General features: G+C 33.8%; 2 protein-coding genes, 1 long non-coding RNA gene and 1 other non-coding gene across 5 annotated transcripts; 2 read left to right on the top strand and 2 right to left on the bottom strand.

Annotated features, from left to right (window-relative positions):
- The first annotated feature begins 24,242 nt into the window (after window positions 1–24,242).
- LOC25502359 (peroxisomal 2,4-dienoyl-CoA reductase) lies at window positions 24,243–29,149 on the top strand. Of its 2 annotated transcripts, XM_024772814.2 has the most exons (5): window positions 24,243–24,721; window positions 26,309–26,478; window positions 26,694–26,916; window positions 28,670–28,830; window positions 28,862–29,149. In XM_024772814.2, exons 1-4 carry the CDS (start codon window positions 24,364–24,366, stop codon window positions 28,822–28,824), a joined length of 906 nt encoding a protein of 301 aa, XP_024628582.1. In that variant the 5' UTR covers window positions 24,243–24,363; the 3' UTR covers window positions 28,825–28,830; window positions 28,862–29,149. The 2 variants fall into 2 exon arrangements, with proteins under 2 accessions (XP_024628582.1, XP_013445151.1); XM_013589697.3 differs by having other exon boundaries at window positions 28,670–29,149.
- A 9,383-nt stretch (window positions 29,150–38,532) lies between these two features.
- LOC25502360 (uncharacterized) lies at window positions 38,533–40,133 on the top strand. The gene is made up of 2 exons (XR_003007768.2): window positions 38,533–39,666; window positions 39,758–40,133. It is a non-coding gene; the product is annotated as an uncharacterized lncRNA (long non-coding RNA).
- A 20,869-nt stretch (window positions 40,134–61,002) lies between these two features.
- Window positions 61,003–63,074, bottom strand: LOC120577481 (uncharacterized). The gene is made up of 6 exons (XM_039829034.1): window positions 62,873–63,074; window positions 62,565–62,657; window positions 62,373–62,477; window positions 61,917–62,219; window positions 61,763–61,847; window positions 61,003–61,267 (listed from the first exon to the last, which is right to left on the bottom strand). Exons 1-5 carry the CDS (start codon window positions 63,029–63,031, stop codon window positions 61,764–61,766), a joined length of 744 nt encoding a protein of 247 aa, XP_039684968.1. The 5' UTR covers window positions 63,032–63,074; the 3' UTR covers window positions 61,003–61,267; window position 61,763.
- A 3,537-nt stretch (window positions 63,075–66,611) lies between these two features.
- On the bottom strand, window positions 66,612–66,718 carry LOC120577786 (small nucleolar RNA R71). The gene has a single exon (XR_005643768.1). It is a non-coding gene; the product is annotated as a small nucleolar RNA R71 (small nucleolar RNA).
- Between the last annotated feature and the right edge of the window lie 5,371 nt (window positions 66,719–72,089).

Raw genomic sequence — 72,089 nt, 5'->3', positions numbered from 1 at the left:
TAATCAAAGAAGTGCTTTGGTCTCCTCCAATTCTCAACTGGGTGAAATGTAATACTGATGGAGCTGCTAGTGGAGCAAGTGGGAATGCTGCTTGTGGAGGGATTTTTAGAGATGTAAATTCAGAGTTTCTTGGTGCTTTTACGATCAACATTGGTATAGCTTCAGCCTTGAATGCAGAACTTATTGGAGCTATGGTGGCAATTGAGATAGCTCATATCAACAATTGGCATAGACTTTGGTTAGAAACAGATTCAATGTTAGTTTTTCTAGCTTTTAAGTCTTCTAAGATTGTTCCTTGGAGTTTAAGGAATAGATGGGATAACTGCTTGCACCTGCTGTCCAACTTCAGTTTTATTGTTACTCATATATATAGGGAAGGAAATCAATGTGCAGACAGTCTTGCTAACATAGGTTTGGCTTTGTCTTCTCATTTTTGGTACTCTAGTGTTCCTTCTCAAGTTTATGCAGAATTTGTTTGGAATAAGCTTGGCTATCCTAACTTTAGATTTTGTTAGTACTCTAGAGGGTTTGGTTTTATGTCCCCCCTCTCTATCTTTATCCTTGTAATTTTTCTTTTTTATTGAATATATTATGGGGATGTAGCTTCTCTGGCTGCATCTTCCTTTGGTTAAAGAAAAAAAAAAAAAGACATAACAATATTTTAAGACTAAAAGGAAGTGTTATAATAACAATATTTTAATATTCAATGACTTTGCACAACTATCATCCATTTATTTACCATAATTATTTTGTTATAAATAAAAACAACTTACAAACATCACATATCAAATCTAAATATCATCACATGTTGTGTCGGATAATTAAGCAAAAACTTAATCGAAAACAAGATGAATATAAAGACTGTTGCAAAAATATATTTCAAAACTTTTGTGTAATCAGGTTTCATCATTTAGGTTAAAAATTGAGCCGATAAGCCGTCTAACTGGACCATCAACCATGTTGTATAAGCTAAATGCCAAAAGATAAAAGCCTGAACTTTATAATAACTTCACATTGAATTTTTTTGGGTAGTTAGCTTCTTTTCAAAAGACATTGCTACATTCATGTGAATCTCATTCAATCTAATTAAATATTTATGAAGTGTATCACAAACATATAAAGTATAATGTACAAAATCTAAATTACGTTAGTTCAATACCATACTTTGATTATTCATCTTCCCTTCAATATGAAGCAACTAAAAAATACGCAACAAACAATATTCCACCTAGTGTGTATCTATTTGGTGTATGATTCGACTTTTACCGTAACACATACACTAAATCACTTATAAAACAAAATCTTATTTTTATTTCAATTTATATTTTTGCATGTTAAACATTGAGTATTTTGGTTATGTGTTGATAACAATTGGATTCCAAGGTAAAAAAAAATGATAATAAGAATTTCTAAGTTTGGCTCCAAGGGCTTTCAAGGATGTGGGTCGGATTATGGTTCAGCGAACATTATAAAATATAATCACTGATCACACACCAAATTGAAGGTGAGAAAAACACCAGGGGGGGTTGAATTGTGTTAGTTTTTTATTCTTTTTTTCCTAAGCTGAAAGCACTGATCAGAAACAGATAGAGTTGATATACAAACAGAATTACAAAGAAAAATGTTTGAAGTTGAACACTTGATATACAATCACTAGTGTTCACAATACAAATCAGATACATACTCTTAAGACTCTGGAATTTCTAAGATATGAGCTTTGATAAGAAATTCTAAGTGAGCTTTGAAAGTAGAACAATTTAAGCAAAGTTTTGGCACTTGTAAATTGTTGTTGAGTCCTTGCCAGTCTCTAAGTCTTCACTCCTTTATATAGAGGTGTGAAAGAGACGTTGTGAATTGTCGGCACATCAAAATAGAGTCGTTTGAAGCTTTTGATCAATCACCAACGATCTTTTGCCTGATATGGTTATTGTCCTATGAAGGATCAATTTCAAATCCATTCCAATTAAGAGGGAACATAGTTGCAGGCAGAGTTGTTATCCTTGTCTTGTAGCAGAGACACATACTGAGTAGTGGAGATAGTGGTTGTACACTTCGTACAATTGTACTTTGTCAACGCTCTTGGAAGAATAAGCATCCAATGCCTTCAAATCATTTCAAAATAGTCGTTGCTTCACTCTTCCAGTCTTCTGCAATGGTTGGACGAGATTAAATCCATTAAACAACCTTTGAAGCTTTAAGTCTTGCATCTCCTAATGAACTTCGGCTTCTGGTGATCTTGCTTCTAATGAGATACTTCTGATGAACTTGCTTCTGATGATGTCATCACTCTAGGAGCACTTTTACTTCAAGAGCACTGTGACTTCAAGAGCACTTCTCTTCAGACGCTTCAAGCTTCCTTTTTGTTGATTCATTTGCTCTCTTTTGTTCTTCCAGAACCTATTTAAGATGTCAAATTTTTGTGTATGGTCCTATACACTTGAACAAATATTAGCATATCCAATTGACAATTTTTAATACCTTGCTATCATCTAAACTCACAAAGGGTAATGTTAAACACATTTTGTTCCAACAATCTCCCCCTTTTTGATTGTGATTAGATTCTCTTCTCTCACTCTTGCTTCTTCCAGCTTTAATTCAGTGGATGACTTGTTTTCAAGCAAGAGTAGCTTTTATTCCATGAGTTCCTTCTTAAACTTCTTCTTCTCTCTTTCCAAATCAGCATTTCTTTGTTTCAGATCCAAGTTGGTAGAGGCTGATTTGAAGTTAACCTTGCTCAACCAAGTTAAATCCAATTCCTTGGGATGCACACCAGTAGGAATGAAATCAGTAGCATTCCTTTCTCTTAAGCACAGAGGATTTTGCACCCAATTTCTTAGAACTTTAACTTGTTGCAGATAGCTATCAACACGTTTTAGCCAATCTTGAAGCTTTTGTTGAGCTGAGTCTTAAGCATCCATACATGTTCTTTGTAGCTCATTCAAAACAAAGTCAACTCTCTCCTTTAGCCTTTTCCAAAGCTTCTCATAACTATCCTTGTGAAGAAGGTTATTCCTTGCTTGAACCAAGTTGTTCAACACCTTAAATATATTCTCACACACATCTGTTAAAATAGTAGAATCTAGAAATAATGTGGGTGGAGAAGGGATATTTGGGTTGGCAGGAGCACAAGGCTATATGGCTAAGTTTGATGATGAAGGTTGGTCATTTGTGGAGGTTTGAGTTTGATTGCTGATTATGTGATCATAAAGTCAGGTTCACTGACGATTTCAGGAATAGAAAGAGATACAATTTGTTCAGAAGCAAGTTGTTCAGGAACGGAAAGTTTAGAAACAACATGTTCAGAGGCAGAGGTATTTGGGGCCATCTGTGAGTTTGGTGCTTGTTGTTGGGGGCTTTCTAAAGCAACTTCATCAGAAGCTACTTCAGAGGCTCTTTGTAAGTTAGGCTCAATGTAACAGCCCGATTGTGCTCCCCGATTTTCGGATATCAAACCATTGATTGATTTGAATCGTCAATCTTCGAACTCTCAATTTTTATTCGTGGGAAGGGAAAAAATGAGTAAAAACCCTTATCGAGACTTTGGATTCGGGGGTTGGTTTCGAATAGGGAAGGTGTTAAGCACCCTAAACGACTTCGGTACTCCGAAGGAACCGCTTACCTAAATTATCTTGTGCTAAATTCATTTGGCTTACTTGAAAAATTATTACCTAAAATCTAAGTGAAAGAATGGAGGGAGAAGAAGTATGTTTTTGGTTATTTTTATTTGATTTGGAAGGACAAGTCCTCTGCCTACGTACCCTTTTTGGGAAAGGGATCAAAACCGACGTAGTTCCACTCAAGAATTTCTTTGGTGGGTTAGGTTGATTTTAAGATTTTTTTGAAAATGGTTTTAAGAATAGAAAGAGGCCTCAAGGCATGAGATAAAAGAAATGAGTGAGGTTGATTAATTTTAAATTTTGAAAATGATTGAAGTTGAATTAAAATTGATTGAGAGTTTGATTAAGAAAATAAAGGAAAAAATGTTATTAAGAAAATGATTTTGAAGTTTTGCATATTTGATTTTTTTTTGAGAAAATAATTTTTCTAAACTAAAGGTGAAAACTAACGTAGCGTCGTAAAAAAAAACGAGCGGAAACGGTAAATAAATTGTGGTAGTGTCGGTGCAAGTGTCGGTGCTTGTGTTACCTACATTATTACATCAATTCCTAAATACAACCCTAAGGCCTTTATGCCAAAAAATAAAAATGCAAGAAATAAAATTACATCAATTTCCTATTTATACACACTAAGTCAATGACAAAATAAAATGATAGGAAAATTAAAGGTGCATGCTATGATTCAAGACAAAATTAAATAGTTAGTAATCACAAGAAATATTATGATGAATGAGACATAAGAAATAATGAGCGAGAATTAAGACAAATAATAATTAAGATCATCATATAAGAAATAAACAAAACAAAAAAAAAAAAAAAAAAAAAAAAACAAATAGGATGGATTTTTAAAATTAGAGAAAATTAAAATAGTGTGAAAAATATTTTTTGGAATTTTTCTAAACACAAAAATGTCAAAAAAAGGGTAAAAAACAGTATTTAAAAATAAAGACAATTAAAAATAAGAAATAATAAAACATTGGCTCAGCAAGATCAAATCTCATCACAGGCATTGGATCAAAGATCCAAGGGTTTAAAAAAAAAGCACAAAATAGAGAAGGAAACATAGAGAGCACAGCGACCGTCAGATCAACGATCTGACGGTTCAAACAGAAAACATACCACAGTCCACACAGCAGAACACATACAGAATTTAAAGACAGATCAAACAGTGGCCGTCAGATCAAGGAACGATCCAGATCTGATGGCTACTAACGCGATGGAGCATTGTATGGTTATGAGTACGCGCGCGTGTGATCCGGCAAAAAAGAAATCACTATAAAAGCAAATTTAATAAAAAAACAACACAACTCTAAAACACTTCTCTCTCTAAGTTAAACTTAGAGAGAGAAGCTCTCTCCTCCCTCAAGAACAACACGGCCGGAGAAGATGAAGAGGGGCGGCCGGAGTTGCTCCGGCGTGGTGGTCGGCCGGAGCGCCGCCGCGCCGGAGTTTTTTTTTTGCTTTTTTTCGAATTTTTTTTACATCAAACCACTCCTCTTCCCTTCCTCTACTCGAATCCGGTGTTAGTTTTAAAAAGGGTAGAGAAATTTGAGCTAGATCTACAAATTTAGTTTCAAAAAAAAAAACTTCATACAAAACACAACATAAAGTTGAAAGAAAACCATTACCTCTTTTTCCGATCTCTCTCTCTTTGTTTGAATCCGGTCCGGTTCTCCTCCTCTTTTTCCGGTTCGGTTTGCTCCTCTCCTTTTTCCGGTTCGGTTTGCTCCTCTCCTTCCGGTCTTTGTTTCAGATCTGTTTGTACAGTTTGGATGATGATGATTTGTGTGGTTGTATGGATTGATTTGAGGTTTTGCTTAAGTTTTGTGTTGCTGGATTTTGATGAATCTATGAATATTCTTCATGAGTTCATGTTATTTTCTTTGTAATTTTAGTGTTTGATCTGAAAACTGGTTGGGAAAGTAGAAATTAGGGTTTTGTGAATTAATGGCTACTGCTGAAAATTCTCTGACTCATGAACAGTAATTTCGGACCCATTTCCCGATGATTGGACAGTGTATTTATAGTGACAAAATAGGGTTGGCTCTGGTACAGATCAAAGACCAAAATACCCCTGTTGGTGACTTGGGGACAAAGACTTAACAAATAAAATAATAAAAAAAATAAAGAAAAAGGAAAAGAAAAGATGGAAGAAAGAAAGAAAGTCACGTGGAATAATAAAAATAAAATATTAATTAAATAAAAAGGTCTCTTCGAAATTTGACATGAGGTACTTCAAAGTATCCTCCCTGCCGAAATTTTGATTGAAATGATTAAAAAGACACGCCTTTTAAAAATACAATTAGACATTTTTAAAATGACTTGCCTGTTATGACATAAAAAGATTATAAAATGCGTTATAAAAATGCAAATGGAGTGATTTTAAATGTTGTAAAAAATGCAAGCGAGGACTTAAATGCAAAACGAAAGTTTTTAAATGATTAATGACGAAAAACACGAGTTTTAAAAGGTAAAAAAAAACGAATAAAAGAGAATCTGGACTATTATAAAATGTGGACAAAAAAGATTTCAAATGGTCCAAATTTGGGGTATGACACCGATTTTTAACTAGATTTATTTTAATTGCTTTTATTATCTGTTTTATGTGTTTGTGTGTTATTATTCATCATTGGGTGCATTTTCATGGGTTTCCGTGTTATAAGGGTATTTTAGTCATTTTAGAATTAAGGGTATTTTGGTCATTTTGTGAGAACGGGTAAAATTATAATTTTGGGTGAGAATCACTTTTAGTGATTAGTGAGAATAGTTATTTCATTAAGTTACTAGAGTAAATTGAGATTTTACCGTTTAGTGACCGTTAGTGATATTTTACCGTTATTAGTTAAATATCGTTTGGAGTGTAGAAATACTTTTCTAGAGAGAGAAAGTGGGAGAAGAGAAGAACTAGGGTTAGAGAGAAGAGGGAGAGCTTAAAGAATCAAGATTGGAGTGAGCTTAGGAGCTAAATTGAAGCCTAAGTTGGGATTCATCTTTATCTAAGGTAAGGGGTTAGTCTTTATCATAATCATCATCATTTGGTAAATTTTCAAATATTGTATGAATTTTGCTTATGGATGATTGTTGCTAAATTCGTGCTCCAACTATGATGATATGTTTGTATGCATGAATTGATGATAATTGTATGATTGTTGGGGAAATTACATGTTCAAATATGTAAAAATGATAAGTTGTGAAAATTGTGCTCAATTGGTGAATTTTGCCAAATTGTTGTTAATTTGAGATTTGATTCTTGTTCAATTGATGTTATGGTTGTTAATTGATGTTGTGGTTGATGAATCATTGCTTGGGTATGCATATTCATGAATTGAGGATGTTAATTTGAGATGTTGTTGGTGTTTTATTGAAAATGATGAGTTAGTCCAAATGTCAAGTGTTTTCAAGTTTGATTGTGTCTTTATGAGTGTTTTTAGTCATATTGACCTATAAACACGTTCTGGAAACACATTTGGGTAATGAGGGATCAAATTTGGGGGTTTAGAGTGAAAAGGGGTCCAAACCCGTAACTTTTTCTACAAACCTGTGAAGGTTCGCTTAGAGGTTCGCTTAAGCGACCTGGTAAGCGAACACTCATAGCTTTTCTGGGTTCAATTCGCCTAAGCGAACTGTGAGCGAGCAAGTAAGCGAAGATTTCTGGTTGCTACTGGAACTCGTTCGCTTAAGCGAACATGTAGTCGCTTAAGCGAACTGGTGAGCGACTAGAAAGCGAACAAAGTGAGTTGCTACTGTAACTTGTTCGCTTAAGCGCACGAGGTGGTCGCTTAAGCGAACATGTCCAGTTTCAGTCACTTTGATCTTTTGTTCCGGGTCTTTGGGGGTCAATCCGAGTTTTCTTAAATGATTCTTTAATCATGTTTAACTACTGTTAATCCTCCAAAACCTACTGGAACAATGATTGCTTGTCTATTCTTGAAAATTTGAATTCAGTCTTAACTTGTGAATTTTGAGAATTCCAAACTTTGTCGAAAACAAATTTTGTAAATTAATAAAGCTTGCAAGTTGATCCTACAGCTCATATAGACTTAGGTAATACTTGCAAGAGTGGTCAAACATCTTAATCAAGTAGAAAGTGATATTTCGGGTGGGAAAGTGAAGGTTGTGAAAACGGGATTTTCATATGAACTTAAGTTGTGCTTGGGTTAATGTTGATGATCCGGAGGCGACTTAATTTCATGAGTACATTGTCAATTAAGATTGTTTAAAGGTTTTCAACTTTTCTATGTCGTTTTGTTTTAAGAAATGTGGTGGCCATGCTTATATAACTAAGTGAAGTTGTATGAATGAATGATTATGTGGGATATGATGTCTATCATGAGATGTGTAAGAAATGTTGAATAGGTGAAACTATATGTGATAGTTGATGTTGAATGACATTATTGATTATTGATAATCATATTGATGTGTGATGATGAATACTATGATTTAAATTGTGAATGGGCATGTTTTCTTGATAATGCAAATGATGTAGAGATGAACAATATAATTGGGTGTTGTCCTATATATTGTGGAGAAAATTGTGATTGTTGTCGCATTATCGAGTCTTATTACATGTCCATGCATCATAGTCGTGTAGTTGTAAAAGGGTTGAGCTCTTTTACTTCAGAGATTATGTAAGGCGGGTGTGAACCCTTACATACGATGTGAATTGATCCATCGAAGGTGACGACCTTTTGGAGATTTGGTACCACATGCATATATGTGTCAATAGGTGCATATCATGGCATGAGTCTTATTGATATATGTGATTGGTGATTGTGAATGAATATTTGTGAATTGATAATTGTTCATGTGATTAATGATTATTGATGTGAGATATTGGAGTGTGATGCAAGTATTAATGTGTGGTTATTATTGGCCAAATGCATGATGTTAATTTGAAATATTCATGATAACTGCTATTTGGATTATGATAATGTAATACTTACCCCCAGTGGTTTTAACCGCCTACATGTCTGTATGGATGGGTAGAAGCTGTGCAGGAGTAGTGCTTGGTGAGTTTGTGTTTGGTGATATCGGGAGCTTTCTCCGATATCGGTGTTGAGTCAGCTCTGATCTAGGCTTGTTGTATCGGTCTAGATTATGTTATTTTTGGATTTTGTTATGTTGGAGATTACCCGTTTGTTTGGGATTTTTGAGAGGCATCTATTTGATATAATTTATTGATTCATGACATGTACATATTTGGATCACTCTGGTTTCTATTCCGCTGCAACTGTTGAGTTTTATATACATGTTCATGGTTTCGAATTTTTGAATGTGGCGTAGCCTCTATTTCTTGAATAAATGTATTATTCGCATGTTTAATTGTTTTAATAGAAATAGGAGTGTTACACTCAACACCTGGCAGTTCACTAGAATAATGACTAACCAAGTTCTCTTAGATAGATGCTTCAGTTGTTTGGTTGGTTGAAGAGGGTTGAGATGATGATGATTCATTATTCACATCAGCAGGAATAACGTTGAGGGGTTGAACCATTGGTGGTTGGAAAGGATGGTTAGGGGGTAGTCTTTCACAGACTTTGATTCTCATCTCAGACATACTACATATCCTTTCATCAACACTAGGTTGTATAGGCTCAAATGGAATGTTTTGAGTAGGCTTTTTGTGGAGTTTGGTTGATGGTGAAAGGTCTTTATTAATGGTTGACTATATTTGGCCTAAAGGTACATCATCTAAGTCTGAAGAAGATGTTGAGGAGGTGGATTCAGAGGATATGGAGGTTGAATTAGATTCCACTACAATGAAATTAGAGTGATGTGGAGAGTCAAGATTACTACCTTTATCAGCTTCTAGAGCACCAGCTCCTGAATTAGATGCTTCATCCTCCTGAACTTCTTCAGTAGCTTTCAACATTTCACCAGATGCTACCAGTTGTTGAAGATCCACAGTAAGCTCAATCCCCAGCTGAGCAGCTTCAACAATTGATTCTTTCAGAAGATGCTTAGCAGGAACTTCAATATCCTTTGCTAACTCCAGGACCTTCTGAAGAGTAGCAGCATCTTCAGCCTTCTGTAAAGTAGTTACTTCTGCAGTTCTCTTACTTATTCTCGCCCTTGTGACTAGATAAGAAGCACCTACACTCTGATCCTCTTCATCTCCAGCCACATATGCTACTAATTTCAGCTTCCTGATAGCTTGCTTTCTCTTCTTCTTTGGGATTGAAGATTGATCAGGAGCAGTTTTTGAAGTAGCAGCATCTTTACCACTTCTGGTTCTCTTGTTCAGAACCTTATCAACATCCCGGTCCTGAACTTCCTCTCGAATGGTTGGTATATCAGGACCAACTCCATTCACTTCAGAAGAAGCCTTCTCCTTTGTAGCTTTCTTGGAAGGTTGTTTAGAAGCACCATCATCTAGATTTTTATCTTTGGTGATTGCCTTCCTCTTAGTCTTCCTGCTCTTGGCCACTAGTAAGGCTCCACCATACATATTCTCAAGAACATCTTCCAGCCTTAATTTCGTGCCAGTTGATGCAAAGTGATCTTTGATGTAGTTTATCTAGACATCAAGAGGATCCTTTTTGCCGATAGGAGGAAGATCTTCCATCAAATTTGAAATAGCATTAGACTCCTTCAGGTATGTGCTGAGCTCTTTGTAGGCATCTTTTGGAATTAGAGACATATTCCTAAGAGTTTTGCCATTGATGATTTTGCCAATATATGTGCCTAGCTGCTCATCAGTGAAGAAATTGACTTGGCTAAGAGCTTTCAGAATCCCTCCCTGGTGAAGAATTTCTGATATAAGCCTTCCATTGGGAACCCAACATCTTTTCTTTTCTTGGCTATCCCTAAGCTCTTTTATCATATGCTTGTTCTCCTCTGATGAAGAAGTGAAGCAGAATTTTGTGCTCCAGTGATGGTTGATCACTACCACCACCTTTTGGTAGTAAATTCTCATTCTGAATCTTCAGAAGCATCTTCTTCTCCATGCTCAAATCAGCATAGACTCATTTCTTCTTGCTGTTGAACATGGAATGGTTTACCACTTCATTCCATGGGCTGGTCTTGCTGTTTCCTATACCTCCTTTATAACTTCCTTCAGAAGATCTTTTGATAACAAAATCTATAGAGTCTTCTGAGAAGAAAACGGAATCCCCATTATGCTTAATCTTATTTCAGTGCAAACGAACGATTCTAAGCCCATTTCATCTCTTGATTTACCTTCCAATGAAGGATTAATCAGAATTTTCTCTATGTTGGCTTTTTCTTCTTTTTCTCCTAAGCTGAAAACACTGATCAGAAGCAGATAGAGTTCTACTTCTGAAGTGATGTTCAGGACTAGATGCAGCGGATAAAAACAGAGAAAGAGAGAGAGAGAGAGAGATAGAGAGAGAGAGAGAGAGAGAGAGAGAGAAGAAAGACACAAAGCAATTATACAGGTTCCTTCCACAAACCGGAAGTCAGTCCTGCCCCCTTGCACTTCCAAGGAGAGTTCACTATGTAATATCTGATTACAATTGCTCAATGCTAAAACTAGCAATAGACTTCAAATGCTCAAGCACAACAGCAAGAGACTTCAAATGCTCAAGCACAACTACAAGAGACTTCATATGCTCCTGAACACAATCAAGAGACTTCTAATGCTCAAGCAGAATTGCAAGAGACTTCTTAATTCAAACAGAATTACTAGAAAAATGTTTGAGGTTGAACACTTGATATACAATCAGTGGTTTTCACAATACAAATTAGATACAGACTCTTAAGACTATAATTTCTAAGATATGAACTTTGATAAGAAATTCTAAGTGAACTTTTGAATGCAGAACAATTTCAGAGCTTTGGCACTTTGTAAATTGTTGTTGAGTCCTCTTTCATGCATTACCATTCTCTGAGTCTTCAGTCCTTTATATAGAGGTGTGAAAGTGACGTTGTGAATTGCCAGCAAATCAAAATAGAGTCGTTTGAAGCTTTTGATCAATCACCAATGATCTTTTGCATGATATGGTTATTGTCCTACGAAGGATCAATTTCAAATCCATTCGCATTGTGAAGGAACATCGTTGCAGGAAGAGCTGTTTTTCTTGTCTTGTAGCAGAGACAAAAACAGAGTAGTGGAGATAGTGGTTGTACACTTCGTACAATTGTACTTTGTCAACGCTCTTTGAAGAACAAGCATCCAATGCCTTCAAATCCTTTCAAAATAGTCGTTGCTTTACTCTTCCAGTCTTCTGCAATGCTTAGACGAGATTAAATCCATTGAACAGCGTTTGAAGCTTTAAGTCTTGCATCTCCTGATGAACTAGAGCTTCTGGTGATCTTTAGCTTCTAATGAGATGCTTCTGATAAACTTGCTTCAGATGCTTCAAGATTCCTTTTTGTTGATTCATTTGCTCTCTTTTGTTCTTCCAGAACCTTTTTAAGATGTCAAGTCTATGGTCCTATACACTTGAACAAATATTAGCATATCTAATTGACAATTTTTTAATACCTTGTTAGTTACTTGATATTTTGAAGATTGATGCAAAGATTGTTTTAGGCAAAAGTTGCCAAAGGAGGCGATTGTTAGGTTTTTAGACATGTATTTACTACATTTTGTTAAAACAATAGTTCTAGAAAGATTTCAGACAAGATGTCTTAACATGTTGGTGCAATATCATAGCGTGCCATGATTCTGCTAACTAGGAGATTTATTTTAAACGTGAAGATTACTGAATATTCTCTAATGATTTGATTCACGTGGATTGCTACTCAAGAAGCGTATTTTCAGAAGCAAGGAAATGCGGTTTATACTTAGCTTAGTCCTTAAGATTGTTGTTTTGACATTTAAGGAAATTATATATTTGCTCCTAAAAAATTATGAGGACTAAATATATGATTTAGTTTGTCGATTCATTAGCCTATGACAAAAATGCCCATGCTGCTGAATGGTTATATAAAGGAAGACTCAAACCCTTGTGAAGCCCCGAAGTCGTCATATCAAAGAAATAGTCTTTTAGGGCTTCGTGTCTTTGTAGGCCTTGTGCTTTATTGTATACCTCTCTATTTACTGCTATTGAATATCAAAAGCACAGAGTTGGTTTGATGTAGTCGAGTTGTATTGTATCAAAATCATCGCTTGACAAAAGAATATTATTAGGGTTTTTGAGTCCTTGATGTGAGCCGCTCTTGTATCACGTTGATGCATAGAGTTGGACTGTAATTGAGTTGTAAATTCTGAATCACTTAAAGCTTGTAAGCATGAGTTGATTCTTTTTCTACGAGAGTCCATTTACGTTACTTTAAGGACAGTCACTGTATAACGCCCATTTCGAATTATTTAATTATTTAATTGAGTCTAGAGTTATTTTATATGAGTTTATATTATATTTATATAATATATGTGTGATTTATATGATTTATTATGATTGAGGTGGTTTATATGATTTTATGAGGAGTTGTGACTTATTTTATTGTTTAATAAAATAAGATTTGAAAATAAAATAAATATTGAGTTTAGGGGCTGTTTTGATATTTTAGAGAGTTTTGGGGGGGAGAGAGAAATAAGATAAGATAATTGGAGGAGGTATAAATAGGGAAACCTAGTTTTAGAAAAACATAACGTACGTACAATCAGTTTTGGAAAAAGGGAGAAAAAGCCAAGAGAAGGGAGAACCACCAAGGAGAGCTGCGATTTTCTGATTATAAGGTAAGGGTGAGACTAACTTTGCAATCTTATTAAGTCTATGAATCAATGGTTACATTTAACATGAATTAGGATGAATTTAAGAAGAATCGGAAATTAGGTCAAATTGATAGAATTGATGATTAAACGGTGAAAAGTTGTTAGATTGATGTAGAAACTGTTCCTAGACCTTAGATAATGTGTAGGATGAATTTTGGAATCAATGTTAGGCTTAAAACCATGAGAAAAGATGAATTTTCGTGAAAATTGCACTTCTGTCCGAGCCTACATTCATCGCTCGCCCTCGCGAACGATGATCCTCGCCTCGCGAGGGATGAAGTTCATCGCTCGCCACGCGAACCATTTTCCCTCGCCTCGCGAGTTGTGTAACACCCCGTTTTCCCAACATAAAAATTTCATTTAATTAATCAGAGTAATTCACATAAACGGAATGTCACACTTCTTTTCTTAAAATCATAAACGAAATAATTAACTAATTATCCTTCAAAATTCAATAACATAATATTTAATACTTCGCGGCGGAATTTATTCAAACATCTAAAATAGTCTTGGCACGAAGGCCCCATCAAAGCATCTCATAAAAAATCCAATTAACAACTTAATCATGTAAATTCATAAGCAATACGTAAGGAATAGAAAAGCATGCAACAAAGTTCCCATCCCGTTACGTATCAGAGCACCTAAAGACACACGTGACAGATAATCAACTCATGACAGCAATCTAACAGCAATCACCTGCAAGTTACTCATACGAAGAACAATATTTCCAAGCAGAAGGGGTGAGATTTCACATTCAATAATAATAAGCGTATAATTCATCAAAAGCATTTAACAGCTTAAACTTCATCAATTAATAACATTAAATCCTATTATAATATTTCATTAATAACTCAATCAACTTCTAATCATTATTAACTTCATATTCATCGCATTATATACATCATCACTTAGCAAATAATAATCAAATCATAACCATCATCATATAACATCATAAATCATCACATCATAAACATCATCTTACAACATAAACGACACAACATAATCATCATCTCATAATAACATAAACAACAACATAATCATTAATATTTCATGGTTTGTCTTTATCAACAACTTCAACAATTCATCAACGACAACGTCAATCTGACAACACAACTACGTGAGAGTACACCACCTCTTATAATATGAAAACGTAAAAATACATCACCTCTTAAAGAATAACAATGTAAGAGTACACCACCTCTTATAACACAACAACGTAAGAGTACACCACCTCTTATAAAAACGACAAAGTAAGAGTACACCACCTCTTATAAAAACGACAAGTAAGAGTACACCACCTCTTATACAAACGACAAGTAAGAGTACACCACCTCTTATATATACAAACGACAAGTAAGAGTACACCACCTCTTATAAAACGACAAAGTAAGAGTACACCACCTCTTATAAAAACGACAAAGTAAGAGTACACCACCTCTTATAAAACACCTGACATAAACAATCACCAACAACGGCTACAGCTACGACTTCAACAACGACACCAACGATGATGACAACATCGACAATTTGCATAACATACTTATGACTTATTCGGCAACGTACAACCCAACGACGCTTACAACTTAAACCAACATTTACATCTTAATTAAGATTCAACAGAAACACTAGTAGCACATAGACATCTCAAAATATGACAATACCAAATGCTAGTCAACACTACTTAAACATCATACATAATCCACATAATCAAATAATTATTTCAAACACATTTAAAAATAGTATAAATAATTCCATTATGACTATCATATTTATAAAATCATTATAATACATAATGTACTATATCATCAATCATGAACAATATCGTATTCACAAACATATACATACATATACTAATTCATCAATCATATTCAATTATTCATTGTGACCTACGTGCAGTAATTGGACCATAACTCAAGTTCTATAAATATTTTTAAAGTCAAACCAACGGCATTAGAAAGCTAATATCCATACCTACAACTTTCGTGTTTACACCTAAGACCAATTCTGTACCAATCAATACCAGTTTTTATTTCAAATTCGGACAAAGTTGTGGTGAAATTCATAAAATTTCACTAAGACCTCCGTGGAGTATTTTAATCATATCTCAAACACCAAAAATCATTTTCAAGTCAAACCAAAGCCACTGGAAAGCTAACACAATTATATACAACTTTCATGTTTACACCAAAGGCCAATTCAAAACAGAAATGTGTGAAAAAGACGCAAGAACGCGAAACAGGGGATGCTGTCAAAGTGCAAATCGCGAGGCGAGTAAGTGTACTCGCTGTGGCGAGTTGCGGCGGACAAATCTACGGGAATAGACCAGTTTTCACTCCAAAAGCCCCAATTTCATCAACCCAAATCCCAAATTTGATAGGAAACTCAACCTATGTTTATTCTACAGCCTGAACTTCAATTCTTATGTTAATTCATTGAATTTCCTACTCTTTAACAATCAATTCCAAACCAAAACCTAATTTCCCTTATCATCAAAATTACCACCTACATCATGTTAAATCCAGTTTTCAGAATGAAAATACTTAGAATTAGAGAAAGTTAGTCCCACTTTTACCTTAGTATTGATGATCGGTGGTCTCTCTCCCTCTTGGTTCTCCTCTTCTCTTGTTTTCTCCCTTTTCTCCAAAACTAGTTGTACGTGAAAAATAATTCTAAACCTAGTTTCTCCTATTTATCTCTTCCCTTCTATTTTATCTTATTTCAATTTTCAAGACTTATTATAATAAATAATAAAATAACACTACTTAATAAAATAACGACACACCACATAATCATTTAAATCACATAAATACTATAATAAGCTACTTAATAAATCACATAATCATATAAATATATTCTAAACCTATTAAAACAATCAAATAAATCTAATAATTCAAAGAGGGCGTTACAAGTTGCACGTCGCAGCTCGCCATAGCGAACAGATGAACTCGCCTAGCGAGCTAGACCAGAGAGCATGCAAGATTTCGTATTTTTGACTTTTGAGTTGAACCTTGGATGCTTTTGAGTGCCTTAACATGTCTTATAATGATTAGGAAAGAATGTAGGATGAGATTGAACCTAGAATTAAACTGTGGGATTCTGACCTGAACTCGCCACAGCGAGCAGACGCTCTCGCCTCGCGAGTGACCCAAAAACAGAGTGACTTATTGGATTTTGCGACCTTTGTTGCACGAGTTGTCGAGAGTTGAACCCTTGGGTAGGATTAAGACTTAACAATGAGGTTAATTATAATCTGTGAAGCTGTATAAGATATGTTGTTGTTGATTATGATGTAATATAATGTTTATGCATTACTTGAAGAATATTTGTATACCTAAGATGTAGATGAATTGAAATTGATATTATTATGTCATGTTGTTTGAATACTGTCTATGTTGCTGTTTGTTATTTAACTAAGCTGCATGAGTCGGTCTAAGATGTTGAAGATGATGATGTTCCAAATTATTGGACTAATATAAGAGGTTGTCGAATTAAGTTGTTTAAGAGGTCGAGTCCATGCATTAGCATTCATTGTTGGGGGCTTGATGCCCTGGAGCTTTGTACTCACCACGTTGGAGCATTAGCTCAAAATTAGCGATGGGGGCTTGATGCCCTGTATTGGTACCACATGCATATAAGAGGTCTAAGTTGCATAGTCGCATTTGTCGAGTCGATGATGATAAAATGATTAAGTTGTGAATATTAAAGAATGAAGTGATTTGTGATATATTATTATCAATGTTGATTAATAAGATGTTTTATGTTGTTAAATATAATTGTTGAATTATATGCTTAATATTATTGTTTTGTGAAATCTCACCCCTTCTGCTTGGAAATGTTGCTCTTCGTATGAGTAACTTGCAGGTAATCCAGAGTAGGTTGCTGTTTGTGCTATCGTGAGTGGCCTTGCCTCACTGAGTCTTAGGTTGCTCTGATATGTAACGGGAAGGGATCTTTAGTGGCTATTTCTCTTTCCTTTACGTATATGCTATGTTTTCATGTTACTTAACTGAATTTATGAGATGACTATTATGAGGCCTGCGTGCCAAGACTATTTATGAATTTGAATTTCATACCACTGCTTTATGTTGAAGTTTATGTTGAAGGATAAATTATGATTTATCTATTTGAGATGTTAAGAAGTGTGATATCCCGTTATATGTTGTTTACTCTGATTATATGTTTGAAATTTTTAAGTTGGGAAAACGGGGTGTTACACACTGGATCTGTGACTAAGAGGAAGTGGGAGGAGGATGTCTCATATCTAGGACTAGTGAGAGTCTTAGATAGAAATTACATGGGTAGCGATTAAGTGAGAAGGTAGTGAACTGTAACACTTCTATTTCTATTAAAGCAATTAAACATGCGAATAATACATTTATTCAAGAAATAGAGGCTACGCCACATTCAAAATTCAAAAACCAATAAACATGTATATAAACCTCAATAGTCGCAGCGGAATATAAATCAGAGTAAATTCAAATATACATGTTATGAATAAATAAATTACATCAACATAGATGCATCTCAAAAATCCCAACAAACGGGTAATCTCCAAACATAACAAAATCCAAAATAAACTAATCTAGACCGACACAACGAAGCCTAGATCAGAGCCAACTAATTCTAAACACCGATATCGGAGAAAGCTCCAAATATCCACCAAGCACAAGAACTCACCAAGCAACTAAACCTGCACAACGTCTACCCATCCATACAGATAGGCAGGCGGTCCATAACAGATCCATTGGGGGTAAGTATTACATTATCATAATCCAAATAACAGTTAACATGGATATTTCAATTTAAACATCATGCACTTGATCAATAATAATTACATATTAATACTTACATCACACCCCAATATCTCACATCAATATTCATCAATCATATGAACAATTATCAATTTACAATTATTCATTCACAATCACCAATCACATTTATCATGAATAATCATTAATCATATTTCAGGAACAATCACCAATTACTTGTATCATGAATAATCGCTAATCACATTTCATGAAAAATCACCAATTACATGTATCATGAACAATTATCAATTCACAGTTATTCATACACAATCACCAATCATATACATCATGAACAATCACCGATCATATACATCATGAACAATCACCAATCATAAGCCATGCACAATCATTAATCATATTTCATGAACAATTATCAATTCACAAATATTCATTCACAATCTCCAATCACATTTCCAAATAAGACTCATATCATGATATGCACTTATTGACACATAAATGCATGTGGTACCAAATCTCCAAAAGGTCGTCACCTCCGATGGACAAGTCAACATCGCATGTAAGGGGTCACTCCTTACATAATCTCCGAAGTAAAAGAGCCGAACTCTTTTACAACAACTCGACTATGATGCATGGACATGTATAAGGACTCGATAATGCGACAACAATTGACAATCTCAACCTCAATATATAGGACAACACCCAATTATATTGATGATCTCCACAACATTGCATTATCAAGAAAACATGCCCGTACACAATTAAATCATAGCATTCATCATCATCACATCAACATGATCATCAATAATCACAATGTTATTCAACATCAACTATCACATATAGTTTCACCATTCAAGCATTCTCATATTCCAAGTAAGAGGGAAAACAACATCTCATGATAAATATTATATTCAACATCTACAATTCATCATACATAAACATGATTATCAATAATCAACAATGTCATTCAACATCAACTATCACATATAGTTTCACCATTCAAGCATTTCTTACATTCTAAGTAAGATAGCATACACATCTCATGGTAAACATCATATTCAATACAATCATTCATTCAATCAACTTCACGTAGTCATACAAGAATAATCTCAATAACTCACAAGATAATTTGCTAAAGAAACATTTCCGACAAAAATCCAAATCATGTGGCAAACGGCCAACATTGATAATTTTCAAAGTTAGGCAACTTATTTAAGTTTGAAATCCTACAATTCAATCTTAATCAATCATGTAGTCAAGGACTTAAGCCACTTACAAACTATTAGAAATTAGTTCAAAGGATAGCTTAAGTTCGTATGAGAAATTCCAAGACAAAGCAACATTTAGCTCAAAACCCGTTTTCACCGATTCAACTCCGCCCAAAATATTTCTTAAACCATCAACACATTCACATTCCCAAATACATAAATGCATACTCAATTATTCACTCTAAGTACTTCATTAGACCCGATATCAAGTTTCGAAAAGTTCCACGGCTCAAAGAAAAAGTTATGATAAGTTTTCACAAAAATCCACATGACCCATGTTTAGTAATTTGATCATAACTCAAGTTCCAAAAATCATTTGGACGTCAAACCAAAGTCAAAAGATAGCTAACATAATTGCCTACAACTTTCATGTTTACCAAAAAGTCCAAATCAAAACAGAAATATGCGAAAATGATGCAAGAACGCAAAACAGAGGGTGCGGTCACTGTGCAACTCGCCCCGCGAGTGAATCACTCGCCATGGCGAGTTGACACAGCAGCCACTCTCCCCCAACTCGCCTCCAGCTCGCCATGGCGAGTTATAACAGTATGCAAAAGTTCTGTTACGGGAAAAAAATCCATTTTTCACCCCAAAATCCTAATTTTGACTTCCCAATGCCCAAATTGATCCCAAAGTTCGCCTAAATGCTTCTAAACTTGAAAAGACACTCAAATCCATATAAAAACTTGAATTAAACTTCATTTTAAACAAAATCACTATTTGACCCATTTTCACAAAACAACAACAACATCTCATTTCTCATCATCAATCCATAATTATATATACCTAAGTCATAATTCACCCTCAACAACATCAGTTAATAGCAACAACATCAATGGAACATGAATCACATCTCATTTCAACAACAACATATCAAAATTTCATCAATTAAGTATAATCTCATAACTTAACATTTATACATACTTTGAAACATGTAATTTCACCCACAAACATACCATAATCATCAATTCATGCACAAGAACATAGCATCACAGCACGAGAACGAATTTAGCAACAATTGTTCATCAACCCATTTTCATACAACATGAGAAAATGCAAAAATTGTACATGATTATGATAATAATTAACCCCCTTACCTTAGAAGATGATTAACCCAAACTCTTGCTTCAATTCAACTCCTAATCTTACCCCATTTGATTTCTCAAGCTATTCTCTTCAAAACCCTTGTTCTTCTCTTCACCTCTTTCTCTCTCTACCTCTCTCTCTAGGAAAATTTTAGTGAAGTGAATGAAAGATATTTTCTATGACAACCCTAATGTTATCTCGCTTAATGGGCTCAATTCTAAATTTTAATGGGCCTAACCCATTCTAACATAACTCTAAAAAGTTTCTATACACTCAACGGTAATTACTAACAATGGTAAAATATAATCAACGGTAAAAACTAATCACTACACTGATAACTTAGTAAAATAAGGGTTCTCACTAAATATTAAAATAATTCTCACCAAAATTACCATTTTACCCTTACCCGCCAAATGACCAAAATACCCTCCTAATACGGTAATCCATGTAAATGCACCCAATGACAATTAATTACACACAAGCACCAATAATCACACACAAACACATAATAAAAGTAATTAAAATAAATCTAGCTAAAAATCGGGCTGTTACATGAACCGGGGGTGGTTTATATAGTACTTTGAATTGATACTATCATAGTGAATTTCATTCATGCCTTGGTGGCCCCCAGATGTAGGTTAGGTTGCATCGAACTGTGTCAACAAATACTTTGTGTTATTTCCTTCCTGCACTTTACATTAAGTTATTTATTATTATTATCTATGTTGTTTTAATGTCTTGACATCGTATACGATATTTGTCCTCTACAATTCCGCAATTTCAAGTTGTTTTTAGATAATTAAGAGGTTTATGAGCTGTTTTTGTGCTCAATTATATCATAGTTTTCTTTGTTCTCTCTTGATTCATCGAGTTGAACCGAGTTTTTCGCAAGCTCTAATCGACTCGAGTTCGAGATTGGAAATTTTGTTTTGACCATCTTGAGTTAAGTTTTAAATCGAGTTAGTTTTCATCGAGTCGAGTTGCACTGAGTTAAGTTCGACTCGGCTCGACTCATTTTGAGCCCTAAGAACATCTAAAAGGAGAAGAAGATGGTGAAAGGAATCTGATTTTTTGTTAATTGCAATAATTACATGGCAATGAATTATACACGTGGAATGGGAAAAAAAATGAAAAAGTTAATAATATACATAATCACGTGCCACATCAACGAATCTGGTGAGTCTGATGTGTTATAGGAAAAAAATTGAAGATGACCTATATTACATGAGGTAAAAGATTGTGGGTCATGTTAACCGGTACCTTCGGTACCCCCAAACTGGTTAAGGATAACTAAAAAGGAAGTTATTACTAAAAAAGAAAACTTTTATTTTTTATTTTTATAAATTAATTACACAATTTTCAATATAATAACTATTATATAATTTTCTTTTTTAGTATCTTTAACCGATGCCTAGGGCATCGGTTAAAATTTCCTAAACACTATTAACCCTAATTATTGGCCAAATACTACTTTTGGTCCTTTTCGTTTGACAGAATTATCAAGTTAGTCCATTAAGTTTCGAAAGTTTCAATTATGTCCTTTTAGTTTGACAGAATTCCCAAGTTAATCATTTAAGTTTCAAAAGTATCAAATAGGTCCTTTTAGTTAATAAATTATTTCACCATTACGCCTGTTGTCAGTCTCCGTTTAACTGATGTTGATCTAGCTGTTAAATTGTTGACTTGGATCAAAATATTGCCTTTTAAAAGCTTCAAGGTGTCAAAACGCTTATTTAATGGTCACAAATGATCATTTATAGTGATTGCAAGGCAACTTTTTACAACAATAAATGCATTTCTAGCACTATTAAACGACATTTATAGTGCTAGAATGATCATTTGTGACCATTAAACGTAACGTTTTGACACCTTGAAACTTTTAAAAGGCAACGTTTTGATCTAAGTCAACAACTTAACAACTACACCAACATCAGTTAATTATTAACTGACAGCAGGGGTGATGAGTCATTTATATGCTATTTTAATATGCTATTTAGTTTAGTTTTATTTAGATTTTATATTATTTTATATTAGTATTATTTCCTTTTTAGGATAGTTTACTTTAAATTGCAATTTATTATATTTCAGGGAAGAATATTGGATGGATTGAGTCTTGGAGCAAAAGAAAGGGATTTGGAGCAAATTGGACACGAAAATACGAAGATTGGGAAACAAAATATATCTCCCACAAGTCAGAAGCCTGGCACGGCCCGTGCTAGCCTTGGCACGGCCGTGCCACCCTCCAGAGACCTTTTGCTGCTTTTGCTTGGACTCCAAGCTATTCTATTTTGGCGCACAATCTACTGAGGAATATTCTTGGAATATACTTGCTTAGATTTTAAGTCAATTGTGTACTATAAATAGAGTAGCTAGCCATCACAAATATTCATCTTTACTTGGAATACAATAAGTGACAATTGCTTTTCTAAATAAAGTTCTTTTCCTTTCCTTTATTTTCCTGTCTTTTACTTTCATGCTTTCTCTCTTCTCCCCATGTCTACGATGAACATGAGTGAGTAGACTTCTTCTTGTCTTGGGATTGTTGGATAAGTCTAAATGACATAATCCTAATCAAACCAAGCTCTAAGCCTTAATCTTATGTAACCCTAGTTTCTTATCTGAATTCACCGTCTTAACATGGATTAACCATTATCAAACTGTGGAAACGAAAGTGGAGGGTTTGATAATTGTTCGTCCATTATTCCAAATATCAATTCATAAAATGAAAGTGGAGCTTTGATATTCGAACAAGTGAATTCAGACAAGGATTGCAAAGTCGGCGAAATAGGCTTTGCAATCTTTGAGACATATAGTTTCGAGCTTCAAGGGAACTAATAACAATCAAGTCAGCGAAATAGGCTTGGTTGTTAGAGGAACCAAAATCCAATAGTAATCAAGTCAGCGAAATAGGCTTGGTTGCTAGAGGAACTTAAGAGAAACTGTCTTGAGAAATTAGGTCTAACATAACATTATAAGCTTATGGTTTTGGTTTGAGAAGGACTTGTTATTTAGATGAAATCAACGATCCCAAGGCTCTTTTATTATATTGCTTTTAACCGTTTAAAAACCCCCAATCTACAATCTCTTCTCTCTTCTAATCATCTCTAAAGGTTAATTAAATTGAACTACTCCCTGTTGGAACGATACTCTTTTATACTACTTCGGTAAGACCGTGCACTTGCGGTTTTATCTCATCAAGGGGATGATGAAATAGTTTATCAACTAAAAGGACATATTTGAAACTTTTGAAACTCAAAGGACTAACTTGAAAATTCTATAAAACTAAAATGATCTATTTGAAATCTATAAAACTTAAAGAACTAACTTGAGAATTCTGTCAAACTAAAAAGATCAATCGTGGTATTTGACCCTAATTATTTTATTACAACTTTTTTTCTTCATATTTACATTGTATGTTTTTTTACTTTATCTTTCTACTTCATTCGTTTCAAAATGAGTGACACTTTAGCCAAATATTTTTTTTTTCAAAATGAATGTCACTTTACATTTTCAATACAACTTTAATTTTTTTCTTTAAATTTTACCCTCTACAACTTTTCTCTCACATAATTTTCAATGCAACTTTAAGTTTGTCTTTTTCCTATAAAATAAGGACAGATTAATAAAAGTGTTATGTTTAATTGACTAAAGCGACAATTATTTTAAAACGGAAGCAATATTATTTTAAATTTTATATCAATACTTTTTTTTCTTCCCAATAAATTCATGAATAAACAGTTGTTCAACATGGACCCACTAACCAGGTAACAACCAATGAGGGCAATATACAACACAACATGTAATAATAAATTAATAGATGTAAAAGACTCCACATAAATTGGTGTTTGAAACAAAACAAAACACAAAAAAGTCATCGATCGACTGCAATTTACAACGGCGAAGAGAGAATTGAATCAACGCGGTAGCGGCGAATTTAGCGTCGAAACATGGTAGCTTCAACCGAATCGCCCTTCAAACCAGACATCTTAAAAGGCAAAGTAGCTTTAATAACTGGCGGAGCGTCGGGAATTGGGTTTGAAATATCAACACAATTGGGGAAACATGGAGCGTCGGTTGCTGTGATGGGTCGTCGGAAGCAAGTTCTTCAATCTGCTGTTTCGGTTCTTCAATCGCTTTCGATTCCTGCTGTTGGGTTTGAAGGGGATGTGAGGAAGCAGGAAGATGCGGCGAGAGTTGTTGATTTGACTTTTAAGCATTTTGGGAGGATTGATATTCTTGTTAATGCTGCTGCTGGGAATTTTCTTGCTGCTGCTGAAGATCTTTCGCCGAATGGGTTTCGAACAGGTGAGATTTTTGTTTTTTTTTTTTTTTTTATGGATGGAACAGTTGTATTAAACAATATGAATATCTAGCATAGACATTTTTTATAGGTGTGTCTGGTGTCTGATACATGTTAGTGTCCGACACCAACATATGTATTATTAGTGTAGAGGTCCCGGATTATCTGGGTTGTATTCAGTGTTGTGTTTGTGTTCGTGCTTCATAGATAAAGAGGAACTTTCAACATCAATTCAACAACTTTTTAAATTGGTAAACAATCATTTTGGTCTCTGAACGAGTGATGTGTTGTTGTTGTAGTGTTTGAATGTATGGAAATCTCAAATACATCGTCTCTTTAGTTAGTTAGTTTGGTCTTCAAAGGTGTTTTTCATTAGTCAATTTAGTCCTTGAAATTACAAACGAAAGAAACACTTGTGAATGTATTTGCGGGGCGGTTTGGAGCATTTGGAGGGCTAGAAATGACCGTATTTTTAACAATTTAATTTGCGGGGCGGCGGAGTCAGTGGAGGCGATTAAGTGGATGTTGAGTCCTATGCAGGGGCCGGCGAGTTTGTTTTACAAATGGTGTTGGTGCCCAAGAGAGTGCCTTATTCGTTAATGGAGCTGATTCGGTATCGCGGAGGTTGTAGCTGGGGTATGTGGTGTCTGCTGTGCGCGGTTCTGGTGTTCTGCTGTGCTGTATATGCTAGCCTCATGTTTTCTGTTTTTGCTGCTGGATGGTTTCCTGTTTTCGGCTGTCTGTCTCTTTTTTCTGTTTTGCTGGGCATTTTTCCTGTTTGCTGTTGTGTTTGTGAGGTTTCTGCTATATCAGAGCCTTTTGTAATTGTTAGCTGCTGGCCGCGAGTTTTAGTTGTGTTTCTTGCACGCTCTCGTTGTGAATAAATTTTGCCGATTCTAAAAAACTTGTGAATGTATTTGCAATTTTGATACATTTAGGGGCTATAGTGACAAGCTTCACACATCGTCTCTTTGGTATCCCTTTTTAAATGGTTAAGTTCAATCACGTGTAAATGAAGTGGTAGCTTTGGTTAATAGATTACGGGCCGGTTTGCGCTTACTACTGGCATAAGTTTTGTGAGGTTGTCTGGGAGAAATTAAGAAAACAACTCATGACATGTTTGTTTTATAAGCTGTTTTCAGCTTATTTTCGTAAGTTCCACTAGATAGGTTTTGAAAACAACTTATAGCTTATATGAAAACAATGTAACTTTATTTTATCATTTACTATAGAAATAGCTTATACATGAGTGCGTATCATGATAAGTGCTTGTGCTATAAGTTGATGAGTATTTCTGTAATGTAAATTATTGCGAAAACATTTAATGTATCCTCACTAACTCGTTCTACACAAGTACATTTTAAATTGAATTTAGATTGGTCACTGACAAAACTTTCATATCATTGCTCAAAGAAATCAGAATCCCTCTATAATTTGGCAATGATCATTGAGTTTAAGATGAGTAGTTATTCCAAGATTCTATCTAATTTACAGTTTTTCTTAACTAGGGAAAGTATTGTTTCAGATGAGTAGTTATCCTAAAATTAAATAAGAGAAATGAATTGGTGATCAATTTTCATTATTGTTTGCAGTTTTGGATATCGATTCTGTTGGCACATTCACTATGTGTCATGAAGCACTTAAGTATCTCAAGAAAGGGGCACCAGGTAGGAACTCTTCTAGTGGGGGATTAATAATAAACATTAGTGCTACCTTGCATTATGGAGCTTCTTGGTATCAAATTCACGTATCTGCTGCAAAGGTTTGTAATACAGTACCTAGATGTTAAATTTCATCTTTTTAATTTAAGGATTTAAAGGTTATGTACCATCAATATAAAGAGCTTTACACTGACATCCAATGAAGATATATTATTTTAACACATCACTCTACTCTCGTTAGATGTGAGTTTAAATTTGATTTATAGTGCATGCCCATTAAACTTAATTTAAGCTTAAAATTTTAATTATTCAACAGGCAGCTGTTGATTCCACTACAAGAAACTTGGCACTGGAATGGGGAACAGATTATGATATCAGAGTCAATGGGATTGCACCAGGTCCAATAGGTGAAACTCCTGGCATGAGTAAACTGGCTCCTGAAGAAATAGGTAGCAGAGGCAGAGATGAAATGCCTCTGTATAAACTTGGGGAGAAATGGGATATTGCAATGGCTGCTCTCTACTTAGCATCAGATGCAGGTTAGTATATGAGATACTGTAAATTTTGTATTTTTGTCGTGACTATCTGAAAGCCTTAGAAACATTTTCTTAACTTCCTTCAAATTCAATGAGAAGTAGTTAGATTTCTTGCATGATTAATTAGTGTTGTTTGGTTTGGACTTGCTGGTGTTTAAGATTCCATGCTTGGGATTTGCTTTGGTGGCGGTCTAGCTTTCTGGTAGCGAAACTAGAAAGTGTAGGTTCACAATCTATAATTATGTAATTATAGGGAAGTAGGCTCCTTTTATGCATTATATTTTTTATGGTCCTTCCCACCCTTATACCACAAATATAAAATGTGGTGTGTGTCTTTAGACAAAATGTATCCATTTTGCGTATTTTTGTAATACATATTTAAACCTTGGCCTCCTTTCAGTTCTACCTTTCAATACTTTTCTCCGTTAGTTTTTCATGATTTTTTTGACATGTTTGTTTTAAATTGTTAAAAAAAATCAATATTTGATTTTAGAAACATTCTTTTCGTATAATAAACACTTGTGACTCTCTAGTGTTAAGTTTGTTTCTGTTCAAGGAATACTCGTGACCCTCATCGTATGTTTTATTTAAATAAAACTTTTTTATCTTTTTCCTTGTCGTCTTATTCTGTGGCTGATATTTTTCCCTTCTCAAACTTAATACATCTCACCTGGTTCAAGTTTCTTGGTTTTATTTTTCTACTTTTAGCAGGCTGTAATCCTGTTATAGACGTTCAAATGCTTTTGCTTTATCCTTACTTACGAATTTATCAATGCCTTTTTTAGCCATCTTGCAATACCCTTCATTCAACTATTGTATTTTTGTCTACCTTTCTAACGTCTTTAGTCATGTCATTCCACGTATCATTAGCACTTCTTTAAATCTCTCAAAACCATCTCGTGAAAACCTTTCTCTTAAAGAGCCTCTATCTTCCACTCTTTAATAGCTGCCACCTTGTTACTCGATGACGGTTAACTTTAGTATTTCTCTTTACTTCTCTCGACTCATGCATCACAGATACTCTATTTTGTATTGTTAGACTCTCCTTGTTACAACTCATGCAGTGTTTTTTATTCAATTTCCTCTCTTGTATATGACCATTTAGATCACCTAGAAATAACCTTTTCACTTTACGGTGTTTGTTCGACAAAACCTTCTTAAAATTTGGGTAGCGCTTGACTCAATCTTACCAAATGGGCTGGTAAGGTGAGGGTTACCCAAACATTATAATCACTACATAGGCCATATCTCTAGGCAGTGTGAGACTAAATCCACCCCTTCACATCCAACACAATGAAGGCGACCCACTTGCTGCAATTAGGCGGCTAGGAGTATACCATAATGAAGGTTGAATTTCCAACACTTCTAAATCTTCCCAAAACTTTACCTTATGTGTTTTTTTTTTCCTTTCCCTACGCCCATTTCAGTTTATATGTCCTGATACCAAACTTTGAAGCATTGTGTATTCTAGATTTTTTTTGTCTTTTGTAAACTTTCACATGTTGGTAAAAAGAAATTTTGCAAGGTGGTTCGTTAATGTTTTTATATCCTTGTTTCATCTTTGTCATCATATAATCATCAGATTGTTAGTCTTTGTTTCTCTATCCCATTTTTACTCACTGAATTCTAACCATGTAGTTGTTTTGAAATGTATGCATTTTTTAACCCTAGGTATCTCAAACAGTGACTATTTTATTCCTTTATTTTTTTTATTGATTTGTCTAAGGAAACTTAACATTCATTTAAATTTTTGAAGGAAAATACATTAATGGTGACACTATGGTAGTTGATGGAGGACTTTGGCTGAGCCGGCCACGTTATTTGCCGAAGGAGGCAGTGAGACAGGTATCACGAGAAGTAGAAAAAAGATCCAGAAATGAACCAATTGGTGTTCCAAAAAGTAAGCTATGAGCCAGCGGATTCAGTTTTAGCCCCTCTGCACCGCAGGGGATTACTTCTTTAAACAATACAATGGATGGAATATATGATCTCAGTCACTAATAAATTGAAATTATTACAAAGTTCAACTTTGCCAAGCTTAGAAACATAATTTACGATGATTTAAAGTTGCAAATACATCCAGCAGAAGAATAAAAAGGCTATGGCTAGACCCCATGGTTGTTTGTATTGTCTTTGCTTGTTGGAACTGTAAGCAAATTCAGCTGTATGTATGTAACTTTGAACGTGAAATGTGGTTAGTGTTCTAATAAACAAATCCTTAGTCACTTTCATTTCATGATTGGTACTTAAAAAATGTTTTCAAATAACATTGTGCATTAACCTGATTTTGCCTTCAAAAGGATAACATAAACCTAACAATAAAATGGTTTCATGTAAAGGGATAAAAGATGAGTTATCCCATTTTGGCAGAGTCGCGCATTAAGCTGATTAACATAGGATTTGTTTGATAAGAAATAACGGATAATTGATAAGTTAGCTCATAAAGTATGATTTTATGGTGGATGACTTATAATCTAGGCAAAATTACATTAGAGATAATTTATCTTATTTATTTGTATCACTTGAATCATTATTTTTAACATTTGGATCCTTTATCTTTTAAAGTTGATATGTACGGTGAGAACGGTTGAGCCGGAACGGTTGTAGAGAATACTATGATGATCGGTAACGGTTTCCGGTGCGGCAGCAAAGCGTCTTCTGCGGTGGAATGAAAGACGTTAGCACTCTGATGATCAAATCAGTGATGGAGCTGAGAGAGAAAGTCTAAGAAGTGTTGTGTACCTTGACTTGAAGGTGAAGCAAGTTCACCCTTATATAGGCGCGCTTGTGGCATAACCGTCTCCGGGTTATGCGGTGTGTGGTTAGGAACAGGAGTGGACACGTGTAGCATGATCCCGACAAGGAGGTGTGCTCCACTGTTGCACGGCGCAGGCGAGTTTGTCGTGCTCCTTTGAGTGTGTAGCATGAAGGCGGCGTATTATTGTACACATGTAGGCGTGTGAGTGGTCCAGAACAGTTGCCCCCAAGTCGTTGATGCCTTTATGGCTCAATGGCTTTAGCATAGAAAGGAGGCGTTCGATCAAAGGCGCTCGTCGACGGCTTAGTCCAACGGCCCTCGATGTGTTGTGTCAGGAATTAAAGCCCGCCCACAAAGAGTGTGGCGTTCGTTGATGATCTAAGTCAGACGGCCCTTGAAGTGTTTTGTTAGGAAGCTTTGGTTCCGTCTTCGAGTGATGGCGCCCAACTTTAAGTTAGTGGGAGTAGTTGGCACTTAAATGCTTTGTGCGGAACGTTTTAAGATGCGACAACCGTTCAGCTCCTCTCTTCATGCGTTTGGTTTTGTATTGTACGTGCTCTTGGAAAAACGTTACACGCCCGTGTGACATTGATTGCGTTACGTTTTCCCAAGACCACTGTCAACCATCAGATCGTGGCCTCTTCGTTGCTGCTTGATTTGGTCTGTTGATGTGGACTGTTTTGAGACTATTTAAGGAGAATTTTCCCTTTGTTTTTCTCCGCAGCTCTTTCTTCCTTTTAGCATTGTTTAACGAAAAGGAAGTTTTGATCTTTTGAGTGTTTGTTGTCTCGAATCTGGGGAAGTGATGATCCCTTTTTGTGTGGGTTATAGAGAGAGGTCTCATGTGTTTTCCATGACAGTTTGCAGAGATGACGAAAAGGTTGAGATTTTTGAAGGGTTCTTTATTCCTGAGTTGGAATGGATGATTTCGTGGGTAACCTCTTTTCTTTTCAAGGAGTTGGCTGGCATGGCAAATGTTGTAGCTGAGACAAAGAACTTGCTTTGTTTTGTCCCGTTAAGATGGCGGCTTGACTTGCTTCACCCCATTACTCGGACCGATTCGAGGGCCTTTCGCTAGAGCCGGAGAAAATTATTTTGTTAATTATATTTTTCATTCTTATTTTTCTATGTATTTCAGACATGGGATTCCAATGGGAACTTGCAAGAAATCACAAAACAAAAATAAGGAAAAGATTAACAATTGATGATATTTCCCCACTCAGCTACGAATGTTGGCAGATGTGTTGCCAATGTTGGTAGACTTGACTTCAAAGAAACTCACAAGCAAAAGAAATCAGCCCTACACGCCGTCTACACCATTCATACAAATGAGCAGGCGATCAACCAAACGACCACTGGAGGTTAGATTATATTCCACATAATAACATATAATCAAATAAATGCATATCAACATATTCCTTTTCCAAGTCAAGCATATAAATTCTGAATCAAGTCATTCATCAATGAATCTTCACATCAACATTATTCTTCAAGTATACTAGCATAATCAAGCAACATATACAAGTTCACGTTTTCACATAGTTACAACATTCACCAAATCTTCCCCAATGCACATAATGACCAAATCACATAGTTTAGCATGACATGTTTCACAATTCTCAAGTGCATTCAATGTTCTAGACACCTCTACATGCATGTGGTACCGAGTTTTGGATTCAGACATAATTTTACCGAGTAATCCACGAACGTAATAAACACCAATAATTATGTTCTTCACCATAACCAACGCAAACCCTTGCGGATTTCGTTCTTCACCATAACCAACACAAACCCTTACGAATTTTGTTCTTCACCGTAGACTCAATATACTATGAATGCATGGACTTTCAAGTAAAGACTCGACAATGCACAAATCACCAATTCTCTATTATACAATTTTCACCATCATATAATATCTTCACCAAATTCACCATTGCATTATAAACAATTTACATCCATACAATTTTACAAGTCATAATTAACAAAAGAGTCATCATCAATATTTATCACCACAAGGAAACAATATCATTTCACAAAGCACAATTTGCAAACAGACGACAATCCACCAATCATGGTAAACAACATATTATACACCAATCAAACATTGATTAATTCTTATTTCATCATATTATCATGGATACAAAGTCAACTGCAAGTTATTTGATCGTAAAACTTAATTTTTACAAAGTTCGTCTATTTTGCAAAATCGTCTATTTTCAATTATTTCATAAAGACAAGGGATCATGCTCATACACATCAACAAATCATCCCTATTTATCTCCTAACATCATATTAGGTCAAGCATATCATCACCATTTCACAAAGTCTGTTTAATTCTCAAATTTTGCAAAGTTCGTCTCCTTTTACTTCATTTTTCAAGGCCAATTCATTCCCAACAAAAAGCCATGTTAAACTACTCCTAGAAGTTCAATTACACTATATTCAATTAGGTTTAGGTGTTTGGGATCCATTGGTATGCTCAAAAGTACCTTAAAATAATAAAAATTGGAGTTTCCGGGCATTGCAGGGTTGGCATGGTCGCGCCACCCTGACTAGAGAGGCATGTATGACCTGTGCCAAAGGGGCGCACAGTCGTGCCAGTCATGCAGGTAGCGGAAACACCTTTTTGCGTTTTCGCGCCTAAAATACCATTTTGAAATCAGTTTTCGACCCCAATCGCACCAAACATGTCCCAAACACCTAGACCGTTGAGACACACTCAAAAACATATTTTCCTAACTCAAAACAACTTAATTTATCTCACCCCAAAATGACTTATTTCACGAAAGTGCTTAAAACAGATTTTTACTTGAAAACCCGATTTTTACCGAAACGATTTCACACCCAAGACTTTGATTCAAAACAGAAATCCTAAACACTCTAACTCAACACGACAACTTCATTAATCCATTCAAATTCATCAAAATCAAACTTCTCTTTTGACCCATTTTCTCAAAAATCACTAAAACACAGCAACTTAACAAAACTTCACTTTTATCACATTCAAATTCATGAATTCTTAACACCAACATATGCCCAACAACCTTCTTAACATATAAATCATGAATTCAACATTAAACAACAACAACAACATCATTTTCACCATTTTAAGCTAAAATCTCAAAGTAATCACTTCAACACTTATCAATAGTGAAATTTAAGCATCAACAACAAGTTTTCAACAAATTTCACATACCCAAAATCACCACTTAATTATAAGCACGAAAATTAACATCCAAAATCATCAATTTCATAATTCATTCAAAACAAATATGACCCATAAAAGAAAAACAAGATTATAGCTTATTAAGTAGAACAAACCTATCCCCCTTACCTTGTTTCCTCTAAATCTTAGCCACTCCAACAAAATTTTCACTCCTCTTGTGATTCCTAGCTCTCCCCTTCCCTCATCTTCACTTGGGTTCTTCTCTTTTCTCTCTATCTTCACTTCTCTCTCAACTTTCTCTATTCTCTCTAGCCACTTTGTGTGAATTGTCTGAAATGAATTCTAACCTTAGTTTTGCACTAGTATTATTTTTATATACTCCAATCTATTTGACTAGGTTATCTTAATTCATAATGGGCCTAAAATCTCTTACCACTTAATGAAAAAGTTACTACTCACTTAATTCTTAAAACAATATTTACCATCTCAAAGTAGTTACCTCAAGTCACCACTAACTTAGTAAAAATAACTATTCACACTAAAACACTAAATTCCTTTTTCTAAAATTACTAATTTACTCTTACTCAACAAATGACCAAAATACCCTTCTCGCCTCGAAAACCATTAATCCCAAGTCAAACACACAAACAAGCAATTAAACACATATAATAAATAAATAAAATAATCCTAACGAAAAACATGTTGTTACAATGCTCATTAATGGCATGAAGCTTACGTGGCATTGCTTACATGACTTATCATTTAATACCTCATTTCCTTGTCATTTCAATTATAAATTATATTACAATTATAAAAAAATTAATTAACAAATTATTATTGAAATTAAAAGAGAATTGGTGGAATAAAATTAGAAACCTTAATCTGTTCTTATTTCCAAATTGAAAAAATTTAATGTAGAGAATATAAGTGAGTAATTTCAGGTTTCCTTCAATCCTCTTTGTCTTCCTCGATTCAACGTTCTTTTTCTTCGATTCAATTAGCTCCTAAAATCTTAATAGCCTAGATTAAATTAACAAATTTTATTTACATTAAGGGTGCGTTTGTTTCAAATTATATTCGTAGTTTTCTGGGAATAAAACGATAGAAATATGTATGCCTATGTTTGTTACAAGTTTACTAGATTTTATTCCGGGGTTTAAAACGTTCTCAGGAATAGTAAAATTTCCCCAAAGAAAAGGTGGGAATAATCTTCCCATGAAGATGGGAATAAATCCACGTGTAATTACCTATTATAATCCCCATTTTCATGGTTCCCAAGAATATTATAATGTTAACCAAACATCTTTTTTCTAAATACCTTGGAATAAAATTCTCATCTTTAAGTTCCAAGGAACGTTATTCCTAGGAATAAATTGGATAAACTTAAAACAAACACACCCTAAGAAATATTGATTATATTTGCATAATTTAGAGACAAAGTTGGAGAAAAGTGCGAGTTTAAGGACTTACAAAGAAGCCATCGAATTGAGAACATTATGATGAATTATATATGGGTTCTTCGGATACAAAAGTTAGCACGCTGTAGCTTAGGAGAAAATTTGCACACCGAAGAATCATGGTGGGTGGGTATTAGCAATGTGCGAAGATTGTTAACCCAAATTCTCATGGGTCTAGGTGCTCAAATTTGATGAATTAAAAAACCAAACCGAGGAAGACGAAGAGGATTGAAGGAAACCTGAAATCACTCACTTATTTTCTCTATGTTAAATTTTTTCAATTTGGAAATAAGAACAAATTAGGGTTTCTATTTTTTTTTTGGTAGATTAGGGTTTCTAATTTTATTCCCCCAAATCTCGTTTAATTTCAATAATAATTTGTTATTTAATTTTTTTATAATTAAATATAATTTATAATTAAAATGACATGGAAATGAGGTGTTAAATAATAAGCGATGTAATCAATGACACGTAAGCTCCATGTCATTAATGAGCATGCCACATCATTCAGGGAGGGAGGGGGACCAAAAAATTTGTTCACTTTTTAAATAGGGGGGTGATCAAAAAACATGTTTTAGAAAAAGGGGTATCAAAAGTTAACAATTCAAAAATTGGGGGATCAAAATTAGATTTAAGCCAAATAAATATGATAAAATGAATAAAAATTTTATTTTAAATTTGATGCTTATATCTAATAAATGAATACTCGGGTTTCTCGTAGTTATTGTATAACATTTCAATACTCAATCAATATAGGTGACACTATTTATGGATATCATCATTTTTTTGATGTTATCAGTATATGTAATTCTATAGTATTTGTAATTCGTTATAATGTTCAAAGTTCGGAGGGAACCTATAATGAGTTTGAACATCATATTTGACTACGAAAAAAACCTAAAAGCTTAAGACATTAGATGTATTAGTCTTCCCACTTATATTTTGTTCAATATATACTATTTCATTCAATTTATAATTTTAACTTACACATGGTACATTAACATCTCTCCCTTAAGGGTATGTTTGTTTCTAGGGAAAGAAAGTGACGGGGGATAGAAAGTGAATGGAAAGAAGCATCTTCTTCTGTTTGGAACTCTCAAAACAGGTCAAGGAAAGAAAGAATTGAGTAGGACCCATACTAAAAACCTTTCCACCCACATTTGCACGGAAAGTTGAGAAACAACCTTATTTTGCTTGAAAAGTCCAAAATGCCCAAAGCCCCCAACTTTATTGCTTTTTTTACCTTTTATTGTACAATTTGTTGTCTCTTTCTTTTTAGTTTTTCCAATTCACTGTAGTCACATTAGCCACACTTTCCTTTTCATATAAACCATGGGCACACTTTTTTTATGATACATGTATTATGTAGAAATATATTCTATCTTTAAGGGTATTTATGTCAATTATTAAAAAATAGATCTTTCTTTCCTTTAACTTTCTATTCCACTTTCTCTTATACCAAACATCCAAAACAATCCTTTCACTTTCTACTCTTTTTCTTTCCTTATACAATCTTTCCTTTCTCTTTCTTTCCTTTAAGTTTCCTTTCATAACCAAACAAAGCCCAAATGTAAGACTCTCTGTATATCTGATCTGGTGTGATAGTCAAATGAGGTTAGAGGCACAACATGGTAAAAATGTGGGTTGGTGGCGGTTTCATATATAAATGTTTTGTTTGTTTTTTTCATGAGAAGATATAAAGTACTCCGTGATGAAAAAGAAATAAGAAAAAGAAATAAGATGAAAAAGGAATTTAAACATGAGAGAAAATATAAGAGAAAAACTATGGAGTGCGTGTTTTATCCGTGATGGTATAGAAAATAGAGTGAGTTGCATGTAATTATATAGATTTGTTAAAGGTGTTAGAGATTACTGAGTAATTATGTTACCAAAGTATTAGTCTCATTAAAAACATCAATTTAAAATGTCTAATAAACATGTATTTTGTAAACTCAGCATAACACATCTATATTTTTCCATTGTTATATCTCACCAAAAACCTAAAGTGAAGGAATTAGAAATAACAGAGGTTGAATAAAAAAACTGGCATGAAAGTGAACGACGAAGTAAAATTCAAGCCAAAAGAATTCAATGACACTCAGAAACTAACAAAATAAATCATCATAATATTAGGACTTATGTGAGAGTCTACAATTCATCACATTGGGCTAAGACTAAATACACAACTGAAATTGACATCACATCTTCTCCTGAAGTCTTAAAACATTAGATATATGTGTTACTTCACTTATATGTTTCTTAACATAAACTATTTCATACAAAGTGAAATTTTTACTAACACTTGACACAATATCTGTGTTCTGCCACCAAGAACTTCTCCCCCACAATGTTAAACATAAATAACATACCATCGTTGGACTCTCTGGAGGAGCCAGCACCGGTCGATCGACACATTTGAGAAGGAACAAACACACAAGTGAGAATGATACTGCATCTTCATCCAAAAATTTCATGCTTAAGTATTAGTTTTTTCTTTTTTCCGCTTATTAGTTAATAAACCTCCGTTGTTTTATCCCATGTTTGAATTTAACTGACACTAGATACATCATAATATTGTCTCCCTCAACTATGACGAAATTCTAGCCCGTGCTTAGCACGAGTGTCCATACTAGTTGATTATATTTGTATAATTTAGAGACAAAGTTGGAGAAAAGTGCGAGTTTAAGGACTTACAAAGAAGCCATTGAATTGAGAAGATTATGATGAATTATATATGGGTTCTTCGGATACAAAAGTTAGCACGCTGTAGCTTGGGAGAAAATTTGCACACCGAAGAATCATGGCGGGTGGGTATTAGCAATGTGCGATGATTGTTAACCCAAATTCTCATGGGTCTAGGTGCTCAAATCTAATGAATTAAAAAACCAAACCGAGGAAGACGAAGAGGATTGAAGGAAACCTGAAATCACTCACTTATTTTCTCTATGTTAAATTTTTTTCAATTTGGAAATAAGAACAAATTAGGGTTTCTAATTTTTTTTTTTGGTAGATTAGGGTTTCTAATTTTATGCCCCCAAATCTCGTTTAATTTCAATAATAATTTGTTATTTAATTTTTTTATAATTATAATATAATTTATAATTAAAATGACATGGAAATGAGGTGTTAAATAATAAGCCATATAATCAATGCCACGTAAGCTCCATGTCATTAATGAGCATGCCACATCATCCGAGGGGGGAGGGGGACCAAAAAATTTGTTCACTTTTTAAATAGGGGGGATCAAAAAACATGTTTTAGAAAAAGGGGTATCAAAAGTTAACAATTTCTAAAATAGGGGGATCAAAATTGGATTTAAGCCAAATAAATATGATATAATGAATAAAAATTTTATTTTAAATTTGATGCTTACCTAATAAATGAATACTCTGGTTTCTCGTAATTATTGTATAACATTTCAATACTCAATCGATATAGGTGACACTATTTATGGATATCATCATTTTCTTGATGTTATAGTATATGTAATTCTATTTTAAACACATATAAAACAAGGAAAATTCTACGGTGAAATCATGAGAATGACTTTTCTGGTGAATTTAACACTATAACATAAAAAATATAGTGAGTAGTTCCCCACAGTTTGTACAATGACATCAAAAGTTCAGTCCTCATAGTATCATCAATTCATCCGATTAACAAGACTACACTTAATCTAATTTTATCCTTCCTTGTTTTAAACGTAACACCCCAAAAAGTGTAACACTTAAGAGTATCACATAATATCATCAACTTTGTTTGCATTTTAAAGATTCCAATGATAAAATAGTACATGTAAGTCTAAGATGTTGCAAGCATTACTAGATGAATTACTATTGATCATTAATCAGTAATCAACAATTTAAAAATGAATCAAACATTAAAATCAAAATTAATTTTTTTTTTCAAAAAGTCAGTTTTCTGACTGGACCATAGAAGCTCCCATAAAACAATTATCTAAAATTAATTGAAAATTTTTACGAAAAAATATACAACAAAAGTAATTATTAACTAAAAAAATAATAAATTTCAATAAAATAATTTAGTAAAAATTAAAGTTAATTATTTGTTTTTTGATAAGGCAAGAGCAAATGACATAAAAAAAGAGTGGCTCCCAACTCTAATCTTGAGCCAAATGCTCATAAATATATTAAAAAAAAGGAAAAAATACATAATAAAAAACTGAGAGATATAAACCTAACCAATTTATCTATAAAATGGAGTTCTAACCAAATGGGTGATATGAAAATTAAAAACAACACAAATAAATTATAACAATTGCTATTCTAGCTCTTTGCATCGTTTCACCACCACCCAATTGTCAGTCCATACGATTAGTGTTTGTTTGAAACACCTTGTTTTTTTGTATATTTGATGTAGTTGTCATATAAACACATATATCATGGTTAAAATGGTATTAAAAGAACCAAATAAAAAATTTCAGGGTGAAAATATACAACAAATCTATAAAATCATATATACAAAAAGTAATTGAATCAATTACATATAAAAATGTAAGTTAACAACACATATGCTACAACATAAAAATAGCGACTATCAAGGAAGAAAAAGTGTCGGTGTAAGATCTTAGAGGAGTCAAAACAGGCTATTGGAAAAAGTGTCTCTCTTTGATTATCTTGCTTGCTTTATTTTGTTTAAACACTTTGCAAAAGATTTTTAGAGAAAGCCAACATAATTCAACCCTCCCCCATCCCACTATTGCGTTTTTTTCCACCTTTTATGTTAAGTTACGATATTTTGATAGATTTTTTTACGGAATATCTCCTAAATTTAGAAAAATCTATCTTTGTGATGGAAGCCACAATTCTAATATTTTTATCTAATCAATTTAGAAAAATTTGATCTACGAAATCGAACCACTGAAAATTATAATCTTTTTAGCTAATCAATTTAGAAAAAGAAATTGGTAACCATTTCAAGTCCTCGTATAGGATTTATAGTTTTTATTATTCTATAGAAATCGTGCACTTGAAGCATATCAGTCTCCCTTTTGTGTCATGTGAAAAGGTCATAAAATAATGGAAACATGGAAATAAGAATGAACTCTTCTAATTGGTAAGTTTTTTATATGACCTCTTTATTAAGCATTATACAGAGGCAAACAATATTTGTATGTACTTAAGAGACATTTAATAATAATTCCTATTTTAAGATTTTTTTTTCCCAACTCCATAAACCCTAAAACCTATTAAATGCATAAAAGGAGACGACACGGTTTATAAATTATAAAGTCATAAAACCATATTCTATTTCTCACATGCAAAGGCGAAAAAATATGACTCAAATTGTCAAGTTTGTTTATATTATAATTATCTTTCTCTCTTTATTTCATGCTGCAAGGAATGATGACTGTAAGCAATTTTTTGTCCTTTTCAAATTTACTTACTACATAATATTTATCACATTTTAATAAAATCTTTTTATTCTCTTTTTTCATTATAGACCATTTGAAATGTACGACTGATTATGATTGTAGAGAAGGGTTCTGCCCAGAAGGTTTAGCTCCAAAGTGTTTTGTTAGTTTTGCTTTAGCCCGCTTCCTCTCAGAAGGCAGATGTTTATGTATTTGAGTGATGAGCCCAATTGATTCTATTATAAAATGTCATTAGCTATCATTTAGTTATTATATTGGTGTTGAAGTTGATTATTTTTATTATTAGAATATGAATTCCTATCCACAGCCTCTTATGTAAAAAACAGGGTAAGACTGCGTACAATACACCAATAATGGTGGGATCCCTTCCCGGACCCCGCATATGCGGGAGCTTTAGTGCACCGGGTTGTCCTTTATGAATACCTATCAACAATTATCAACAAAGACAATGTTTAGTGTGACAACTTAACAAGTTAAAAAGTAAGATTCAATGTGTTTAGTTTGAATCTAGTTTGAAAATTGGGATGGATAATAATACTAATTGTGATTTACTCAAGATTTATATATTTAATGGAAATTAATAATGCCAAATTGTACAAGAAAACAAAAACAACGTACAATTTATAATGCATAAAAGTGTATGATTGAGTTTAAAACATTTTTAAATAAGTATTAACTTGAAATTTTAAGTGCTTAAAAATATAAAGTGAAATAAATGTAAATAACTTGAAAAGTAAATTGAAATGAAGTTTAAAGTGCATAAATGTAATGAATTTGCAAAGTAAATTACTCTGAAAAGTAAATTATAGAAAACAAAACCATAGAACACTAAAATTTCAAAAGAAGTAAATTACAATAACGATAAATTTACATCCAGACTTTTTTAGTGGAGAGAATTCTTTTTTTCTTTTGAAACTCAGAGTAAAAAATTTCTTTCAACAATATTTTCCAAAAATGATGACTAGAATAAATGCCACCTTTTCTAAATCATTTTTGAACAATGAGTTAAGCTCTCAATCCATGGACTTTGTAAAACAAGAGTCATTACATTAATATCTATTTATCTTAAATAATGTTATAAACAACAATACTAGTCGAAAATGAAAAGTAGCAAATGATTAATCACCCACTTAATATACATGTATTCATCGTCATTTTGTACTTATATATATATATATATATATATATATATATATATATATATATATATTCATCATCATAAATCATTAGTATCAACAATCGTGATCACCATAATCATCATCAAACATTTACGACAACAAAGAAGGGACATTCTTTCACTTAGCAAAAATAGCATTTTAGACGATTAATCATTTACACGTAGTTAATCAATGTATCAGGTATATATCAATCACCATCTCAACTATTATTCATCAACATATCATTATCATATAGTCATTTACGAGTTAACATAGCATGATTCATTATTTATCAATGTCCGTCTATTTTCATATTTCACAAAGTTCATCTATTTTCATTTATTTCCGATCCTATGTTTTCTTGTTAAAAGCCAAGTTAAACACATGTATACCTCTTAATTAAACTTCTAATAATCAAGTTTGGGGCTTTGGGATCCAAATACATGCTTTAATTACACTTACAAACACAAAAATTGAGGTTTAGACGCACATGGAAAAACACACGCGGTCGTGCGCTAAAAGATGAAGGTGAGAAAAACACAAGAAGTGGGGGGGGGGGGGGGGGGGGGGGGGGGGGGAGGGGGTTGAATTGTGTTAGCCTTTTTTGGTTTCTTTTTCTTTGGTTAAAGGAAGGCTGATCAGAATCTAAAGTACACCGACTCTGAAGCAGAGTCTGAGTGCAGCAAATAAGTACAAAACACAAAGATAGAGAAAACAGACGCACAACAATTTTATACTAGTTCCTCCTACAATCCAGGAGTAGTCCGTCCCCTTGCACTTCCAAGAGATTTCACTATAATCACAACTTATTACAAATGCTCAAGGACACATCCAAGAGACTTCCCTATACTCAAGTACAAATGCAAGAGAATTATACTTTCTCAAGCACAACTGCAAGAGACTTCTATGCTCTAGGAATCTCTACCTAAAGACTTCTTCTCTAGGACTATACCTAAAGACTTCCCTTGCTTAAGATCATAGCTTAAGACTTCCCTTTTGCTTAATCTTTCACTATAATCACAACTGATTACAAATGCTCAAGGACACATCCAAGATATTTCCCTATATTCAAGTACAAATGCAAGAGACTTATACTTGATCAAGCACAACTGCGAGAGACTTCTATGCTCTAGGAATCTCTACCTATAGACTTCTTCTCTAGGACTCTACCTAAAGACTTCCCTTGCTTAAGATCATAGCTTAAGACTTCCCTTTCGCTCAATCCCCATTGATTGAGACTCCTAAGTGCTCAAGGCTTTGACAAGAGACTTATATGCTCAAGCACGCAGGCAAGAGACTTTCTAAAGTGTTTGCCCCAACTACAAACACGTTAACTTGTTCTTACGCTTTTTCTAACTAGTAAGCGTAAACTGAACAAGTGAACAAACTCCCTAGGATTCCTAAGTGCTTTGAGAGAGTAATGACACAGTTGAATAACAGAGTCTTGTTACTTCTTCTTCTTCATGTCTTTAACTCCTTATATAGGTAGTGTTTTGAGAGACAGTGGATAAGAGTGCCAACGCAAATAGAGTCGTTAAGAAGCTTCAACCACGAACGTTGGCCCTTTGCCTGATATGGATAATCCCGTTGGAAAGCACTTTATGTAACACCCTAAACCCTTAAAGCGATAAATCACGCAAATAATACAAATCATACAAAGGATTTAGACGCTACTTCTTCTATAAGTCCAAACATGCATAAATAATCTTTTAATACATTGCAGCGAAATAATATCAAAATATATCATCAACAGATAATAAAATCTCTAAGTAGACATGCCACATATATCATAATACATCACCAAAATAAATCTCCAATCTCAACATACTGAGTGATAAATCTCATAAAGTCATAAAAACATAAACAACAGACAAACATACATCCTAATCAGAGTCTGACACACTAACACTCCAAAAGAAAAAGACGAGGTTGTTCCAAAGCTAGCATCCAACATACTCACAATCAAAGCAAAGAAACTAATCATGCACGCCGTCTACCCATCCATATGAATAAGGTAGGCGGTCAACCAAACGACCACTGGTGGTTAGATAACATTCCATAATTAAACTATAATCAAATGAAAGTAAAACGACGTCATTCATTTCAAATGATTAAATAACGCTTCACTAAATTATTCATAACCACCAACATCATTATTAAACATCAAGCATACAAGCATAATATTCATACATGTGCACTTACGCATCTTCACATATTCACCGAATGTTCACCAAGCACATAAATCACCAATGTTCACCAAACACGTAATCACCAAGCACATAGTCAAATATGACACATTTAATCAATTATCAAATGTATGCAATGCGGTAAGATACGACTCTATATGCATGTGGTACCGGTTGTCACCTCAAGATACAACTGTATCATAATCGTCATTATAAAAAAATCACAAAAAGTCATAATTCCCAATAATCACATATGACCCATAATCAAAAGTTGAAATTATTGCTTAATTGATGAAAGTAATCTACCCCCCATTTCTCTAGGTCTTGAATCCACTAGCTCAAGTTTCAATCTCCCCCTAGCTCTTCAAACCCCAAGCTTTCTCTATATTCCTCTTTTTTGCTCTTCTCTAAGTTTGTGATCTATTTCTCTCTCTCTACCTATTAAGTTTGTGAAATGAGATAATGAATGGTTTAACCTAGTTTTCTCATAAGAGTGATGCTTATATAGTCACCTCTTAATTGAGCTAGGTTTCTAATTGTCATAATGAGCTAAACATTCTTATTAACTAATTCTCAAAAGTTACTACTAACCTCTTTATTCAAATTTATTCATTACCAATATGTACCAAAATGAGACATTACACGCCATGACATTTAATCATCTCCCTCTTCACTTAAGTCAATGGGTTGTTCTCGACAGTTCCTGGGGGGCACCTGGTTTTGGTTGGGGACAATAATAACACGTCCTTCCGCTCCTTCTCATCTTGTTGAAATTGTACACGGGCACTTTGCTATGCTTTTTTGTCTGGATCCTTCGCATTCGATACAGTGTCATGTCACGGTGGTTTTTGCTCACCCTACTTTTTCAATTGAGCGTCACCCTGTTTCCGAGACATCTCTACACAATATAAAAATCAATGGTCAAAAGTTTCTATAATCCTAACAATTCTACCACAAATACCTAACAGTTTCAAAAAATTCTTAACAATTTCTACCACAATTCAATCAACTCTATTTTAATAAACATCTAACAATTCAATCAAATCATAAACATCTAACATCATATAATCATAAATCAACGTGAGTTAACTCACATTGACATAAGTCAGTTAGCGAGCGTGACTTAAGTCACGCTGCGTGAGTTAGGGGTATTTTGGGTAGCATAGCTGGAAATGAGCGAAATTTGATAGGATAAGAGCAATATTCTTGATATTAGCCCATCATCCCATTACAAAAGCACATAATTTAAGCGCCTTGCCATGTCGTGTGTGAAAATCTGTCGTGCACAGTAGCAATGCTCTTCCTTATAGGAAAAACCTTTCCCACTTACTCCATATATCCCCAAACCTATCCCTTTCCTTCAATCACTCGTTTCAATCTCTCCTCTTCACCTTCTCTTCTCACTCCATTTTCACCATGGGCGTAACACTAGGTCACTAACCACCGCCTCTGGTAATTTTGTTACCACTGATTCAGCTTTTGGTGACGCCGTTACCGTCAGTGTTGATTCATCCACTTCCTCTGGTCGTGCCGTAGCTGTTTCCCGCGATTCAAATTCTGTTAAAACTCGTAACCAATCTAAATCCAGAAAGAAGACTAATCTGAATGTTGAAAAGAAAAGAGCGGGTCAAGCTGTTCTGATGAATGTTGACGGTAACAGCGGTGATGAAGTTTCAAACTCTAAATTTCTTGGAGATCCGGTTCCCGATGAATAAGCTAAACAGTGCTGGCCAAAGCGGTATCTAGAGCAGGAAACTTTTTTTTTTATTGCATATGCATTTTAAAGAATTGTAGAATAATTGAAATTTGAATATGAAAGTGAGAATGTTCGGATGAATTGAACTGAATCTGTGTTAATGTAGATCCATGTATTGAATTTATCTTTAGGATCTAGTAAAGATGAAATAGATACCATGAATCACAAATACTCTTTGAATTAGGCATGTCAGTTGTCGGATACGGAGTGTCTGACACACCTATGACATGACACTAACACATGATTATATTAAATTATGTCATTTTCTAAAATTATTATTGTTGTTAGACGTGTCCGTGTCATGTCCGGCCATGTCTGAGTTTGTGATTCATAAATTAGATATGTTGATACCAAATGCAAGAATATTCTTTTCATAAGTATTCACTACCACAATTTTGGCTTTTAATAGCACAATTTTAATAGCGTTTCTAGATAAATGCTATTAAAAATGCAACTCACAGGCCTGTTATAGCACTTTGCAGAAAGCGCCAAGAATTTTTTTTAAAAAAATGGGTTAGATAGCTCTTTTCGACGAGTGTAACGCCCACTTTCGTTTAATTATTTATTTAATCGAGTTTAGGCAATTATATTATATCTATATAATATATGTGTGAGTTTTGTTGACTTAAGTTGATTTAGATGATTTGAATGATTTTGATGTGTTTTGATGATTTGATAAGATTATGAGACTTATTTTATTGTTAAATAAAATAAGATTTGATAAGAAAATAAAAATATTTAGTTGACGGCTGTTTTGAGATTTTAGAGAGTTTTGGGGGAGAAAGTGAGATAAGATAAGATTTTAGGAAGAGGTATATAAGAGATAGACCTAGTTTTAAGAAAAACAATTGCACGTACGACTGTTTTTGGAAAAGAAGGAAAACCAAGAGAAGAGCTAGAGAGAGGGCTGCGATTTCTTCAAACTAAGGTAAGGGTGAGAATAATAATTCAGTAATATTGATTGCTATAATTCTGATGATTAATTGATAAAGTTAGGATTGATTTAGAAAAGTTTTGAAATTAGGTCAAATCCCTAAAATTGATGATCAAACGGTAAAGCTGGATTAGATTGATGTAGAAACTGTCCTATAACCTTAGAATATGTTTAGGATGAATTCTGGAATTGAAATTAGGCTTAGAACCATGTGATTAGATGATTTTCGTAGAAAACTGCATTCTGCCCGAGCCTATGTTCATCGCTCGCCACAGCGAGCAACCCTACTCGCCATAGCGAGCATGACCAGAGAGCATGTCGAATTCTGAGTTTTCGACTTTTGATTTGAACCTTAGATGTCTTTGAGTACCCTTAGGTGTCTACTAAAGATTAGAGAATGATTTAGAACAAGATTGAACCTGGAACAACCTTAGTTGAGAATCTGGCTTGTACTCGCCATGGCGAGTAGATGCTCTCGCCTCGCGAGCACTTCCAGAACTGAGTGCATTTGAGGATTTTGAGACTTGAGTTGTTCGGATTGGTTAGGAAAGGGACTTTAGGTACTAATGAGACCTATTAAAGATATTGACTGAGAACTGTGAAGCTTTTATGAAATGTTAAGTGAATATAAAGTGAATTATGGATTGATTGCATTTACTTGAATTATTATTGAATGATCAAGAATTTGTTGAAAATGAATTGTTATTAAGCTTGATGTGATTTGATTATGCTGCGATTGTTATTTAACTAAGTTGCATGAGTCTGAATTAAGTTGATGATGAACCCCAAATTATTGGATGTATAAGTGATAAGTTGATTACGATGTTTTGTTGATAGAGTCCATGCATTAGCATACATTGAGCTTTGTCCTCACCACGATCGGAGCTTTGTCCTCCACACGATAGGAGCTTTGTCCTCCACACGATTAAAGTATATTAATACTATGATGACGATTGGTACCACATGCATATAAGTGTCTAAGTTGCATTGTCGCATTTGTCGAGTTTAAAGATGTTTATGTTGTAGATGATGATTGAAGTTGTGATTACTTTATAATTGTTTATCAAAGATGCAATGTTGATTAAGACTGATTATGATGTTAATTATGATTTCGAATTATATTGATTAATGTTATTGTGTTATGAAATCTCACCCCTTCTGCTTGAAAATGTTGCTCTTCGTATGAGTAACTTGCAGGTGATCGTGCTTAAGTGTGCAGTTTGCTGTCGTGAGTGGCCTTGCCTCACTGAGTCGTCTAGGTCGCTCTAATACGTAACGGGATGGGGTGTTTGTTATGCATGCTTCATTCTCTTACATGAACATTTATGTTATTTTTATAATGTTGATTAACTGTTGAAATATTTTGATGGGACCTACGTGCCAAAACGATTTATGGATTATGAAATAATTTCCGCTGCATTGTTTAAGTAATTTGTTGAAAGTTAAATTATTATTTAACTGATTTTGGATCATGTGGAATGTGATATCCCGTTTATGTTGTTTACTCTGATAAATGTTTAGAAATTTTCATATTGGGAAAAACGAGGTGTTACAACGAGCGCTATTATTTTTGTTTGCACTAATAGCATTTTTTAGCAAACGTTATTGTTGGAGAGGGTATAGATAGCGCTTTTCGCAAACGCTTACTTTGGGCTTTATGAAAATTAAAATAGGGCGGATGATTTTTTTCATTTTCGCGCACGAAACCAAAAAGCAATGTATTACACACTCTTCCCGTAATCCACCGTCCCAAACACTCTCTCTCCTTAATCTGAAAAGCTTCCACCGTCCCAAACACACTCTCTCTCTCTCGAAACCACCGTCCTTCAATCCACCGCATAACAACTTACCTATTTGCCTTCGAATCATTGGATTTCGTCTTTTCCTAAATCATAATAAAATACAATTAGTAGGTGACAATGGTGAAAGATTATCAAATCAATGTTCTATAGATTCTACATAATGTGCTTTATGCTAGTGTTAATAAGCTGTTGCTGCATTCTAGGTTCTTTTAATTCTTATTTAACCGTTACAATCTAATGAATTTATCAATAAAGTAACCCTTAGTTATTTACTCTTTTTTAATCATTCTCAAATTATGGATTCATCATAGCAGCTGAATACAATTATGGTTGGATATTCAAGAGTTTCCGCATTTAATTTTTATACCAAACGTCGTTAAGATAAAATTACAAGAGTTCTGTAATAAAAATATAACAATAAATTCTAAGAGTTCACTTCAAAGTAGGACATTATAGTGATTAAAATACTCTGGTCATTAATTTGATGCTAAGAAAGAAACAATTCCACCATGTGACTATTACTGTGACACTCTCTATCTTTTGCCGTGCTATACATTTGCTAAATTTCGACCAGGTTTAATTTCATCTTTAGACACATTTATCAACCATACTTATTTTTCAATTTTACATTTATTTTTCAAGTTTTCATCCCTTCTCATTTCATTACAAATTTGCAATTCAGAGAACAAGGACATTCTTAGTGAGACTTCCTCAACAATTTCTTCTGATACTGAAGTAAATGGATGATCAGAGCTGAACACAAATATTGGTAACACTGAAAAACCAGAGCTGAAGTTGCTATCCGGTTCGAAGATGGTTACAGTGAGTTTTATTTACCTTGCATCTGAAAACAATCACTTGAATACTATATGATTTCGTCCTTGTTTTGATATGATATATTCGTTGTTTATTTTAATAGAGATGGGCGGTGGATAATATATCTTTAGAGAAATGTGCTCTTTTTTGCCCCTCTATCTTTACGGAAATATGCTCTTTCGCCCTCTTATCTTTACAAAAAGTTGCAATTATGGCCCCCTGTTTTGGGACACGTGATGTCTTCTCAGCAACTTTGCAATGTTTTGTAAGTTTAAGGGGTAAAATTTTTATTTTTTTGTTAGGGGGCCAAAATCGCAACTTTTTAAAAGTTAAATGCCTTTAAGCCTAAAATATTAGAGAAAGTATGCATTTGTTTTTATACTATTTTTTTATTCATCATATCGAATGTACAATATCTATGACAATTTTCATAAAGAAAATTCTAAAAAAGACAATAGAAATGGTTGTGTGATATATGCCATCCTTTTATTGGTAAATTCAGGTTAGAAATAAAAAGGCAGAGAATTTCCTTTTATTACTGAAGCAATGAGAGAAGTTGTGTTGCTATTTCTCTTTAACCCAAAACATGGTTCCACATGAGTATTATGTGGAACTTTTTCGTGAGGAAGAGGAAGAAGAGGATGATAATACCGGGCCTTGAGAGAACAACGGTGAAGAAATATTTGAAGTTTGAAAAGTCCTTGATATAGGTTACGGTGATCCAAAAAAGGAAGAAAAATATGGGTTATACTTTAAGGTGAACTACGTTCAACTTTTTTATCTATTTTTTTGTGTTCTGCTACCTTAACTTATTCATTTTTACATTGCATATTAGGTTTTTATGAAGGGTTATGGCTCTTATTAAAATTCTTGCCTAGTGTATGTTTCCGCTTAATTTTAAATAGAGCTGTGTGTTCTTGAATATAATTGTTTTTGCCCCAAATGAATAGTAGTTTTGATGTAAATGATACTGATCATTCTTGGTTGGTTTTGCAATGTCTAATCATTCAAACGATTTTCCGTCTTCATTTCAGATAACTTGGATAGTTTAATGCTTTGTGTGATTTAAATAATTTATATGAAACAATAATTCCAAAGAAAGGATAAAGGATTTTGTGGTTAAAGGCTTTGAGTTGAACATTTTACCATTGCCGGCCGGTAATATGCTATATCAGAAACTTCAAAGCTATTATTTAACTTCATAAACTTGTCACTTTATTTAGAGATGTGAAGATTTCTATATAATTATTAGCATCCTTATAATTTAGATAAGCATGGTTTTTTGTTCCTTTCAAATTTGTTAACTATTCTTGTCAATTGTCATGTAGGGAGTTGGAGATGTAGTATCCAATTGAACTCCTTGTCGAGGAATTAGTGGCTTCAACCGTTTTATGAACAAAAGGATCCTTAGCAATATGAAAAGACAAACAACTAGCTATTTTATGCATATTATTCATTACCTACGGCCCAAATTCACATCGATGGAAAACATGGTTGATCTTCTAAAGTTTTTAGATGACTTTCTTGTAAGATATGCATTGAATCGCTTCGTTCAATTGAACTATCAGATGAACTATCAGATGACTTTGATAGTTCATTGAACCAAACGACCTAATGCATATCTTACAAGAAAGTCATCATAAAACTTTAGATGATCGACCACGTTTTCCATCAATGTGAATTTGGGTCGTAGGTAATGAACAATATATATATATGCATAAATCAGCTAGTTTTTTTTTTTTTTTTTTTTTTTCATCTTGTAAAGGATCCTCTTTGTTCCTAAAACGGTTGAAGCCACTAATTCCTCGACAATGAAGTCCACCGCATACTACATATGGAACTCCCTATGTGACAATTGACAAGAATAGTTTACAAATTTGAAAGGAAAAAAACGCTTATCTAAATTATGCAGTTTTGATAATATATTGAAATCTTCACATCTCTAAATCAAGTGATAAGTTTATGAAGTTAAATAATAACTTTGAAATTTTGTGATATAGCATATAGCATATTACCGGCAATGGTAAGATGTTCAACTTGAAGCCTTTAACCACAAAATTCTTTATCCTCTCCTTGCAATTACTGTTTCATAGAAATTCTTTAAATCACACAAGTTTAAATGAACAAAATGTCAATAATGTGCACCACAAATGAGAATTTGAAGATACAACTAATAAAATTAGATATTGAGGACAAAAAAATAGCATTAAACTATCCAAGTTAACTGAAATGAAGTATGCAAATCATTTCAATGATTATACATTGCAAAACCAACCAAGAATGATCAATATCAATTACATCAAAACTACAAATCATTTGGGACAAAAGCAATTATATTTAAGAACATACATTTCTATTTAAAATTAAGCGGAAACATAGACTAGGCAGTATAATGTATTTTTTTGAAAATTTGTTCTTCACCTTAAACCAACGATAGGCTCCCAAGAATCCAATCACAACAATAACCCTTCCAAAAACCTAACATGCAATGTAAAAATGAATAAGTTATTGTAGTAGGGCACAAAAAAATAGATAAAAAAGTCGAACGTAGTTCACCTTAACAGTATAACCCATGTTTGTCTTACTTTTTTGGATCATCGTAACATATATTAAGGACTTTTGAAACTTCAAATATTTCTTCATCGTTGTTCCCTTCTGGCTCGGTATTATCATCCTCTTCTTCCTCTTCCTGACGAAAAAGTTCCACATAATACTCATGTGGAACCAAGTTTTGAGTTAAAGAGAAATAGCAGCACAACTTCTCCCATTCCTTCAATGATAAAAGGAAATTCTATGCCTTTTCATTTCTAACCTGAATTTACCAATAAAAGAATGGCATATATCACACAACCATTTCAATTACACATGAAAATTAGTAGTATTGCAAGTGTGTTATTTTAGAGCATCTAAAATGGAATTCTATGGTATTTTTAAGATTTCTTTTATGAAAATTGTCAAAGATATTGTATATTTGATATGATGAATGAAAAAGTAGTGTATAAACAAATGCATTCATTTTCAAAACTTTAGGCTTAAAGGCATTTGTGACCCCTTAACTTTTAACAAGTTTCAATTTTGGCCTTAAACAAAAAAAAAACTATTTTACCCTTTAAATTTAGAAAACGTTACAAAGCTGTTGAGAAGACGCCACATGTACCAAAACAGGGGGTCATAATTGCAAATATTTGTAATAATAAGGGGCAAAAAAGCATATTTTTCTTAAGTTAGAGCGTCAAAATAGCATATTTCTCTAATCACAACCTTTTTTATTAGCGGACCAAAATCAGAACTTTTTAAAAGTTAAGGGGTCCAAAATGCGCTTAAACCTTATTTTAACAACTCTTTATTTTTTAAGTGTAGCATAAGGATCCGACTAAGACAGTAATTAACATGCATGAATACAAAACAGAATAACACACAATTACCTCGGTCTCAGGATGGTTTACTTAAAGAATCATACATGCATGTTCATTCATATCCACTGCCCATCTCTATTAAAATAACAACGAATAATATTATATCAAAACTAGGACGAAAACATATGGTATTCGAATGATTGTTTTCAAAGGCAAGGTAAATAAAACTCACTGTAAAGAATGTCACTAAGAATGTCCTTGTTTTCTGAATTGCAAATTTATAATGAAATGAGAAGGGATGAAAATTTGAAAAATAAATGTAAAATTGAAAAATAAGTATGGTAAATAAATGTGTCTGAAGATGAAATTAAACCTGGTCAAAGCTCAAGAACATCCATTTCTATTTGAAATTAAGCGGAAACATATACTAGGCAGTATAACGTATTTTTTTAAAAATTTGTTCTTCACCTTAAACCATCGGTAGGCTCCCAAGAATCCAATCACATCCATAATTCTTGCAAAAAACCTAACATGTAGTGTAAAAACCGAGCCACTCAGACGCATATTGATGAACGATTCCTCACATCCAATAAAAATCTGGAATCTCAGCTGCTTATGATGCAAATGCGGCTGGACAATTATGACCAACTACAGGCAAACATACCCACATATCCAACGCGCAAGCCCAAGCTTCCTGATCCACAAATGAATCTTCTCAAAATCACTGACAAACAAATACCACTGTAGGTTCTACACATTTCACTCCACCATCACCATTTCTCAATTTTTCCATCGCCACACCTTCACCTATTAACAACACTGCATCTATACTGCTATCATCACCTTTTACTTCCACACAACAGCTCATTTTCATCCAAGCTACAAGACTTCATACAAAACAATCTCCGTCACCGCCGCCTTATTTCCTCACTGCAGATCAACAAATCACTCCCAAACCTCATTTTAAAACCTCAACAACCAAGCGCGGACCTTTCTTTCATTTCACCCACAGTTTTCACCCCATTTTGAACCCCAAAACTTGAGCTAGCACCATTTGACGGTAAATACCCTTTTGCATGGCTCTTTTAAGTCGAACTATTTTTTATCTTCTAGCAAATACCACCTGAAAGTCGCTTATTGATGTCCTCCTTTTATATGAAAGAGGATGCTTTAATTTCCCTTATCATTTATATTAATTTCTTCTTGTGAGACCCAAGTGAGGGCTTGTACGAGAAATGGATACAATGTAATAAAGAGTGTTGTGAGAATATGTGATAAATAATTTTAAAGATGAGAGAGAGAGTCTTCTCATCGAATACATTTTCTACTATTCTGAGGAAGTTTGGGATTCACTCTCTTTTACAAGTTACCTTTCTTCATCGATTGAATATATTTTCTACTATTTATCTCTTTCTCTAATTAATTCGGATTTTGAAATTCTTGGGTCCCATCACATTTGTTTGCAAAGAGTAGAAAATTTCATTGTACTTTTCATATAATTTTCTGCCCTTTGCATTGTGGTAATACAAAGAAACTGATACGCCTTTTAGATTTTAGTTACGCCACTAACATGTACCAAAACTATTTTAAAGATGATCAGCGATTCAGCATAGTCGACATGAGAATTAATTTTCCATCCATTTTCGACAAGTTGCACATTATGTTCATCACCGTATAGTAATATCTTAATAGCAATACTTAAGAGAGCACATTAGTCGACATGATGTCTTCTTATGGTCGATTTGTAGAGAATCAAGCTGAACACAACCAAATAGTCAATATAATAGCTTCTAGAGAGTCGTCACCAGATAGCACACAACATAGCCTTCTGGGACAATGTCATGGAGAAATATGCAGGATTACTGCAGATCCTTCAATTTAATCTCCTACTTGTATCTTCTAATTCTAAGTTCAATGGGAAACAAAAACATACTATCTTCACCAAAGGAAGTGCCTCATGGTATCTCCAATCAGCTTAGCAGAATCCTTTTGAAGAAAATACAGGAAAATTTCCAAAATGGAATGAAACTTTACTAAATTTTTGAGTTTGGAGTTTAAATTTGATTATTCCACTTAACTACTGGAAGAAAAGTATTGGACTCTAACTTCCCTATCGATTAATCAAGAAAATCACACTTGTTGATGAAAAATATAATATATAAAATAAAATCATTTTTTGCGGCTAAATAGCTAGAGGTGGAGATAAATAAAAACGGAAAATTAAATCAACAGATGATGGAAAGAACGAAAGGTTATATAAAATAATATATGATTAGGAAGTATATTAGGTACCGTTTGGCCAGACTTTTTTTCGGTCTAAAAGCTACTTTAAAACAAAGTTAAAATAAAGCTCTTTAAGATAAAGGTTAAAGCTGTTTGGTTTCTTTATTTTTTTGTAGTTCTAAAGTTATTTTTGAGTTAAAAGCTGTTTGGCAAAATATTGTACAAAACTTTGAATTTATTATTTTTTGGTGGTGTCTGGGGTTCGAACCCGGGACCTTGCATATATTTATGCATTGTCTATAAATAAAAGTTTTTTGAATTCATTATGAATTAACATAATAAATAAAAAAATGTCTAAAATATTTTTTGAAGTGAAAAAATATTTAAAATATAAAAGATATATTTTTACCAATACTATATTTACTCAATGACGTTTATTTTGTGTAACATGAATACAAATTTGTATCATCATATAAACGACTTGTTAAATATTTGAATAGGAGAAATAATTTAAGGAGGCTAAAATAATAACATAAATAATATCAAAGTAGTTTGGAAAATTAAAAACAATAATCATTTTTTTTTTAAAGACATAAATCATCACAAACTCAAACATTTCTACTCTCCATCAACGCAACTCCTATTTGATTTCTAACTTTATTCATGTAGCCTCCATCTTGCACTCTTCTTGGATTATATGAACTGATTTCTTCATTTATATTGCTTTCTTCGTCACGCTCAATCATATCTATAATATGTATATGTGTGTATATATAATGAGAATAATTGGTTTTTTCTTTTCCAATTATACTCTATAACAAATTTTGTTATAACAAATTTTGTTATAAGAATACCATATTTTTAGTATTGGTCAAAAAGATAAGAATTTATATATATAATATTATATTTGTTACATTGCTGGTGTCATTGAAAAAGATATGTTTAGTTTTTTTTAATAAGAAAAAGATATGCATAGTTTGTTACAATACAAATGTGTAAATTATATATAAGTATAATTTTTTTAGGCAACTACACTTGTACTTTTAATTAAAATCAAAATTTTATAAAAATAATTATACGCATTACACAACACCAACAAAAATTATACGCATTAGCATAAAATAAAAAAAAAACAGAAAGAGGAACATAAAGTATTACTCTAAACACTAATGTGTTTGTGTATTTCCGTGGTTGAAGAAAGGTAATAAAAATATTCGGTGTCATTCATTGACAGCGTGAATACAAATATTTGCGTGGTTGTGATGATCAAAAGATATTGAAATTAATATATAAGTGATAAAAAGATAATAAAATTCCTTAAAAAAATAGATAATAAACTTAAATGGAACCTCATTAAAAAATTAAATGGACCGGTTAAAAGAAATAAAATAAAATAAAATGGAAGAAAAAAGCATATTGAAAAAATAAAACAAAAGGTTGCCGGCGGGAGTTGAAGAGAGGTGCTTGTGAAATAAATTGGGGGAGAAATAGTTTTTTGAAGTAGCATTCAACAACTTTTGATTAAAGCTCATTCCATTCAATTTTATGCATTCTAAAAAAAGCACTTTTTTTCGAAGGTACTTTATTGATATTGTGTTTGGCCTAGCTTCTCCTTAAAAACGTAGAAAAGCTGAAAAAAAGCCGGGCCAAACGGTACTTAGACCATATACAATGGGGAGTCCTTCCCCTGTTAAGCACCATGTAAATAGGCACCCCTTTGTGACACCAATGAATATGGTGCTTATGAAGGTGGGTGCTTGTATAGGCACCTCTCTCTCCTATTACTCATGGATCCCACATGTACAATTAATTCTATTTTTTTTTATATATTTAATTATTGTATTATTTTGATATTAAAAAATAATTATACAATAGTTGTAAATAATAGTTGAATTTTTTCTAAAAAAAAAATAGTTGAATTTAAATTTGCTTGTAGCATAGTGTTGGAAATTATAGTTGACATTTCTTGTATTCAATTACTCCTTAAAAAAAATCTGTACTTAAAAAAAATGTGTGTTTTTTTAATAATTTAATTATAATTAAAATATTTCAATATTTTAAAATTATATAATTATGAATGAGTATAAAAATTATTGTTAAAATGTAATGATATAGAGTTATTGCTGGGACTCAATTAATAATTATTTTGAGGTGCTAGGTTGGAGAGATTTGATGCTTATTACGTATTAATTATAAAACGAATGACGTGTACGGTTGGGACCCATTTAAGCACCCAAATAGGATGCTGCATTGTGGATGGTCTTAATATAGTAGTTAAGGTAACAAACTCATGGCAGCATTAATTTGAGAATTAAGAGACTGATGACTTGAGTTGAGAATTGAGAAAGGTTGATGAGCAGCCGTAGCGATTCCAAAACCCTATGAATTAGGGTTGTTTTATATTCCATGCACAAGAACATACAATAATTTTGGGCCTTTTTATTATTTTCGGTGAAGAATTTGGTCCCTGAACATATACTTTAGAAATTGCTCTTTTAACTTCGAAAATTGTTTTTTAACACCCAAAAATATCAAAATATCCACCACAACACTTAATTGTCGTTCATCTTCAACGGAAGTTTACTATCGTTAACGTGCATACCAACGACAATTAACTTTCACCGTGGTAGAACAACATCTTGAGATAATTGTTGTTTTTATCAGCAACACTTTCATTCAATCATTAACACATTAATTTAATATATTGTAACAAAAAATCTATCTTTTATAGTTGTATCTAGACAAATTAAATTAATTTTTCAAATAAGTGATTCTTATCTATACTATATACGAAGAAAATAACCCTTTTCAACTCTTTTGGCTGTCTTTTTCTCTTTCAAAAAATACCCTCAATTTTCAGTACAAATAACACATGTAAAAAATAGATAAGAGTAAATTCAAATATTAAAATAAAGTGTAACAAACAGGACATGAGTATATATATGTCCAGTTTTTTTTTCTTTCTTTTATCATTTAAAAAGTGTAACAAACTCGATGAGTATATCGTTTAGCTATTGAGTTTCAGCATTGGAAGCTTATCTTTTAATTACCTTGGTGCACCTATTTTCAAAGGGAGAGCCAAAGCTTCCTACTTTCAGCCTATTGCAGATAAGATCAAAAATAAACTCTCTGCATGGAAAGTCTCTTTGTTATCTATTGCAGGTAGAGTCTAACTTGTTAAATCAGTGGTTACTATTATGCTTCTCCAAACAATGTCTATTTACTCCTGGCCTGTTTCTCTGATCAAAGATATAGAAAAATGGATTAAAAACTTTATTTGGAGTGGTGATGTCTCTAAAAGGAAGTTGATTACAGTTGCTTGGGAGAAAGTGTGCTCTAACTATGATGAAGATGGCTTAGGAATAAGATCTCTATTGTGTCTAAACGAAGCTACCATCCTTAAGATTTGCTGGGAGCTTCTTCATTCTGAGGAAAAATGGGCTAGCCTGCTGAGAGATAGAGTTCTGAGAACAAACAGCTGTGTTTCTCATCATATCTTCTCATCTATTTGGAGTGGCATAAAAAATGAATACAAAACTGTCATGGATAACTCAAACTGGCTTTTAGGTAATGGTCACAAAATCAAGTTTTGGGTACACAACTGGTGTGGAGTGGTGCATGCTGATCACTTTCATTTGACTGCAAACATTATGAATCAGCTTCCCCAAAAGGTTAGTAACTACATCACAAATTCTCAGTGGAATATTAGTGAGGAGTTCATTCATTACTTCGCAAACCTGATGAATCTTGTCTCTCAAGTTACCCTCCCTTTAATTGACAAAAATGATGAACTAATTTGGAACCAAACTGCTTCTGGAAATCCATCTCTGAAAGAAGCTTTCTTGTTTAAGCAACCTTATAAAGGTCTCCTTTTTGTTATATACTAACCAAAATTGTTACTTATCATAATGTTGAATGTTTATTGAATTAATATTTAATATTGACTAACCGAAATACACTGAAATGGTTGGATCTTTATAATATTACACTTTAAAAGGAAAACTATGAAAGTGTGTTTAGACATTATTAAGCAGAATTTGTTGATTAGATTTCATCGGCAATTCTGCTAAGTTATTAAGCAGAATGAATATCTTCTGATGTTGAGATGGCATTGAACATATTTATGAGAAGTATACACTCATATTAACCGTTGATACTCACTCCAATTAAAAATTACATATAAAAAACTTTGTGGTCAAAAATCCACATATTTATCTGTTATACCTTTCTCTCTTGAAAGAATGCAACCAGGGGCGGATCCAGACATTCGATATCATTTGGAAATTATGAGTTGTTATAAGGGAAAATGGGTATAATGTATTAAAAAGTGTTGTGAGAATATGTGATAAATAATGAGAGAGTCTCTTCTTTGTCCACAAGGAACTTGAAATGGTTGTGAGGAAGTTTGAGATTCATCCTCTTTTACAAGTTTTTTTCCTTCATATGTTGAATACATCTATTTGCAAAGAGTTCTAAAATGCAGGTTGTTATAAGAAAGAAAAAAAATGTTTCCTCTGCTCGCAATTCTCATACTTTTCTTAAATTTTTCAGCTGTGTTCACTATTTTTTCTGTCTGAAAGTGTATTTCGAAAATCATATGTGGTTTTAAAAAATCGTGGGATGAGTAAAATTGGATCCACGATATAAATATTTGAGTTTCAGCTCATTGTATCGAATCCTATGACGATATTCTCATTAATCATGAATTGTATAAGATAATAATATCAACATCCTCACATATTAATTACATAGAATCTATAGTCACAATTCAAATCAATTCACCAATTGTGTACTTCACACACAATTCACAGCAAGTACCATTATTTGGAAAAGATAATGTATGAACATTGTAATTGAAAATAAGAAAGGTTTATGTTCAATCCAGCTTCTTTAATAAATATGCAACTTATACTTCTTTTGTCAATGGCATGATCCAGACACTATATAAATCAGCAATCAAGCTTTGATTATTTTGTACACAGGCTCAGTTTTTTGATCCTTCAGATTTATAGCCACTTCTTGTCCATAAGTCTTGGCCTTCATCGCCACTCTCCTCTTAATTGATTCTTCAACTTCAGGATATGTTAGCAATTCCATCAACCTATCCTTGTCCTGCAAAATCACCGCGGAAAAAGAAATTTGATCATGCGATAAATCCAGGACAACCATATATCACAAAAATGAAACCATAAACAGTGTTATCAATCACAGATTGAATTTGATTATTTCACTGAACTACTGGAAGAAGATTATGGGACTCTAAGTGACTTACAGATTAATCAAAGAAATCACACTTGTATGAAAAATATAATATAAGAGAAAAAAAATCATTCGTTGCTGCTGAATTCCTAGCGGTGGAGATAAATAAAAAAAACAAAACAAAAATCAACAGATGATGGAAAGAACGAAAGGTTATGCAAAATCACATCTGATTAAGAAGTGAAAAGGCATGTTAATTGAACAAACTCATGGCATCTTAAATTTGAGAATTAAGAAACTGATTGACTTCTTAAACTTGAGAGTTAAGAGACTGAATGACTTGAGTTGAGAATTGAGAAAGTTTGATAAGCAGCCACAATGATTTCAAAACCATATGAATTAGGGTTCTGGTATTTCCCATGACATGTGCTAGAGCATATATACTAGTATAATTATGGGCTCTTTTATTTATTTGAGGGAAGATTTGGGCCCTTAAAAAAATACTTTAGAAAATTGCTCTTTTAACACCCCAAAAATATCAAAATAGCCACCGCGACAGTGAATTGTCGTTCACCTTCAACAACAGTTTACTGCCGTTGCATACGCCGTAGTTAACTTTCGTTGGAAGCAGCGACACAATTGCTGTTTTTTATCACTAATACTTTCATTCAATCATTCACACATTCATTCAATTTATTCTCTAATTATGAAAATTATTGATCACTAAAAACACAATTTTACTCATCTTAATCATTTGATAACTAAACATAATCTTATCGTTTTATGTCTTTTGTAACAAAAAACAAATCCTGTTTTGATAAGAGAAAAAATAACTGTCAAAAGATTGTGATTTTGTAACAAAAAATTTCATTTTACTACGATAAACACTAAATTATTCAACAAAAAAAAAAATTGATTTTACTACGATAAACAAACTCAAAATGGATTTTGATTTTCAATAAAATCTCAACAAAAAAAATAGTCTCTAAATTATTAAATGTCAAAATAATTTTTATTTTACTACGTAACAAACAGACTCTATGTGGTTTGTTACTAAACTTCGCACGGATTTCGGACGGAATTAAATTTAATATCCTACGGATTTCGTATGGAATTGAGTTTTTTTAAACAAAAATAAAATGATATTCATTTATTCAAATTGATGGAATACATCAGATACAAACATCAATAAAAAACGTAAAGGGTGAATATGAACAAACTTACTACACCCGAGTTAATAGCATACAACGGCAAAATGCCTTCAAATAATATGATCAAATCTAAGTCAGCGAAATACCCATGCTTCCGGATCTGCAACATTGATGCCCAAATCATTGATTGAATTTGTAATTAATTGATGTCGATCTTTCCATAGGAACTAAACGAACACCGCGACAAGACGTGAAATCAAACGTCGCACAAGACGATGAACAACACAACGCCGCACTTAGACGAAGAAATCACAAGAAACTTGACCTCTAGTGACGGGCAAAAACCGTCACTAAAGGCTATATGTGGCCAAAACTTTCACCCACGGCCATATTGGCCGTGCACTATACTTAGCAAGTTGCAACGGATTTTTGTCTGTAAGTGCATGTTTTACCTACGGACAGTACCTTTACCTACGGACGGGTTGTGTGTCTCTACAAGATTTTTCTACAGACTAGTACTTTTACCTACAGCGTCTCTTGCCGTGGGTAAAAATCAATCCCACAATTTTTTTTTTATAAAATGTCCCCCTTTTTTTTAAAAAACGTGAAACCCCCAAATATTTTTTGAGGTATTATTTATTGTTGTTGCACTGTATTATATTTTTCTCCATCATACAAACTGGTTAATAACTATAAAAACATTTATATTTCATAAAAAAAATTGGTGGATTAATATTCTCAAGGTATTATTCACCAATCATCATATAAACTAAAATCATCACCAAAATATATTCTCAAGGTATTATTCACCAATGTGGACAAATCATATAACTAAAGACAACACCAAATTACACAAAATGAGTTTTACTACTTATAAGATGCAGAAACTGACAGACACAGTTTTTATATGGTTCTACCCTATCAAGAACAATCATATACTTTTCTTCACATCATGTTCCGCCAAAACCAGATCATCTTCCTCTTCTCCATCAATGCACCTTAAAATAAGACCAAAAACAATTAACAGTTAGAGAGATGGATACGTTGTCATGCAATAAGTTGCCAAATTATCAGCCCTCGTATTAAAAATATTAAAAAACCAATTATCTCTGGCTATGACTTTCTTTCTCTTAGAGTATATCCAACCAAATCCTAGGTGACTGGGCTTATTATTGTTCAAGTCCAATGGCTAGTCCATGCTTGTTCTATTTCATTGCTCACATCATATTCATCTTCATGTTCTCTATCTATGACACCTCAAACATCTATCTTCAATCTTTTACCCTGCCAAATTCAACATGCACGTTACGTCCGTGCATGTGCGCATGTGCAAACACACAAAATCATCTGCCAAGTGATAAACTTATCTTGCACATACATCTTTACCAAACTCGCAGTCACGTAAGTTTTAATTCATGACAAAGAAGAAGGAAAAAAGTTGCAGCTAGCACATAATTAGTGAACGCACATTTACCCTCATTGAAAGATAATACCTTAAAAGTGCAGTGAACCAGTGCCACTTGTAGTTTGTTGATTATTACCAATAGAACCATTTGGAGCACTTGCAACATCAGGTACCTAAGTGAAAAAAAGTGTATTTTATTTGCTTGAAAAACATTCTTGAAGTTGAAAAATAAGATTTATTACCTCTTGAGCTACAGCCTGTAAGACAACATTAATTTGTGGATCATCAGAAAATCGCATTTGAAGCACAGCAACAAGATTTCCAAGTACACTTTCTACTTTTTGAAGTCTATCTTCTGAATTAGTGCGTTGAGATGAAATATTTGAACTAGCATGTCGTGGAAGTTTGCCAAGACAACGCACACGTCCTCTTCTTTCAGGCCCTTTCACTTTTGAGTATGTATCATTCATCCAATTTGTAGAATCTTCAGTGACTTGAAAATTTTCTGAATTTTCTACCTCTGCCATATGCTTCTTTAACTCCTCCTACATGAAGAACGTTACAGTGAATTTTCTTCTTGTAATCCAAGTAAGGTTCAAGTTATTAGTTACAAGGAAACTATACTTAAGCAAGTTACTAGACAGTACACCTTTCATGAAATTTTACACAGTTCCTTACTCAAAATAAATATATCTTACAATTGTTGAAGCTGCCTTTTCAGTCACAATGCTCCCGTCTTTTCGAGTTCGGGTTTCAATATAAATTTCAGCTGGAGAAGGTTGCACTCCTATAGCCTTCGTTGTCTAAAATTTTAAATAAGAACAGTAAGCATTCTATTTGCAAAACAACCTAGTTGAAAATACTAATACAAGTCATACAAAGAAACATACCATCTCATGAATTAGCCTCGGAAGATTCTTGGTTCCCATGCAATGTAAATCCTCATATTTTGAGCGATTCCTTTTGTTGATTTGACTTATTTTCTATAAACAATAAAATACGAAGCATTAAAACACAGTTCAAATAAATCATTGTTGTTATTGTTGTAGTAGCTCTTGTTGCAGTAGCTGACTAGTCTAATTACCAACACAATTACAGAGAAAAATAGTGGGATGTAAATAAAAAGACGTGACAGAAGCAATATTCTTAGATAAATTCAACATTGAAAATCGGCAGTGCATTGAAAACAAACATATACCTTCCCTTCCTTGGAACACCAATGGTGCACTAAAGCACGATATTGGGACGGATCAACTCTTGTGTCAGGGATGATAGAAGCCATTTCCTCTTCAGTTTTGCTTTCATCATACCCTTTTGATTTCAAATCATGCTTAAATTGTCTCCACTTACTGCTCATGTTATCCTTTAGTATTTGTGTTGTTTGCTCGGTCAATTCAGGAACAAATCGATACTTACTCTATTTATTATTAAAAAGCCAAATTGTTAGACATTTTGTAAAGTAATAAAATATCACAATAAATAAATGGAAATAAAACTTCAAAAATTATACAAAGACCTTAATTAAATCAAACATTTGAAATGATTATGAAATGAAACACAATATTGATAAATGGAAATAAAGCTTTCATCTAGTGGACCACGTGCTAACCATTTGATTTCATCTGTGACAATAACACTTCCTTGCTCTTCCAAACGTGTGACCTAACACAATTTTATTTAAAATGATTATGAAATAAAACACAATATTGATAATGGAAAAGCTTTGTAAAACTTACTCGTTCACGAAACCAATCAGAAAATGTTTGACAATGAATTATGTCGAGTTCATATGGTGAGAGCCGACGATTTCGATTTTGTCTCTTGATAAGATCAATGTGTTCTCTTTGAAAGGCGTCCATATTATTGTTGTTGAAAAGCACATATCTATGTGCTTGTATCAATATTTTTTTTATCAAGAGAAACCCGAGAAACTCTTCTTCTTTTCTTTACTTTGAACCCAATGTGGTTTTTTCTCCCCAATGGTCTACCTCTAGGATTAAAAAGACTTGAGTTTTCGACAAAAAAGGAATCATCATTTCGACTAGGTCGATTAAAACGAGTTTCCACTCCAGGGAGATACCGTGAACAAAATATCAAGCCTTCATAAGCTATATAACTCTCTGCAATAGACCCTTCAGGATGTGCTCGATTACGTACAAATGACTTTAGAGTAAAAAGGAACCTACAAAAAGATTTTATATTAAAATAAGATAATATCATTTTCTTTTATAAATTAGAATACTGTTAAATGCAGCAAGGTTCCAATGATGTTATCACATACATTTTTAGATCAATTCAAAAATTGTATTATAAGTTCAATTCCAAAATTTAGATCAACTTTTCACATTACCAGAGATTGGGCATTGCACTAGAAGGGTGGACTAGAACCCAGACCACTACAACAAAACACAAAACTGAAGGAACAAGAAACGCCCAACACCAGGCTGCTAACACAGCAACGAACCAGCCCACAAAAAGCAGAAAGCAGACCCTAATACCCCCCAACCCAACACAACAAAGGCGCTGCAAAAAAAAAAAAAAGGGAACCAAATAGAACCCCTGATGCCCCTCAAAAACCAGTTCGCACCTCACTAGGTGTGTAGCTATTTGTGAAGGCAGCAAAACCAGTAAAAGTCCAGCTGAATAGAAACTCATTAGGGAGATTCTAAGCTTAACATGTAATTCACATGCATTCAGTAGTGCTTGTGTAATAAGCCGATACAGTAAAAAGAAAATATAATAATAGAACCTAAAACATAACTTAATTTCAGAGTGCATCAATCAGAACATGTATAATTTCGTCTAAAAAATTTAGTTCATTAGGGAAAACACATGTTTTGTGGTGGCAATGCTATATTCTTTTGAATCCCAATTTTAGTTCTTTCTTTATAATATTGTTGATTCAATTTGTTTGATTTGGAGTAATCCAAAAACACAACAGTGATTATCGACAAGGTGCTTGACTTTTTAGTAGAAAATGGATAATGATTATGAGATTATCCTGATGAGTCATTTATATACTATTTTAATATGCTTTTTAGTTTAGTTTTATTTAGATTTTATATAATTTTATATTAGTATTATTTCCTTTTTAGGATAGTTTACTTTAAATTGCAATTTATTATATTTCAGGAAAGAATATTGGATGAATTGAATCTTGGAGCAAAAGAAAGGGATTTGGAGCCGATTGGACACGAAAATATGAAGATTGAGAGACAAAATACGTCTCCCACAAGTCAGAAGCCTGGCACGGCCCGTGCTAGCCTTGGCACGGCCGTGCCACCCTCCAGAACACCTTTTGCTGCTTTTGCTTGGATTCTGAGCTATTCTATTTTAGCGCGCAATCTCTCGTGGAATATTCTTAGAATATACTTGCTTAGATTTTAAGTCAAATGTGTGCTATAAATAGAGTAGCTAGCCATCACAATTATTCATTTTTTCTTGGAATACAATATGTGACAATTGTCTTTCTAATAAAAGTTCATTTACTTTATTTATTTTTATGCTTTCTCTCTTCTTCTCCTTGTCTACGATGAACATTAGTGAGTAGACTTCTCTTGTCTTGGGATTGTTGGATAAGTCTAATGACATAATCCTAATCAAACCAAGTTTTAAACCCTAATCTTATGTAACCCTAATTCCTTATCTAAATTCACCGCTTTAACATGGATCAACCATTATCAAACTGTGGAAACGAAAGTGGAGGGTTTGATAATTGTTTATCCATCATCTCAAATATCAATTCATAAAACGAAAGTGGAGTTTTGATACTCGAACAAGTGAATTTAGACAAAGATTGTAAAGACAGCGAAATAGTCTTTACAATCTTTGAGACATATCCCTTCAAAAAAAAAAATCTTTGAGACATATAGTTTCGATCTTCAAGGGAACTAATAACAATCAAGTCAGCGAAATAGGCTTGGTTGTTAGAGGAACCAAAATCTAATAGTAATCAAGTCAGCGAAATAGGCTTGGTTGCTAGAGGAACAAAAGAGAAACTGTCTTGAGAAATTAGGTCTAACATAAAGTTATAAGTTTAATAGTTTGGTTTGAGAAGGACTTGTCGTTAGGATGAATCAATAACCCCAAGGCTTTTATCTTTTATTATTATTTTCTTTTAAATATATAAAAATACAACTTTCTACCTTATAAACCTATAGTCTAATCATTATCTAAAGTTAATTGAATTCATAACTCCCTATCGGAACGATACTCTTTTCATACTACTTCGGTAAGACCGTGTACTTGCGGTTTTATCCCATCAAGTTTTTGGCGCCGCTGCCGGGGAGTTATTGTAATTTGATTAACTTTTTAATAGTGGTTAGTCTAAAAAAAAAAAAATATATGATATAATAGTATATATACATATATTTATAAAATATTTTATTTCCTTTTTCTTACCTTTTTATTTTTTTATTTTTTTTATATATTTATAATATATTTTATTTCCTTATCTTATTTTATTTTTATTTTATATATATATATATCTCTCCCTCCATTTCTCCTTATTTTTTATTTTCTATCTTTAACCGTTTTGATTTCAGGTATGGCTCAAAGACAATAATAACGACATGGATGAGAAACGTGCTCTCAAAGAGTATGCAATCACATCTTCAGATGAGCCGTACGATGCTATTGTGTACCCAACGGTTGAGGGTAGTAAATTTGAAATAAAGCCTGCACTTATTTACCTAGTGCAGCAAAATCAATTTTTCGGATCACCCACTGAGGATCCGAATCTTCATGTTTCAAATTTTTTAAAACTCAGTGGAACTTTGAAGGCAAACCAAGAGGCCGTAAGGCTGCACCTCTTTCCTTTTTCCTTAAGGGATAGAGCTAGTGCTTGGTTTCATTCATTGACTATTGGTTCTATCACTTCATGGGACCAAATGAGGCGAGCTTTCCTTGCCCAATTCTTTCCCCTTTCTCAAACCGCTCAATTCAGGGCGAGGCTTTTTCAATACACTCAAAAAGATGGTGAATCTCTTTACGATGCGTGGGAGCGTTTCAAAGAAATGCTTAGGCTTTGCCCCCATCATGGTTTAGAGAAGTGGCTTATTATCCACACCTTTTATAATGGTCTTTCGTATACCACAAAAATCTATGTTGATGCAGCTGCAGGTGGAGCTTTGATGAATAAAACTTACACAGCAGCATATGACTTGATCGAGGGCATGGCACAAAACCACCATCAGTGGACAAGTGAGAGAGTCATCACTGCTTCTTCACCCTCTAAAAAAGAGGCAGGTATGTACAAAATTTCCTCCCTTGATCATCTAACTGCTAAGGTTGACACACTGACACAAAAATTTGATACAATGAATACTAGTGTTGTCACACCTGCTCCTGTATCACCTCCTTGTGAAGTTTGTGGTGTATTTGGCCATATTGGCATTGATTGCCAACTAGGTAGTGTTGTTAGAAGTCCTGAGCAAGTAAACTATGCTCAATATAATCGAGGGTTTGGAAACAACCACTTTTTTTATCAAACCCCTCAAAATCTTTTCGGACAACAAGCAACACCACCCAGTTATGCAAACAACCAAAGAGTCCCTCAAAAATCCAGCTTGGAACTTTTAATGGAAAATTATGTTATAAATCAATCCAAGCAACTCCAAGAGCTTAAAAACCAAACAGGATTTTTGAATGACTCTCTTGCCAAAATCACATCCAAGGTAGACTCCATAGCAACTCACAATAAGATACTCAAAACCCAAATCTCTCAAGTGGCCCAACACGTGACTACTTCCTCTCAAACCACCGGGATCTTTCCAGGTCAAACTGAAACCAACCCCAAAGGCCATATAAGTTCTATTATTCTTAGGGATGGTAACCAATTAGAGGACCCCGTTGTGACAATTAAGAACAATAAGGGAGAGATAGGAAGTGATGAGCCTCAAAGTGAGAAAACTATAGGAGAAAATGAAAAGCCATTTGTTTCACCACCTCATGAGCCTAAAAATCCATTAACACAAGGTTTTGTCAAATCAAAGTTAGATGACCAATTTAGAATTTTTATTGAAATACTTCCAACCAAATTATCATCTAAACTTAAGAATCCAGAAAATTTTCCCATACCTTGTGTCATAGGATCCGAAAGCATTGAGAAAGCCATGTGTGCTTTGGGAGAGAATGCCATGTTGACGCCGTTATCCCTTTGGGAAAGATTGGGTATAGGGTAGAAAAGCCTCTTGATCGTCAAGCTAAGACTATAAAGAAGCGCTTCGTGGGAGGCAACCCACGCATTTAACTGCTTTTGTTTTGTTGTTGTTTTTTTTAATTATTTTGTAGGTAATTGTTCGAGCATGATTCAAGAAAACAGAAAATTTTGAAGCCCCGGAGCCCAGAACCTTGGCACGGCCCGTGCTCACACTAGCACGGCCGTGCCAGACCTTGCCCTTCCAAAACCAAGCCAAACTCCAGGAACTTGGCACGGCCCGTGCCAACCTCAGCACGGCCGTGCCCGACCTCAGGTAAGGTTAAACCTCATTCTTCATCCTCTTCTTCCCTCATTCACCAAACCAAACATCTCTCATCCTTCCACCTTCTCTCTAAAACCTCCATAAACCACAAAAACCATTCCAACCACAACCCTTCATTCAAAAACAACTTTCATCCACCCAATTCAAAAATCATCCAAATTCGTAGCCCCCATTAACCTCACCCAAAAACCCACAAATTCATCACCAATTTCCACAACCCAACCCCTAAAACTCACTTAAACCTTCTCCCCATCACTAAACCAACCTCTTCCACCAAAAACATTCACTAAACCTTCACCAAAACCACACCGACTCCAACCACGGTCAAGGCTATGGCTTCCAAAAGAAGTGGAAAAGAAGTTGCCACATCTTCAAGAGGACCTCCCCTAAAGAAGCAAGTACCGGCAAATAATCATGGCATAATATTCAAGGACACCAAGCAAAAGGATAGGTATAAAAATCTCATCTATAAACCTTTACATCCTTGCAGGTACCCTGATAATTATGACTTGGTTACATTAGGCCTTAGTGACAATGTGTTTAAATTTCTAAGACGATTAGGGTGGGTTGCTATGTTAAGACCTATGCGGGGTTATGAAAATTTCACCTATGAGTTTTTAAGTTCTATCATTTTTACGAAGGATAGGATGAATTTTGATAACCCTAATCATAGAATCTCTTTCCGGCTTATGAACATTGATTACGAGATGTCTCTCCAACACTTTTGTGATGAGATGAGCTTCGCTAACACGGGGTTCATCCACGACTCTTGGGATCAAAGTCTTAAACCGGTTGACTATCAACCCGCCACCTTTTGGGAACATATCACCAACCTTAGGCAATTTAACACACGTTCAAACAAAGCTAGCCATATTCACAACCCGGTGCTTAGGTACCTTCAAAGGGTAATGACTTGCACTATTTGGGGTAGGACCGAATTGAGGAACACTAGGACGGATGAACTCTTCATGTCGTGGGCCATGCTTAACAACCACCTCGTTAACACATGCTTTTACTTGCTTGATTACCTTTACCATGACGGTAATAGGTTTGATAGTACGGGAGAGATAGTTGTGGGTGGTATCATCACATACATAGCTAGGCAATTGGGAGTGAGTGAGGACCAAGGGATTACCAAAATTGAGGGGAACAATAGGCTTAACATAGAGACCCTTATCTTTATGAACTTCATTAAGCCCCATCCACCCATGTCCTACGCACTCAAACTCAATGTGCCTATTTTGATTATACTTTCTAACCCATCTCGGACTAACACCGAGGTGGAAGAAAATTTGTTGTATGTTGTTGATGATCCACAGGTACATGAAGAACACGATAATGAAGGCGAGGAAGATGCACATTTGCACCAAGAAGAAGAAGGTGCACAATTGTACCATGATGAGGAGCACCATGACCATGATGCCGGAAAAACAAATGAAAATGCAAGATGGGCATGGATGCATACCGAGGACTAGAGGATAAGCACCAAGCACCTAAGGCAAGGTGTTGAATTGTCGGGACTAAGGAATTATGTCCTAAGGGGCAACCGCATATCCGAAGAAAATAACCAAATGCTTCGGAACATGATGCACCATTTTCACCTCCAAGGTCCTACCTATAGAACTCAATGAAAAGTGTGAGCTTTCCTCTTCCTCTCTTCTCTTACTACTCCTCCTCCTCCTTCTTCTTCTTCTTCTTCTTCTTCTTCTTCATTTCTCTTATTTTGAATCATTGAGGACAATGCTTCCCCTAAGTGTGGGGGGAGCCTAATAAAGTGCCTTTAGTCGTAGTGTTTCCAAACTCCCTTGAACTTTATTCTTTTGTTTTGTTTTATTGTAAAAGGCATGGTTAAGTAGCTAATTTTTATTGAAAATATCATGACACAAAAATTTTCATTGTCTCCTCTTATTTTGTTGATTCTTGTACATGAAAGCAAACTCTTGTGTTCTAAGTCTTCTTGATATACCCACATCTTGTTTTAAAGTGAATAAAATTCTCCAATGAGAAAAACACAAAAGTTGCTTCCCTTGAGTAAATGTATGAATAGGTATTTTAAGGAAACACGTTTTAATCTTAGTGGTGCATTAACCTTTAAAGATTCTCAAAGTGCCAGTAGTATAAGTTAGTATAAGGGAGTTCATAAAAAGCCAAAAGCCAAATAAATTCCAAAGATCTCATCATTGAATCTAGATTGGGGAAGGAGGTAGGCCCTCCGACTTCCTACGTGAAGATGATTGATATCTTAAGAAAAAACTTTAAAAAGCATCATTGAATCTAGATTGGGGAAGGAGGTAGGCCCTCCGACTTCCTACGTGAAGATGATGTTTTAAGGGATACCATTGGATCTAGATTGGGGAAGGGGGTAGGCCCTCCGACCTCCTACGTGAAGATGTTGTTCCTTAATAAAGAACTTAAAATGTGCAAATGGCAAGGAACAAAGATCCTCAAATACTCCCATCTCTCTTATATGAATTATAGAAGGAATCTTTCGTGGTTGGTTTAGTGCTAGGATTAGACCATGTTTCCTCATAATGCCTATCTTCTATAGGAGCAAGAAAAGGGTTGGACTTCACACACACACTCACTTGAAACTTGATCGTTGGGTTGAATAAAAATTACAAGAAATGCTTGAGTTTGTGATTAGTGTACATTTGAGATTTAAGCCCTTGAGGAGACATGTGCTTTAATTGAAATTGTCATTTGATATAACTGTTAGTGCTACTATGTTTATGCCTTTTGCTTGAGGACAAGCAAAGATTCAAGTGTGGGGGAGTTTGATGAGTCATTTATATACTATTTTAATATGCTTTTTAGTTTAGTTTTATTTAGATTTTATATAATTTTATATTAGTATTATTTCCTTTTTAGGATAGTTTACTTTAAATTGCAGTTTATTATATTTCAGGAAAGAATATTGGATGGATTGAATCTTGGAGCAAAAGAAAGGGATTTGGAGCCGATTGGACACGAAAATATGAAGATTGAGAGACAAAATACGTCTCCTACAAGTCAGAAGCCTGGCACGGCCCGTGCTAGCCTTGGCACGGCCGTGCCACCCTCCAGAACACCTTTTGTTGCTTTTGCTTGGATTCTGAGCTATTCTATTTTAGCGCGCAATCTCTCGTGGAATATTCTTAGAATATACTTGCTTAGATTTTAAGTCAAATGTGTGCTATAAATAGAGTAGCTAGCCATCACAATTATTCATCTTTTCTTGGAATACAATATGTGACAATTGTCTTTCTAATAAAAGTTCATTTACTTTATTTACTTTTATGCTTTCTCTCTTCTTCTCCTTGTCTACGATGAACATTAGTGAGTAGACTTCTCTTGTCTTGGGATTGTTGGATAAGTCTAATGACATAATCCTAATCAAACCAAGCTTTAAACCCTAATCTTATGTAACCCTAATTCCTTATCTAAATTCACCGCTTTAACATGGATCAACCATTATCAAACTGTGGAAACGAAAGTGGAGGGTTTGATAATTGTTTATCCATCATCTCAAATATCAATTCATAAAACGAAAGTGGAGTTTTGATACTCGAACAAGTGAATTTAGACAAAGATTGTAAAGACAGCGAAATAGTCTTTACAATCTTTGAGACATATAGTTTCGATCTTCAAGGGAACTAATAACAATCAAGTCAGCGAAATAGGCTTGGTTGTTAGAGGAACCAAAATCTAATAGTAATCAAGTCAGCGAAATAGGCTTGGTTGCTAGAGGAACAAAAGAGAAACTGTCTTGAGAAATTAGGTCTAACATAAAGTTATAAGTTTAATAGTTTGGTTTGAGAAGGACTTGTCGTTAGGATGAACCAATAACCCCAAGGCTTTTATCTTTTATTATTATTTTCTTTTAAATATATAAAAATACAACTTTCTACCTTATAAACCTATAGTCTAATCATTATCTAAAGTTAATTGAATTCA

Source organism: Medicago truncatula, chromosome 8, assembly GCF_003473485.1.
Source record: "Medicago truncatula cultivar Jemalong A17 chromosome 8, MtrunA17r5.0-ANR, whole genome shotgun sequence".
Classification (NCBI taxonomy): domain Eukaryota; kingdom Viridiplantae; phylum Streptophyta; class Magnoliopsida; order Fabales; family Fabaceae; genus Medicago; species Medicago truncatula.
This window is presented reverse-complemented; position numbering and strand designations above follow the sequence as displayed.

Excerpts from the sequence above, each read along its gene's own strand:
- LOC25502359 (XM_024772814.2), top strand. The coding sequence starts at position 24,364 with ATGGTAGCTTCAACCGAATCGCCCTTCAAACCAGACATCTTAAAAGGC. Across the intron at positions 24,722-26,308 it reads GCCGAATGGGTTTCGAACAG|TTTTGGATATCGATTCTGTT; the intron begins GTGAGATTTTTG and ends TATTGTTTGCAG. Across the intron at positions 26,479-26,693 it reads TTCACGTATCTGCTGCAAAG|GCAGCTGTTGATTCCACTAC; the intron begins GTTTGTAATACA and ends ATTATTCAACAG.
- LOC120577481 (XM_039829034.1), bottom strand. The coding sequence starts at position 63,031 with ATGAGCAGTAAGTGGAGACAATTTAAGCATGATTTGAAATCAAAAGGG. Across the intron at positions 62,220-62,372 it reads AAAAGGCAGCTTCAACAATT|GAGGAGTTAAAGAAGCATAT; the intron begins GTAAGATATATT and ends TTCTTCATGTAG. Across the intron at positions 61,848-61,916 it reads TACAGGCTGTAGCTCAAGAG|GTACCTGATGTTGCAAGTGC; the intron begins GTAATAAATCTT and ends TTTTTCACTTAG.